At 43.3% G+C, this 68,858-nt stretch overlaps 1 long non-coding RNA gene across 1 annotated transcript; it reads right to left on the bottom strand.

The window, feature by feature from the left end:
* Positions 1-26,846: 26,846 nt before the first annotated feature.
* On the bottom strand, positions 26,847-59,690 carry LOC138851649 (uncharacterized). The gene is made up of 2 exons (XR_011391327.1): positions 58,823-59,690; positions 26,847-27,176 (listed from the first exon to the last, which is right to left on the bottom strand). It is a non-coding gene; the product is annotated as an uncharacterized lncRNA (long non-coding RNA).
* Positions 59,691-68,858: the final 9,168 nt, after the last annotated feature.

Here is a 68,858-nt window from a genome sequence, read left to right on the forward strand (position 1 = left end):
AGCTTTATTTACCAACCAGCTCGGTCCTTTAAACCTTGATACAGCATTTACAAATTTAGTATAAGATAAACCTCGAGACAAGAAATCAGCTGGATTCTCCTCACCAGGTATGTGATTAAATGTTAACATATGCTGACCCAAACTATTATACTTCTCTTGCATCTGATTAATTTCAGCGACTCTGTTTTGTACGTACACAATTTTACTGTTTCCATTACGAATCCATTGTAAGGATATGTCATTATCAGACCAAATTACAGTGTCGCTAATATTTATCTCCTGCAACTTATTTCTTATATAATTAGCTAATTTGACACCTACATAAATGGCTGTTAATTCCAACTGAGGTAAGGTATGTGATTTAATTGGAGACACTTTAGCCTTAGACATAACAAGAGAAATAACACTATTACATTGAAGGTAAGCAACTGCTCCATATGCCAATTTTGAAGCATCACAAAAAATGTGGAGTACATTTTTCCCATTTGGATTGGCCACCTGGTGTGGGAACTCCAACATTGGAATTTTCTCATAATCACCAATTAATTCATCACACCTGTTAATGAATTCCTCGGGTAGAATTTCATCCCAAGCACATTTAAGTTTCCATGCTTCCTGAATTAATAATTTCCCTCTTATAGTAAGGGGTGACACTAAACCTAGTGGATTAAAATATTTGGAAACTTCAGCAAGCAAAACTCGCTTAGTTAATTTATTTGGCATACTGTAATTATTAGGTTTTAACATTAACAAATCTCTCTCAGTATCCCAAGTTAAACCCAATACATTACTACATTTTGGCACTTCATCTCCAGGGTAATCTTTACTTATTTTGTCCTTTAATTTGGACGAATTACTATTCCATTCCCTCAGAGGCATATTTGCACTTTGCATTATTTTATTAGCCTCTCCATAAGTCATTAACAGTTCCTCTTCAGTTGACGTCACACCCAGGAAATTGTCCACTTAAAATTGTTTGCTCATTACTCAATGGACTTTCCATATGTTTTAAGGTGTGCATTTATTGTCGCTTGAAGTAGGAACGGACTGGATGTAGCACCAAATAATACGCTCCTAAAGCAAAAGGTTTTCAGAGGGCTAAGTGGGTCAATAGGATTCTCAGGCCATAAGAAGCGGGTACAATCCCGGTCAGCCTCTTGTAAATCCACTCTTAGGAAAGCTTTACTTATGTCAGCCGTAAAGGCATAGTGCTTCACTCTGAAATTTAATAAGATATCTCCTAATTTTTCCATCAACGACGGACCTGTCATCAAACAGTCATTTAAACTAGGTACATTTTTGTTACTCCTGGCACTACAATTAAACACAGTCCTCAAAGGAGTGGTCTTAGAATCCTTCTTCACTCTGTGATGTGGCAAATAGTGGCTATAAATTTTGGCTTGCTCAGGAGGTACCTCTTCTATAAATTTATTAATTAACTGCTTAGCAATTATGTCTTTATAGGCAGTTAACAATTCTGGTGTCTTACTCAGTTCGCGGAGCTGAGCCTTTAACTGTCCATATGCCATTCTGTAATTAGTGGGCAATTCTGGATAGTTCAGTCTCCACGGAAGTCGTACCCAGTATTGTCCAGATTTAAATTTTACATCTCTCAGGTATTGCTCCTGAGTAAAAGAATCGTCTGGACTTTCTTCATTTACATTTATTCCAGTGCTGTCTAATTCCCACAATTTATGCACTGGCTCAACACCATCCTCTATGGAAGAATTATACTGGGGTACAATTTCATGAGTAAGACACACAGTTATGGTATTTATAGTTTCCTCTAGTCTTGCATTATTATTACGAGGAATCCTACCATACATTACATGGCTTTCTGCGGTCTTTAAAAGGGTGACACCACATTTCTTTACCATACCCTTTACAAAGGAGGCATAATAGTCACTGCCTATCAAAATATTTATTGGGCCTACAGAATCATCATTTACAACAGAAGGTGCTAAATTTACATTATATGAAAGTCTTTCAGTAGCTTTACTAGATATTTTACTTTAGATATTTTCTCTGGAAGTCTATCTACAATTACTGCATTAACACGTTTTTTCTCATTGCCCAACCTGACAGTTACATAAAGTGTCATACAATTAAGCCCTTTTATCTGAGAGAAAACCAGATAATTTTAAAGTAGGATCTCCCATCTGTACTTTCATACCATCAAGACATTTACGTTTTATGAAAGTATGCTGGGATACCTGGTCTAATAATGCAGTTACACTTTTTGATTTATGTCTTTTGTCATCAATTTTTACCTGTAACACAGGTAAGGCTGCTTCAGCAAAGCCATCATTATTAACATTAGCAGCAATTTTTACATTAGCCACTGTTGTGTCAGGATTGTCAACATTATCATTATTATCAACATTATCATATAGACCCTTACACATGACTATATGGTGTCTTCCTTTGTGACATTGATAACAGTTGCTTAAGTTGGCATGACAGTCCTTTACATTGTGATTATCTAGACATCTGATACATCTGTCAAATTCTTCCAATCCTTCAACTTTAAGATTCCATGAATTGTACACATTGCAATTCTTAGAAAAATGAGTACCCTTGCAGAAAAGACAATCTCTCTTTTCTTTGACTGGTTTCTTATTAACTGGGCTACTCTTAGGAGGGTACTTATTCTTCTTACCTTGTGGAGAATCATTATTTCTGATTCCTGTTACTTGATATGTACCTATGCAACTCTTTTTAGGAAATGAATTTTGATTATTAACATTGGGATAATTTTTCCCTTTGTGAAACGTGACACATACCTCAGAGTTATTATGTGTTACATCTTTAAAATGAGTTAGTTGGCTGGTCTGCAACTGAACAATTAATTCTTGTAGACCAAGTCTTATTTCCTCCAGACCAAAATAACCTTCGTGATATTTGTTTTACAGCTTAATTTATTCTGTACAGTGGCACTCAATAACCAGTCTGATTCCTTCAGATTATATTTATTACTTAAAGTTTTGAGAGTGCTCTCCAGTTTAACTCTAAACTGTTGTAAACCTTTGTAAGTGTGATCTGGAGATTTTAAATTAACAATGATATTCACTAGATCCAACCTACTTTGTTCTATATTACCATAAGTGACCTTCAACAAGTCAACTGCTTCTTTGTAAGAATCATCTACATTGGGAAAGGCTTGTATGAGTATGTGAGCATCTCCTCTTACCTGTCCTTTGAGGTAAAATAATTTAGTTACACAGGCTAGGTCACTCCTATCATGCACAGCTGCTTCAAAAATTGACCAAAACTGCTCCCAGTTTTCTCCAGGACTAAATACAGGTAAACATAATTCTGAGAGTTTTGGCAGAGACATCTTATTTGTTGGAACAGATTGATTAACTGTCTGGTTTACATTTTTTAATTTATTCAAGGCCTGACTTTTACAAGAAAGAATCTTTTCCTCTAATTCATAATACTGATTAATCATAAGATCTACTTCAGTCTCATCTACACAGTTTACTAACAAATCTCCTTCATATTTGTTGTAATATAATTTGTATGAATCATATCTATTCCCTAAAGCATCTAAATACAATTTTAAATCATCAGTATTCACAGTTTCTTGATTCATTAATTCCAAACACTTATTGTATGCTTTTGTTACATGCCCTTTTCTAGCCTGAAGTGATTCTTTTTTTTTGCTCTATATTCCATATGTTTGTCTTCTACATTAATTTCCTCATTTTCAGCCATGATGAAATGTATTAAATTCAACTTAATTAATAACTCTGATTATGTACTAAATTATGCACTTCATAAAGGTAAATGTTACAACTTATCTTTGAATAAATTCTAGCTACACTTGAGCTTAGCAATTACATGTAAGAAAATTATAATATAAATTTTAAATACACATTAATAATGTTAGCTACACTCGAGCTTAGTAATTACACATGTAAGAAAATTATAATATAAATTTTAAATACACATTAATATAAACCTATCCAGGCTTGGCTTAGCAAAATTAATATTGTAATAATTATAATCCACTACACATTAAGTAAATTTGTGGACCTAACATCCACCTCCTTCTGTCATTTCACATGTAATTATTAAGTAATTAATTCACTAATTAATGACTTCACTAATTACATCCAGTTCGAAGGACCAACGGGCAACTAAATTTGTGGAAAATTACATTTACCTGGATGAATCTCATTAGATACATACAAGTAAATGGTAACAAAGATAATTGTTATTTATCAAAGTTACAGAGATGAGTAGGAATTTTTAGGACACCTGGGTTGCAAAAATATCCCCCTTCGATACCTACCATCTATCTCTCCAGAAGTTGCTCTAGACCTATATTAATTGCAAATGAAATGTACATACACACCAGGAATTTTGGTAAAATTATTATAATTTTTGTGGACTGCATATTAAAATTAATAAATGATTACATATACACATTTATATAACAGAAGGAGAATTTATAATCATAACACTCACCAATTTGTCTGGAGATTACTGTGTATCATACTCAAAAAACCACCTGTCTACATTTATGATAATAATACTGGCCAGAACTATAAACATAAATATATAGACATGACTTAGCTGGGGGTAATATCCTGTTTTCATCTAATTATGGAGTCCTGTCCAGTTGCCTGATTCTCTCGTTATGCAGGACTGCAATTCCAACAATTTCGGCTCCTATCTGAGAGGTGTAAGCCCAATATAACCTCTAGAGAGACGAAAATTCTTCTTATTTTCACTAACGTTTTCTTGGCTCATTCAAAAACATGGTGACTCTTCCCATTTTTTATAACATAATTTTTATTCAATACAATATAGGCCATCAATTTACATATAAAATACTGTATTTCCGGAAAATACATACAGTATTTTCCACAATAATTATGCCATTGAAGCTTGTAGAGAGAAGCCTATTTTATTTCCTCTCAGCACAATTACTAGAGCTATGTCAAAGATACAACAACCATCCTTGTCTCCTGTTGAGTTAGTGGATGACAATGATGTGGGCTTGAATATGTTGTTTAGTGATGCTCTGCACCCAGAATCATTAACACTGACTCCCCCCGGTCATCAACCTAGTCAGGACACAACTGACGTTAAATTTCTAACTCATGATAATTTAATCAAGGACCAGTTTGTTGATCGGTCACTGAAAAGACTGAGAGATATAGCAGTTACTGAGAGTGAAGCAAAGAATCTCGATAATTGTTACTATTATAGTAACGGTGTACTGATGGAGAAAAGTTCATGTAAGTTGTCAGCTGATAGTGTTTCCACCACAGTCAAGCATCTCGTAGTGTTACCAGTTGCATTTTGTGAACAAGCCATTGATTTTGCTCACAATAGTTCCATAGGAGGAAATTTGGGTGTCAAGAAGACACTCGGTAAACTGGCAAAACATTTTACTTGGCCAAAAATGAAGGAAACAGTAGCTGATCATGTGCGACGATGCCACGTGTGTTAAGTGACAGGCAAGCCAGCACACACACCTCCACTTGCACCTCTCATTCCTATCACCATGCATGGTGAACCATTCTCACGTCTTATTATTGATTGTGTTGGTCCTTTCCCTAGAACCAAACTGGGGAACCAATACTTATTTACTATTATGGACGCTGCAACACGCTTTCCCGAAGCTATTCCTATGAAAAAAATTAATGCTCGTGCTATTCTGAGAGCGCTGATGAAATTTTTCTCCCAGGTTGGATTGCCACGAGAGATACAATCAGATCAGGGATCTAACTTCACTTCTAAGGTCTTTCGAGAAGCATTGTCCCACCTAGGAATAAAGTCTGTACTTTCAACCAATTATCATCCACAGTCAAAAGGTGCTCTAGAGAGATTTCATCAGACATTGAAGTCCATGATGAGAGTTTATTGTGAACATTTTTCTAGAGACTGGGATGAAGGTATACCTTTTCTTCTGTTCGCTATGAGAGAAAGTGAGCAAGAAAGTCTCGGGTTTAGTCCGTTCGAGTTAATATTCGGATACCAAGTGCGTGGTCCTCTCCCAGTGTTAAAAGTCGTGTGGACAGGAAAATCAAATCCATCATTGACCACTTCACCTTCATTAATGCAGCAACATTTGACAGCTGCTAGAGAGCTAGCTTCGTGAAACCTAGTTTCAGCCCAAGTTAGAATGAAGCAACATTATGACAAGCGAGCTGTCTCTCGCTCTTTTAAAGCAGGAAATAAGGTGATGGCTCAGAAATTAGTACTAGGTCATGCTCTACATGCCAGGTATGATGGTCCCCTGGAAGTATTGAAAAAGCTTAGCGATGTAAATTATTTAGTACGTACTCCTGGGAAGAAATCCAATCATGTGTACCATGTTAACCAGCTTAAGACATACTACGCTAGTACTCTACCTACTACATCTATTTTTCCTAGGACAGAGGAACAAAACGTCAGTCTGCCTGACATCTCTAGAGGTATAGAGATGCATTTAGAAAATTCAGCGACTCTACAATCACTAGACAATTTTCTTAGTAACCTTGGAATTGATAAAGCTGGTGATATTAAAAACATGATTTTGCAGTACCCTGAATTGTTCAGTGACGTTCCTGTACATGACGTTGATGTCCCTGTACATGATGTTGATGTACAGGGAGCATCACCCATTAAGCAATCGCCATATAGGATGAGTCCAATGAAGCATAAAGCATTGAGAGAAGAAGTTGATTTTCTGTTATCTCACGGACTTATTGAGCACAGTAAAAGTCCATGGGCATCTCCATGTATTTTAGTGCCTAAACCTGATGGTAGTTTCAGGATGTGCACTGATTACTGGAAAGTGAACTCTGTCACCTTGCCTGATGATTATCCCCTACCTCGCATTGACGACCTTCTTTACTGTGTGTCAGGAGCCCAGTTTGTCAGCCGTTTAGATCTCTTATGAGGCTATTATCAAGTCCACTTACTCAACGTGCTCAAGAAATATCTGCTTTTACTGTTCAAGATGGATTGTTTAACTATCTCATCACCCACTTCGGCCTATGTAACGCGGCTTCTTCATTCCAACGTATAATAAACGAGTTGACTCACAACTTAGATGGAGTAGAAGCCTACCTTGACGACTTAGTGGTGTACAGTGACGAGTGGGAACAGCACTTGACGTGTCTCAGAGCATTGTTTGAGAGACTGGCACACTACAACTTCACTGTTAACTTAGCTAAATGTAGTTTTGATCAAGCCAAGATTACTTATCTAGGCTTCTGTATTGGCCAAGGTGAGGTTGCTCCTATTGAGGCTAAGGTTTGTGCTATTTCTGCATTTCCAGTGCCACAGAATAGGAAGGGAGCACAGAGATTCCTGGGCATGGCAGGATATTATCGCAGGTTTTGTCCAAACTTTTCTCAGATTGCTGCTCCTCTCACTGAGCTTACTAGTAGCAAAGTTCAGTTCATCTAGACTAGTGATTGTTCAGACTCATTCAAAAGGTTGAAGCATTTCTGACTCACGAAATCGTAATGACACGATTGCAAACAAACCATACCCCGGCCGGGATTGAACCCGCGGTCAGAGAGTCTCAAACCTCCAGCCCGTCGCGTTAGCCACTAGACCAGCTAGTCACAATAAGATTCGTCCTATGGTGTAGAAATATACCTAGTTGGACGAATCTTATTGTGGCTAGCTGGTCTAGTGGCTAACGCGACGGGCTGGAGTTTTGAGACTCTCTGACCGCGGGTTCAATCCCGGTCGGGGTATGGTTTGTTTGCAATCGTGTCATAACGATTTCGTGAGTCATGTTGACGGCAGTGAAGGGACTTGAGCTAGAGTTCGTCACAACCATGCTAGCTGGAGATTCGTCTGTAAAAACTTGCATTTGTGGTCACAGTGGTGCCTGTGCTAACCTTCCTATGGTGTAGAAATATGCCTAGTTGGACGAATCTTATTGTGGCTAGCTGGTCTAGTGGCTAACGCGACGGGCTGGAGTTTTGAGACTCTCTGACCGCGGGTTCAATCCCGGCCGGGGTATGGTTTGTTTGCAATCGTGTCATTACGATTTCGTGAGTCATGTTGACGGCAGTGAAGGGACTTGAGCTAGAGTTCGTCACAGCCATGCTAGCTGGAGATTCGTCTGTAAAAACTTGCATTTGTGGTCACAGTGGTGCCTGTGCTAACCTTCCTATGGTGTAGAAATATACCTAGTTGGACGAATCTTATTGTGGCTAGCTGGTCTAGTGGCTAACGCGACGGGCTGGAGTTTTGAGACTCTCTGACCGCGGGTTCAATCCCGGCCGGGGTATGGTTTGTTTGCAATCGTGTCATTACGATTTCGTGAGTCATGTTGACGGCAGTGAAGGGACTTGAGCTAGAGTTCGTCACAGCCATGCTAGCTGGAGATTCGTCTGTAAAAACTTGCATTTGTGGTCACAGAGGTGCCTGTGCTAACCTTCGTATGGTGTAGAAATATACCTAGTTGGACGAATCTTATTGTGGCTAGCTGGTCTAGTGGCTAACGCGACGGGCTGGAGTTTTGAGACTCTCTGACCGCGGGTTCAATCCCGGCCGGGGTATGGGTTGAAGCATTTGCTCTCCTCTGCTCCTGTGTCGAGGAGTCCTAATTTCAATCTTCCCTTCTTTTTACATGTAGATGCGAGTGGTTATGCAGTGGGTGCTGTGCTGCTCCAACAGTCAACATCCACTGACATTCTCCATCCTATATGTTACTATTCATCTAAGCTCAAACGACACCAGAAAAATTATGCCACAATTGAGAAAGAGGCTCTAGCTCTTGCGGTGTCCTTGGAACATTTTGACGTGTATTTGGGCACTTCCCCATTTAAAATTAATGTTTTTTCAGACCACAATCCACTCACTTATATAAACACAATGAAGAGTAAAAATGCTAGGATAATGAGGTGGGCTCTCAGAATCCAGCCATACTTTATTAGCATACAACATATCAGTGGTCATTGTAATGTAATTGCTGATGCTTTGTCACATCCTTAATTATCATTGTTTCATTTAATTAACTTAATTTTATACCCAAATACCTTTTGTTACTTGCTACATCAAATTCAGTAAAGTAACGTAATCTCTCCTGCCCATGTTACATATGTATACTCATGTCATGTCTAATTATTCTATTTATACATTCTTCTTGGCAAATATACAGGGTCTAAAGCCAGCAACAAACAACAAAATACCTTTCATCCGTGGACTGCTTGCAGAGGCAAAGGCAATGTTCGCGGCTTTCACTGAGACCCACATAAAGGATCACTTGGACAACGAAATATGGATCCCAGGTTACAACCTATACAGATGTGACAGAGTGAACAGGCAAAAAGGAGGGGGGGGGGTTGGCCTGTACATTGCAGAGTCACTTGTTTGCACAGAACTGCTTAATGCCTCAAATGATGTAGTGAAAGTTTTAGCAGTAAAGGTCGAGAACCAAAACCTAGTCATTGTGGTAGTCTACAAGCCTCCGGATGCAACATCCCAGCAATTCCAGGAACAGCTGTTAAAAATTGACCACTGTCTGGAAAATCTTCCAGCTCCTGCACCCAACATCTTGCTCCTGGGGGATTTCAACTTAAGGCACCTAAAATGGAGGAATATAGCAAATAATATTGTTGCAGTAATAACACCAGGAGGCAGCTCTGATGAAAACTCACACTCACGCGAGCTTTTAAATCTCTGCACAAAATTCAATTTAAACCAGCAAATGATAGAGCCTACTAGACTGGAGAATACACTAGACCTCATCTTCACTAACAATGATGATCTGATAAGAAATGTCACCATATCAAAAACAATATACTCAGATCACAACATAATTGAGGTTCAGTCATGTATGCGCGGAGCTCCAGACCAACATAATGAGATTAGTCACGAGGGAGCATTCACCAAATTCAACTTCAATAACAGAAACATAAAGTGGGACCAAGTAAACCAAGTCCTAACCGACATAAGCTGGGAAGATATACTAAGCAACACAGACCCCAACTTATGCCTAGAACAGATTAACTCGGTGGCACTCGATGTATGCACAAGGCTTATTCCTCTAAGAAAAAGGAGGAGTAGATGTAAAATAGAAAGAGACAGGCGCTCCCTTTATAGGCGACGGAAAAGAATAACAGAGCGGCTAAAAGAGGTCAATATATCTGAAATGCGTAGGGAGACACTGGTCAGAGAAATAGCAAGCATCGAACTTAAGCTAAAAGAATCCTTTAGGAGTCAGGAATCGCGGGAAGAACTAAAAGCCATAAATGAAATCGAAAGAAACCCAAAGTATTTCTTCTCCTATGCCAAATCAAAATCGAGAACAACGTCCAGTATTGGGCCCCTACTTAAACAAGAGGGGTCCTACACAGATGACAGCAAGGAAATGAGTGAGCTACTCAAGTCCCAATATGACTCAGTTTTTAGCAAGCCGCTAACCAGACTGAGAGTCGAAGATCAAAATGAATTTTTTATGAGAGAGCCACAAAATTTGATTAACACAAGCCTATCCGATGTTATCCTGACGCCAAATGACTTCGAACAGGCGATAAATGACATGCCCATGCACTCTGCCCCAGGGCCAGACTCATGGAACTCTGTGTTCATCAAGAACTGCAAGAAGCCCCTATCACGAGCCTTTTCCATCCTATGGAGAGGGAGCATGGACACGGGGGTCGTCCCACAGTTACTAAAAACAACAGACATAGCCCCACTCCACAAAGGGGGCAGTAAAGCAACAGCAAAGAACTACAGACCAATAGCACTAACATCCCATATCATAAAAATCTTTGAAAGGGTCCTAAGAAGCAAGATCACCACCCATCTGGAAACCCATCAGTTACACAACCCAGGGCAACATGGGTTTAGAACAGGTCGCTCCTGTCTGTCTCAACTATTGGATCACTACGACAAGGTCCTAAATGCACTAGAAGACAAAAAGAATGCAGATGTAATATATACAGACTTTGCAAAAGCCTTCGACAAGTGTGACCATGGCGTAATAGCACACAAAATGCGTGCTAAAGGAATAACAGGAAAAGTCGGTCGATGGATCTATAATTTCCTCACTAACAGAACACAGAGAGTAGTCGTCAACAGAGTAAAGTCCGAGGCAGCTACGGTGAAAAGCTCTGTTCCACAAGGCACAGTACTCGCTCCCATCTTGTTCCTCATCCTCATATCCGACATAGACAAGGATGTCAGCCACAGCACCGTGTCTTCCTTTGCAGATGACACCCGAATCTGCATGACAGTGTCTTCCATTGCAGACACTGCAAAGCTCCAGGCGGACATCAACCAAATCTTTCAGTGGGCTGCAGAAAACAATATGAAGTTCAACGATGAGAAATTTCAGTTACTCAGATATGGTAAACATGAGGAAATTAAATCTTCATCAGAGTACAAAACAAATTCTGGCCACAAAATAGAGCGAAACACCAACGTCAAAGACCTGGGAGTGATCATGTCGGAGGATCTCACCTTCAAGGACCATAACATTGTATCAATCGCATCTGCTAGAAAAATGACAGGATGGATAATGAGAACCTTCAAAACTAGGGAGGCCAAGCCCATGATGACACTCTTCAGGTCACTTGTTCTATCTAGGCTGGAATATTGCTGCACACTAACAGCACCTTTCAAGGCAGGTGAAATTGCCGACCTAGAAAATGTACAGAGAACTTTCACGGCGCGCATAACGGAGATAAAACACCTCAATTATTGGGAGCGCTTGAGGTTCCTAAACCTGTATTCCCTGGAACACAGGAGGGAGAGATACATGATTATATACACCTGGAAAATCCTAGAGGGACTAGTACCGAACTTGCACACGAAAATCACTCACTACGAAAGCAAAAGACTTGGCAGACGATGCACCATCCCCCCAATGAAAAGCAGGGGTGTCACTAGCACGTTAAGAGACCATACAATAAGTGTCAGGGGCCTGAGACTGTTCAACTGCCTCCCAGCACACATAAGAGGGATTACCAACAGACCCCTGGCAGTCTTCAAGCTGGCACTGGACAAGCACCTAAAGTCAGTTCCTGATCAGCCGGGCTGTGGCTCGTACGTTGGTTTGCGTGCAGCCAGCAGCAACAGCCTGGTTGATCAGGCTCTGATCCACCAAGAGGCCTGGTCACAGATCGGGCCGCGGGGGCGTTGACCCCCGGAACTCTCTCCAGGTAAACTCCAGGTAACAGTAGTGGTTATTTATGTTGATGTGAGGAGGAGACAGTTGGAGACAGTAGCTGAGTGTTGAGTGTGTAGTGTTGTGTGGGTGATGTTACTGAGTGGTGGAACACTGTCCTGCCCCAGACCCCCCCCCCTTCACTACACACCTTAAGCTTTCTCATATGCAGATGTCCATACTGCCTCGCATTCCACTACCACTACTTAAGAGTGGAATGCCATTTCCTGTCTATCGCACAAGACTGTTGTTCATATGCAGTCTCGACTACTATGATCAAGCCTCAACGTGTCATGCTTGTCTACACTATCCTGTCTCTACACTGATGTACATAATCAAGAGTATGCAGAGATACGATGTGTACTGCCCTAGTATGAGGCGCATAACATATAGTGAAATAGACACTGTAAATTTAAGAAGTGCTTGGCACAAGAGTGACTGAATTGTTGATAATAAATTATTAGTGACATGAGTTCTTAAGAGTAATAATGTGAAAGACATTAACGCAACTCCTAGTGCGACCGTTTGTTGTGCTGGAGGGGGCATTGTGACCCCTGAATGGGTCACAATGTATGTAATGTATATTACCTTTTCATATAATTTTATATTGCTTATATTTTGGATAATAGCTAAATCGTAAATATATTGCTTTATATTATTATTTGACTTAGTTATATTATTAGGTAGGATGTAACATTTATATATATTATTCAGTTGAAGTCTTGATTGTCTAACTACTGTAATTATCGCTTGTTGGTCGTTTCCCTGCCGGCTTCTCGGTGTTGCTGGGCAGCAACAGTCCACAGAGCAATCACGTGATCAGAAGGGGGGTGATCACACCTCACCTGGGTGAGACTGTCTTGCTTTGACTTGTGCTCTCTTGTCTGTTGGATGTTCTCCGAACAAGACGTGCCTAGCTCTCCCTTGCTGGCCTTTTTTGGGAGATCGTCTCTGTCACTTTCTTGTTGTTGGTTCTGTGTAACTCTGTTCACAGAACATTGCCTAGACTTAGTGATTTTCGACATTGTACTGAGGTTGTGTGTTGCTTAGACACTCTGAGAAACTCAGGCCCTGAGCTGTAGCTTCTGACCTAATTTCTACTGGTATCTGTGTACTGTCACAGTCGGGGATTTTCTAATGCTGAACTTAGATTCAGTAGTATGGGAGTTTTGTGACTTTTGTGGAGGATCTGCAGATGGTTCCTACTTAGTGTTGTTATATTATCTCCTTGTTCCTGATTCTGTGTCGCTGTTGCTTGTTATATTTTTGTTCGGCTTATTAGTTGTTGTATTGTTCAAGCAAACTGTTCTGATTGCCAGGTTGGTCAAGAAGTTAGTTTATGTGAGGACTGCATTGTCCTCATCGCTCTCGGGCCGTGTGGACAGGCTGTGCACTCGCTCCTGAATCAGCTGGTTTTCTGCACAGTTTTCCTCAGTACTGTCATAATGGCGGAAGGTAGACATAGACGTGTCAACACTGTTTATCTTGAACTTGTGAAGGGATTGCTCAATAGTCAGAACACCCATCTTTTGCTGATGGCGATATTAAGAGACACGTATGGCATCGCAAATGAGGAATGGAAGACTTCCATACTCAAGTCTTCATTACGTACATGGGTCAGAGGCGTATGTGTCGACTATGTGGGACATATGACCACATCGTGGCACAATGTCCTATGCGACGAGGTAGATCAACAGATGATGTAAGGACTGATGATGCAACAAAGCAGCAAACATATGCTACGGCAACGCAGTGTGAGTCTCTGGCATGGGAGACGTGGAGTGAGGAGGTAGAGAGGGAGAGAGAGTTGTCTTCTGCATGTGTGACCCTACCTGGAGTTGGAGAGGATGTAGGCTTGGTGTCGGCGACGGGTGAGGAGGATTCTGCAATTGCTCAGGATGTAATGGAGGCATCCATTCAGGAGGCTCTGCATGAATTGCTGGACGTTTCGGCATCTGCGATGACCCATGCTGGGCTGGAAAACGAGGGTGTAGAGGCAAGGGCAGGAGGCCCCAATGTGCAGGTTGCGTGTGGTGTGGAAGCAGAGCAGGTTGTAGTAGTAGACGTCCACAGGGATACCAGTCTATAGGAGGATATGGTTGGAGATCATAGCTCTTGCAAGAGAGCTGCTGTGATAACCGATAGTGATGACGTTTTGACTCCTGGGCAAAGGTCTGGGAAAAAAGCATGGTATGATGTGACCCATAGGGGTATGGGTGGAACAAGGCATGTTGAACATGTGAAAGGGGAAGGCATGGGGGGTGTGGGGGGAGAGGTGGGGGTGCTTGTCTAGGATCTAAGAGTATTAAGGTGTCTAAAGGCAAGCCTCCATTAAATCCTTCAAGTGTATTACTTTAAATATTGACAGGTTGAAGTCAGTAGATAAATGTTAGAGTCTGGAGGTATTTTTAAAGAGATATGTACCTGACGTCGTGTTCCTGCAAGAACACAATTATAAATCATTGGGAGAGTTAATAATTGATGGATACGATGTGTACATGGGTTGCTTTGCACGATTGAAAGATGGTGTGGAATTGTTAATTAAAGAAGCTAGCCCATTTTCTCTGCAAAGATGTGAGGTGGGGGAGGAGGGGCAGATGGTTTGGGTGGATGGTGCATGGGGTGGGGTTCAAGTGGGTTTCATAGGGGTATACGGGCCTATGGAAGGAGACATCGGCGTCAAAAATAGGTTCTTTAGGGATGTCCTTGCTTACCATTTAAGATCGCTGCCAGTCGTAATGATTCTAGGAGGTGACTGGAACTGTATTGTTCGCCGTAAGGATGTAGAACCTAGAGGAAAGTGGTATCCGGTGGTTGAGATTGAGGGTTTAAAACAACTGATTAGGGACATTCAAAATCGTGAATTTGATGCGGCACGAATCGCGGGAGGAATCGATGAGGTTTTATGGGGCGACTGTCCTTCGGCATATGTCTTGAGAGAGCAGGGGAAACGTCACAGGGCGATGGAAATAATGAGCTTGACTGTCCAGGAGCAATTGGAGGGGTATCGTCAGGGGCAGGTGCTCATGTCAACGGAGGGTATGGGTTGCTACATGGATGCATGGTACGAGATGCATGGCAAAAGAGTGGGGGTTAATGATGAGGTGCTAGGGGAAATGGGTGAATGGGTATGTTGTAATCTAGAGCATAAGGATCGGTTGAATCTGAGTGGACCTATAAGCGAGGAGATTAGATTGGCAGTGGAGAGTATGAGTGTGGGAAAATCGTTGGGGATTGATGATATTCCTTGTGATTTTGTAAGGAAAACTGGGAATGTTTGCATGAATTTTTAGTGGTTTTATTTAATGCTATGAAAACCAAAGGTAGATTGGGGGAACAGCAATGTACGGGTGTGGTGATCATGGTCCCGAAAAAGAAGTCTTGTGATTACGTACACGATTATCGATCGATATCTTTAATGTGTGGTGATTACAAGATCTTTGCTAAAATGTTAGGGAATAGGATGAAAAGAGTTCTTGACAAAGTTTTGGATGAGGGTCAATATGGTGTGTCTGGGCGATCAATGTGTGTGGGGCAAGGGATCATATGTAGGTTTACAGACGAAAGTGGGGGGGCAAATAAAGGTGGGGTATTAGCATTGGATTGGCATGTGGCATATGCCTATGTGGAGTGTGAGGCGCTGTGGAAGTTAATGCAGTGGCAAGGGATTGGGAGGGAAATCGTCAGTTGGGCAAAGGTGTTGTATGAGCAGGCTATGGTATTGGTGCAGGTAAATGGTAGGCTAGGAAAACTAGTTAGGATGGAAAGGGGCTTGAGGCAAGGGTGCCCTGTGTCGCAGCTTCTCTTTGCGTTGATTCAGGATCTGTTCTATAGGGCTGTGCGAGGGAGTGTAAGGGAGGGAGTGAAGAGAGATGAAGTGGCTGTGGAACCAGGGATCGTGGGTTATGTTGATGATACCACGGTTCTATTTAGAAGGTCAAAGGATTTACGAAAGGTGGGTGAATTGGTGGAGCGTTTCGGAAGGGCAACAGGGATGATGGTTAATAGGGAAAAGTCTATGCTTATGAGGGTGGGGGATGGCGTGGGTGGGGCTCTAGGACAGGAAGAAGGCTGGCCCCTGGTGTGTCAAATTAAGGTGTGCGGGGTTGTTCATATGGGAAACCTTCAGAAGGCGAGGGAGGTGAATTCGAGAGAAGCTGTGGATAGGGTTCTGGGTAGATGGGTGGGATTGCGTACAGGTCTGACGTTACATCAGCGTGCTATTGTGGTGAATGTGCTTTTGTATGGTAAGCTGTGGCATGTGGTAGGTATATATTCCTTGAATACGTGCGATGAGAAGCGTCTGTTGAAGCGTGTATATCGATATATTTGGGGTTCGGGATGTGACTGGTTGTCGAGAGATGTTGGGTGTCTTCCGGCATGCTGGGGAGGGCTGGAGTTAATGGTGTTGCATAGAAGGATGTTGTCATGTATGTTAAATACAGTTATTTGAGGGAGGGTAGGGTTGCAGGCACAGGTTTGGCATGGGTTAGAAGGGATTTGGAGCATTGGATGAGGGGTAGAGATGTCCATATGTGTGAGGGAATGTTGAGGTTATTAATTTATGCATGGGACCCACGCAGGGTCAAGATAGGACGACTGGCTCAGGTGGGTGGTGGGGAGGTGGTTGCTAAGGTGGAAGGTATATATCTGATGTATGCGTGGAGTGATATATGGGGCCGTTTAAAAGGGTTACGATTGAAGGCAGTGGTAAGGGAGGTAATGTTTAAATTTCTCCACAATGTATTGCCGTCTGGAGAAGTGTTAGCAAATAGACGTGTGCAGGAGGGTGGGGAGCGTTGTGTGTGTGGGGACATTGACACTGTCTTTCATGCGTATTTTTTTGTGCGAGGATGGAACCAGTGAGGGTGTGGTTTAGTAGGGTTTTACGTATGGTGGGTGGAGGTGGAATTAGTATTTTAAGGGCATTAAGCTTAGATGTGGGGGGTGGGGGTGCTGGTGCAGAATGCAATGGGTTATCTAATCACGGATTTTGTGTATACGTCATGGGTTTACAGACATGTGTCAGTAAGGGAGAGAATCAGGGCACAATGGAGGAATAAGGACATCACTGGGAACAGGTGGCATTTAACCTTTTCGGAAGAATATCGTAGCTTCTGCGTCAGGGACTTATGGGCATTGCAATCTTAAGGGGTAAAATGAGGCTGGCTTCTTGAGGTATGCGTGGGCGTGAGTGATGCTTTTGATAAGTAAAGGTATGGTGTACGGTGTGATAGTTGTTCAGTAAGCTTGGTCAGTTTCAGAAGACTGCCTAGTTAAGGTTAATAAGATATAAAGCTGTAATGATATAATAATTAGTTAAGCATTTGAGAAAGTTCAGAGATTACTTCCAACAAAATCACTGAAATGTATCAATTCAGCCATGCTTTAGTAAGAGTCCAGTTATTTTGTAATAATGAATATTTCAATATGAGTATGTTGTGACTTTTCTCCTTTACTGCATAAAGTTTTTGAGGAGATACATTACAAATTCATTATTTTAAAAATATTTGGATTTCTCCTAATATAAATAGACTTAACCATTCTATGGAATCTGCTGTGAGTAATTCATATGTGATCAAAAGGTTCCAAGATTATACATATGCTGTATAAATTTTGCAGTTGTTGATGATTTATATGATCATGTAATTTGTATAATGCTTATTTTTGTTATGGAGTAATGTTTTAGAATAATTACCAGAGTTTGTTCTTAAGTAAAATCTCATAAACAGTTGCATGTCTGTCTAAAAGTTACATAAATTAATGTTTGATCACTGTTGTGATCATTAAGTGTGCGAATGATGTGGATGTATTTATAGATGGGTTTTAATGGGGGGGGCTACCCCAACAGTTTTTTTTATTTAAAAGACATACATAGTACATAAAAGCAAACGACAAATTACATAGCGAAAACAGTGGTGAAAAAAAAGAAATCAATACACACCTCAATTACAACAATAAGTCTTATAATATATGTTGCAAAATTCTGCATAGTACATGTACTTTCCAATTAATATGGTACATCTGAAAGACGCAAATCTGTACAGTAAACAATGACCATTCCAATCCTTGGAGTAATTGCATTATGCCTGGAACACAAAATCTAACCTAAAGACTCCTTGGCAAGTACATCTAATTCCTGATTGTACATCCTGCCACGGAATGTACACCTTACATTCTGAAAACACTACCCCCCCCCTTTTTGCTTGTCAAGCCACCTGACACATAACAATCTTTATATTTAACTTTATATTGTATGAAATGCTTGCATTATTCCATACTTAACAACATGATACGTTCAGTATAACTCAATATATTGAGATAATATAAAAATCAATTCTACATGATTCATGTACAACGTATATCTACTAGACACCCAAACATATCACCTTCTCGAGGAAGATATAAATATATACATATGAAGCATACACTTTACAACACAACCAGTGAAACAAACAAAAACCTATTCCTATGTCATCCATCAAATACCATACAATATATGTCATCTCAAAGGTAACCTAAACCTACGGGCTCTATAGAGCTCTCATAAAAAACAATATGTAATAAAAACACAAGATGAGTCAAGCTTATCTAAAAATAGTTCAACCATTCTTTAAAGCCACTACTAAGATGTAATTCTTTTTACATAATATATAACAGTGCATGACCTTCACACTTCGATAAATACTGATGCCTTTCTACCACACTCAATACCTCATATTTATATATAGATTTTGCATTCACACAGTGCACCCACATTGTCATTTCATTATACACATACCAATAATTTCGTTTCATATATATAATATTCCATCACACTACGGCATCTGTCGTCATTCATCAATTGCATAATTAATAATTAAATTGAAGAACCTGTATCGTTCACAACACACAACCCGCTCATCACACAGTCAAAGCACTTATGTCTCAGTACTATATTCATTTTCTTCCACACTAAGCCCTTTCACACTATCCTTATCGAGAAGCTAGCCCGCCACAACCCCTTACATTGCACGTAAATCCCATAAATCCCTCAACCTAAAACTCTGATAGCCCTCAGTAAAAGCAGTCTCCCAACTCCCTCCGTAAATTTCCCTATTACGACACTTAGTTTTGTAAAATGTCGGAGCTAACACCTTTATCCTTTCATCCACGCCCACCTCCCTCATGGCCCATGACGTATAAATAAAATCTGTGACCATATACGCCACTGCATTCGCCACCATCTTACTCACCCGACCTATATCCAAACTTAAAGCCCGCAACACCTGCAACCCTCCCCCACCCACTAACCTAAACACCTTTCCTAACCAGACCCGCACAACTTCTATACAGTCACAAAAATATACAGCATAAAAAATTGTCTCCATGCTTCCACACGCTCTACATTCCCCTCCCTCCCTTATCCTCCTGTTGAATAGGACAACCCCAGATGGCAAAATCCCATGTAAAAATCTAAACATTACCTCCCGAAGACCTGGTTTTACATGTAATTGTTTTAGACGTGTCCATATTTCACTCCACGCATACAAAGGGTATGCCCCTTCAACAGCAGCCACCACTGACTTACCTTCCACTCCTTCGAGGACCCGCAATTTAACACACGACAGGTCCCTGTCATTAAAAACCTCAACATGGCCTCACCAACTATTAAATCCCTACCCCCCACCACCGTTGCATATCCTTACCTACTCTCACAAGTCCACCTCCCCTCCTGCCCCCCCCTTATAAAACTTTGTTTTAGGTACACGCTCATCATCCTTTTTTCCAGAGGTATAAGCCCCAGCCCTCCCCGACTGACCAGAAGTGTTAACACCGCTCTACTTAACCATTCACAACCCGATCCCCATATAAACCTAAAAACCCCATGTTGTAAACGTTTTACCTCACGTCGCATCAGTGGGTACATGACAACCACATGCCATAACTTGCTGTACAATAGCACATTCGTCACTATTACTCTTTGATGCAGCATTAGTTGCGCCGCCCTCAAACCACCAAGTCTTTTCAACTCCATCCACTATTCGCACCAAATTCACCTCTTGAGCCACCCGTGTATCTCTCACATAAACTATCCCACATATCAATAATTGATCCACAACACTCCACCCACCCCCTACCACCTCATCCCCATGTGTATTATCCCTTAGGTCCAGAGACTTAGTCTTCTCAACATTAATTTTCATCCCTGAAGCCTCCCCAAACACATCCACCATCTTACCTATCCTAAGCAAGTCCCTACTACCTCTCACCAAAACAGTCGTGTCATCCACATATCCTACGATACCAGCCCCCCTCCCTCCATTCATTACCATCCCCACCTCCTGCAACACACCTCTGAATGGCCCTATAAAATGGATCCTATACACACGCAAACAATATTTGTGATAGGGGGCAACCTTGGTGCAGACCCCGTCGCATCTGTATTTTAACTCCTAGCCTCCCGTTAACCTGCACCCTCATCGACGCCCCCTGATACAATAATTTTGCCCAAGATAGTATTTCTTCCCCAAAACCTTGCCAATGCATGAACCTCCATAACGCTTCCATTTCCACACTATCATAAGCAGCCTTCCAATCTAACGCCAATACACCGCCTTAACCCAACCCCCCCGTTTCTCTATAAATTCTCGAATCATGCCATGCCCTTCATACATTGACCTTCCTGGCACCCCATATTGCCCCCTATTAATTACCTTACCTATTACCCTCTTGATTTTGTTCCCTAATATTCTCGCGAACAACTTATAATCTCCACAAATAAGCGAAAGAACCCGATAATCCATTACCGTTGGCTGCTCCCCTTTCGGTACCAGCACCACAATGGCCGTCCGTTGCTGCTCTCCCATTACTGTTAAACAACCTTACTAAAAACTCCCTGAGAACTCCCCAATTCTTTACGTAAAAATCATTTGGCAGCCCATCTATACCCAGTGCCTTTCCCAAGCTCACTCCTGACAACGCCTGCCAAATCTCACATTCTGTAATCGGCCCACCTAATGTCTCCCGATCTTGACCATCAAGCTCACATTGCACATACCCTCCCATTTCCCCTAATGCCACTTCACGAGTGCCCACACTTTGCATATATGACTTAAACCAAGCATCTACATATCCACTCATACACTCCATCATTACCAATGCTTGACTTGCTCTATACCCTTCCATCCCTACATGTACGATTAACCCCATCATGTCCATCGTCACTCTCCTCTTTCTCTGGCTCCTTAACACGCAAGCCGATGGCCGATCACCCCATAGCACTTCTTCCAATCCTCCCATAATTTGTGCACCATCAAAACACTCATTTTACAATACCCTAATACTCTCCTTTAAACCCTCAATGTCCTGCACTGGATAGCTTGCTCCTCCACGTGCATAACAGTCATGCAGCTGCCCTTCAAGATATCTTTGAAACCCATACTTTAACCAATTATATTCCCTCCCATGACAAATATAATATTCTCTGATGCGAGTTTTAGCCACCGAATCCCACCAACTTACCAGAGTATCATCCCCAGGCGCCTCATCCACCAACCGTTCCCAAAATTGCACAAAAGACTGACGACATTCCTCACCCTGCAACAGCTTCACATTTAACTTCCAATAACCTTGACCCCTTCTAGGCAATCCCTCCCATTCTAGGTCCACCAGTACTCCCCTGTGATCCGAAAAAACCGCGTCCACCACACGCACTCTGCTCACTATTACTGTTCGGGGCACGTACAAGCGATCGAGGCTAGCCGCATATCCATGTCTAACAAAAGTATGTTCTTCAACCCCACCCCCCAACGTCCATTAACCCCACCCCATTTAATAATTCTCCCAAAATCACCGAACAATACCCTGCCCCTCTAGGTTCCACGTTCTTACGCCTTATCACACAATTCCAATCACCACCAATTACAGCTACACCCGGCAAAGCACGCAAATAATATACTAGAACATCCTTCACAAATTTATTCTTAATATGCACATTTCCCTCTGCCGGACCATACACACACACCAAACTCATCTGTACTCTACCCCACCACCCATCCACACGAATCACCCTCTCCTCCCCACCCTCACAATGCCTCACTACGAATGGGCTAGTTTCCCTTACCAGGATGGCAACTCCTCCTTTCAACCTTATCGCATGCTCCACATACACATTATACCCATTCACCTTCAACTCATAGCCTGGTCTGTAGTTGTATTCCTGCGTGAACACCACATCAACACTATTATGCACCAAATATTCACTAAACCATACACACTTTCTCTCTGATCACACTCCGTTAATGTTCAATGTCATGCACTTGAAGCCTACAGAGTGGTTTTTCTTCATGACCCTGGTACTGTCTTGCCACCAGATCGTTTTGTGACACCTCGATCCCTCTCCATCCCCTTTAGGAACGCTCTTAACCAGCTCCTGCCCCTTAGGGCCGCTGGGTCCTCTCTGCGTAACTTCCGCCCAGGACTTTTTCCCAGTGCACTGAGCAGGCGTGAGCACTTCCTCAGAATCAGATAGCACAGCGCACTTCCGTGACGCTCCCTCTGCTTGCATCATATCATCTGCTACAGTGTCCCGGTGGACCTCCACCTCCACCGCTTGCATCATCAAGACATTCATATCACACTGCGCCGACCGCTTATCCTGTTCCACGCCCTGATCCACAGCAGGCCCCAGAACTAGGTCTGGACTCCCCAATAACACATTTAAAGCCTTGGCTAATGAGTCTTCCACGTCGCTATCACTTGCATCTGGGGTGTGCTCTTCCAACACCTGAGTTACATTCAATGAAGGGGTGTCCCCCCCCCGTCACACCTGCTGACTCCATCTCCTCCGCTCTCTTGACCTCCTCACTCCAGGACCCACCTTGTGTAGGCAGAGTCACATAAGGCAAATCTTGCTCCTCACCCTTCTCTTCTGCTTCATGTCATTGCCGTTGTTCCATGTTGCCACGTCTCCTTCCACACAGAGCCGCTAGGTGATCATATGACCCACACAACCGACAGGTCTGGGGTTGCCCAGCGTATGTCACAAACACCTGGGTCCGAAATTCTGGCAGCACTACATACGACGGAATAGGGTAACGCAACGTCATCTTCACAGAATGCGTTCCTTTGGGTATCCCTGCATATGGCCCAGTAGCCCACCTCCCAACAGTGGCCATATGTACTGTACCATATTTACCCATCGCAAGACGGATGTCAGAATCATCCACCTCGAAAGGCACATTTCTAATCTTAACCCATGTGTAATGCAAGATACGTCATGAAGTCACACGATCACAGCATAGTTAACCATCAAAGTGACCTCCTGGTACCTGTCCACCACCGCCTCATACACACTTGCCAAGTTAAACTTGACAAAGATCCTCGTCGTGCCATTCAGCGCTACTCCACATATCTCCTCATTAGCAACACCATATATATCTCGTATGATTGCAGGTAGTAGCAGGTCCATAGAAGTTCCTGTCACAGCCCCACGGATAAGCTCAACACAGACTGTATTGATGCGTCTCCAGCTGGCTAGTGCCATGCTGTGAAAATATAACTGCCACCAATCAACGGTAGGGGCAGCAGCAGCACACGTGCTCACCACTCAAAGGTTGAGAGACGAATGATTATACATATACTGTATAAAGTTTGCCACTGTTGATGATTTATATGATCATGTAATTTTGTTATGGAGTAATGTTTTAGAATAATTACCAAAGTTTGTTCTTAAGTAAAATCTCATAAACAGTTGCATGTCTATCTAAAAGCTACATAAATTAATGTTTGATCACTGCTGTGATCATTAAGTGTGCGAATGATGTGGATGTATTTATAGATGGGTTTTAATGGGGGGGGCTCCCCCCAACAGTTTTGTGTGTATGTGTCAGAAATTTTATCATTTGGTATAATGTGTGTCAGTGAATGGTATGTATGTATTTTGCGTGTTTGTTACACATTCCTATTTTGTATTGGGTTTTCAAAAATTTTCTTCTGCACTTGTGATATGATTCTCAGTAATCTTGTTCAGATCCTGTATTGTGGTGTTATACAACCTTGTAATTTATAATGTTTTAAATAAAATATAAAAAAAAGTTCAAGTCTTGATTGTCTAACTACTGTAATTATCGCTTGTTGCTAGTTTCCCTGCCAGCTTCTCTGTGTTGCTGGGCAGCAACAGTCCATGGAGCAATCATGTGATCAGAGGGGAGGTGATCACACCTCACCTGGGTGAGACTGTCTTGCTTTGACTTGCCCTCTCTTGTCTGTTGGACGTTCTCCGAACAAGACGTGCCTAGCTCTCCCTTGCTGGCCTTTGTTGGGAGATCGTCTCTGTCACTTTCTTGTTGTTGGTTCTGAGTAACAATGTTCATAGAACATTGCCTAGACTTAGTGATTTTCGACGTTGAACTGAGGTTGTGTGTCGCTTAGACACTCTGAGAAACTCAGGTCCTGAGCTGTAGCTTCTGACCTAATTTGTACTGGTATCTGTGTACTGTCACAGTCGGGGATTTTCTTATGCTGAACTTAGATTCAGTAGTATGGGAGTTTTGTGACTTTTGTGGAGGATCTGCAGATGGTCCCTACTTAGTGTTGTTATATTATCTCCTTGTTCCTGATTCTGTGCTCCTGTTGCTTGTTATATTTTTGTTCGGCTTATTAGTCATTGTATTGTTCAAGCAAACTGTTCTGATTGCCAGGTTGGTCAAGAAGTTAGTTTATGTGAGGACTTTAAGTCAGTTACTGGTTAAGTCTAGTTGAGTTTTGAGACATAGCGAACTACTTAGAGCACTTACACACACACACACACACAAACTTGTACATATTTGTATTATGTTATTAAATGCTAACAGTGTACCAGACGGTACTTAAAAGCCAGTAAGATGTGATATGTGCCTTCAGCACAATACTACTGTACATGAGAGAAGTGATTATTATTATTTTGTTTATATTAATTTAATTTAGTTTGTTAATATACTCCTAATTAGTTTAATATGTTTATTATGCACCCCATACCCATCCTGTGGGCGGTAGTCAAAAGATTACAGAGGTACATAATGGGTCCAGGGACTGGGCCTCAAAGTTTTGATAGCTGAGCAAGTTACAGAGGTAATGAATTCACAATTTACAAAGGTAATGAACTCACAATTTACAAAGGTAATGAACTCCAGGTAGGTCTAGTCACAATCATTACAAGTTACAAAGGTATTTACAGATTACAGAGGTACACAATGGGTCCAGGGACCGGGCTCCAAAGTTTTGATGGCTGAACTAGGTACAAGGTAATGAACTCACAAGTTACAAAGGTAATGAACTCACAAGTTACAAAGGTAATGAATACTGTAAGAATGGTTACTTACGTTTATACATGGCTGCAATCATGAACAAATTTTAGAGTAATGAGCAATTCACACTTCCACACCCGGTCACAACTGTAGTGAGTTATTGGTGCAAATGTTGATTGCTGAGTCTCTCTCTCTCTCTCACACACACACACACACACACACACACATACAAATTCATACACACACACACACATAAACACACACACACACACACACACACACACACACTCATACACACACGCACACACACTCATACACACACACACACACACACACATACTCCTAGACATCTTTATTATTAATAAGCTTATTAAATGTTAATTTCTTTAGTTAGTAGCCTACCAGTTGTAATCCTGAAGCACTATTGAATCTTACTAAATTCTAATGGATAATTGGACCAGGATACTGACTACTTGTTACAAAAACCCAGTAACAGGCTGGATGCTAGAAGGGTAGACCTTTCTAGTATTCACTGGAGATCTCTATGCTTATTAGAAATCGCGTTTTTTGTAGCAGTGTCAAAGGGCCTAAAATCTGGAACACCCTACCTGAAAACTCTAGAACTGCAGACACATTCATTACTTTCAAAACTACCGTTAGAAAACATCTTATCTCCCTGATACACCCCAACAACTAACTACATGTAAACCACATGGTGGTTGACACTTACACTCACTCACCCACTGACTATAAACATAGAAATACGAATTTTAATCTTAAAATAATGAATCCTAACTAGTCATAAGTTTGCCTATGATACTCCAATATAGACACTATGTATTGTGCCAAAACAAAAGCATTCACATTGCTAAACTCACAAACTATAATATAGTCACTTAGCCTTAATACCATAATCTGTAATAATTTAAAGTTAAGAATTAATCTGCCGAAATGCCTAGCCATGCTAGGTGTCCTAGTGTCCCCCTCTGTAATTAGTATTTTAAAACATGTAAACCACACAATATCCAAAATCTGTAAACCCAGCATTGTAATCCTTATAGAGAATAAACTTAATTGATTGATTGATGTTGACCTGAAGAGTCAGGTGAGTCATGTTGACCTGAAGAGTCAGGTGAGTCGCGTTGACCTGAAGAATCAGGTGAGTCATGTTGACCTGAAGAGTCAGGTGAGTCATGCTGACACTAATACTGCTGCAGTGTTTTTCCTTATTGTTGCCCATTGCTATGTGGGAGAACTTTTGTTCACGCTGAAGTTGTTCAATATGATGACTAGAGATGATTCCAGAATCCTGCTTCAAATTGGTTTGCACTTACCTGTTTGTGGTTGCAGGGGTCGTGTCACAGCTCCTGTGTTATATAACACCAGGTGAGAAGACACTTGCTCTGGTGATATAAGGTATTTCTGTCAATCAAAACCACACGAGATATTTGTTACTTTTATTCCATCAATAAAAACAAGAGCTAGAATGCTTCACAATATTTATCAGAGAATACAAGTAATATAATGAAAACGGCAGAAACACGTTCTTATATATTATTAAACATTTTCAAGATAAAAACTGAGGATTTATAGAGAGTAAAGTTGTCCAGTTTATTAGTGTTCTTTATATGGAGGTAGAATGTTGGCACAGATCAACGGAACTGTTACGAGAATATATCTTCAGTGGACCACCACTGTCTTCCCACTGTGATCCAATAAAACATTCCATTGATCAAGCACACTATTCTGGTGCTTGACGTTGACAAGTCACACACCTGCAGAAATAAATTGTTCGTTATTTATAATATTTACCGAAATTTATTAAAATGGTTAAAATGAAGAATAAATAAAGTACAAGTAGAGAAAATATATATTACAACTATTTCGTATTTAACAATTAATATTTTATTGCTGCAAATATGTTATTATTAACATAAATATGTTATTATTAACATAAATATGTTATTATTAACATAAATATGTTATTATTAATATAAATATGTTATTATTAATATAAATATGTAATTATTAATATAAATATGTTATTATTAATATAAATATGTAATTATTAATATAAATATGTTATTATTAATATAAATATGTAATTATTAATATAAATATATAAATTAGTAGTAGTAGGTTGGTAGACAGCAACCACCCAGGGAAGTACTACCATCCTGCCAGATGACTGTGAAACAGAAACCTGTAACTGTTTTGCATGATTGTAGGATTGCTGGTTTCTTTTTCTGTCTCATAAACACACTAGATAACAGGGATATCTTGCTACTCCTACTTACACTTTGGTCACACTTCACAGACACGCGCATGCATATATATATATACATACATCTAGGTTTTTCTCCTTTTTCTAAATAGCTCTTGTTCTTCCTTATTTCTTCTATTGTCCATGGGGAAGTGGAAAAGAATCTTTCCTCCGTAAGCCATGCGTGTCGTATGAGGCGACTAAAATGCCGGGAGCAATGGGCTAGTAACCCCTTCTCCTGTAGACATTTACTAAAAAAGACAAGAAGAAAAACTTTATAAAACTGGGATGCTTAAATGTGCGTGGATGTAGTGCGGATGACAAGAAACAGATGACTGCTGATGTTATGAATGAAAAGAAGTTGGATGTCCTGGCCCTAAGCGAAACAAAGCTGAAGGGGGTAGGGGAGTTTCAGTGGGGGGAAATAAATGGGATTAAATCTGGAGTATCTGAAAGAGTTAGAGCAAAGGAAGTAGGGTATGATCAGTTATGGAAGGAGAAAAGAGTAATGTTCAAGAAATGATCAGTTTATGGAGAAGGAGACCAAAAGAGACCCACAATATGAATGTGTAAATTCATGTTTCTAGAATTATGTGGATTAAAGTAAAGGTTGGATGCGAAAAGTGGGTCATAATAAGCGTGTATGCACCTGGAGAAGAGAGGAATGTAGAGGAGAGAGAGAGATTTTGGGAGATGTTAAGTGAATGTATAGGAGCCTTTGAACCAAGTGAGAGAGTAATTGTGGTAGGGGACCTGAATGCTAAAGTAGGAGAAACTTTTAGAGAGGGTGTGGTAGGTAAGTTTGGGGTGCCAGGTGTAAATGATAATGGGAGCCCTTTGATTGAACTTTGTATAGAAAGGGGTTTAGTTATAGGTAATACATATTTTAAGAAAAAGAGGATAAATAAGTATACAAGATATGATGTAGGGCGAAATGACAGTAGTTTGTTGGATTATGTATTGGTAGATAAAAGACTGTTGAGTAGACTTCAGGATGTACATGTTTATAGAGGGGCCACAGATATATCAGATCACTTTCTAGTTGTAGCTACACTGAGAGTAAAAGGTAGATGGGATACAAGGAGAATAGAAGCATCAGGGAAGAGAGAGGTGAAGGTTTATAAACTAAAAGAGGAGGCAGTTAGGGTAAGATATAAACAGCTATTGGAGGATAGATGGGCTAATGAGAGCATAGGCAATGGGGTCGAAGAGGTATGGGGTAGGTTTAAAAATGTAGTGTTAGAGTGTTCAGCAGAAGTTTGTGGTTACAGGAAAGTGGGTGCGGGAGGGAAGAGGAGCGATTGGTGGAATGATGATGTAAAGAGAGTAGTAAGGGAGAAAAAGTTAGCATATGAGAAGTTTTTACAAAGTAGAAGTGATGCAAGGAGGGAAGAGTATATGGAGAAAAAGAGAGAGGTTAAGAGAGTGGTGAAGCAATGTAAAAAGAGAGCAAATGAGAGAGTGGGTGAAATGTTATCAACAAATTTTGTTGAAAATAAGAAAAAGTTTTGGAGTGAGATTAACAAGTTAAGAAAGCCTAGAGAACAAATGGATTTGTCAGTTAAAAATAGGAGAGGAGAGTTATTAAATGGAGAGTTAGAGGTATTGGGAAGATGGAGGGAATATTTTGAGGAATTGTTAAATGTTGATGAAGATAGGGAAGCTGTGATTTCGTGTATAGGACAAGGAGGAATAACATCTTGTAGGAGTGAGGAAGAGCCAGTTGTGAGTGTGGGGGAAGTTCGTGAGGCAGTAGGTAAAATGAAAGGGGGTAAGGCAGCCGGGATTGATGGGATAAAGCTAGAAATGTTAAAAGCAGGTGGGGATATAGTTTTGGAGTGGTTGGTGCAATTATTTAATAAATGTATGGAAGAGGGTAAGGTACCTAGGGATTGGCAGAGAGCATGCATAGTTCCTTTGTATAAAGGCAAAGGGGATAAAAGAGAGTGCAAAAATTATAGGGGGATAAGTCTGCTGAGTATACCTGGTAAAGTGTATGGTAGAGTTATTATTGAAAGAATTAAGAGTAAGACGGAGAATAGGATAGCAGATGAACAAGGAGGCTTTAGGAAAGGTAGGGGGTGTGTGGACCAGGTGTTTACAGTGAAACATATAAGTGAACAGTATTTAGATAAGGCTAAAGAGGTCTTTGTGGCATTTATGGATTTGGAAAAGGCGTATGACAGGGTGGATAGGGGGGCAATGTGGCAGATGTTGCAAGTGTATGGTGTAGGAGGTAGGTTACTGAAAGCAGTGAAGAGTTTTTACGAGGATAGTGAGACTCAAGTTAGAGTATGTAGGAAAGAGGGAAATTATTTCCCAGTAAAAGTAGGCCTTAGACAAGGATGTGTGATGTCACCGTGGTTGTTTAATATATTTATAGATGGGGTTGTAAGAGAAGTAAATGCGAGGGTCTTGGCAAGAGGCGTGGAGTTAAAAGATAAAGAATCACACGCAAAGTGGGAGTTGTCACAGCTGCTCTTTGCTGATGACACTGTGCTCTTGGGAGATTCTGAAGAGAAGTTGCAGAGATTGGTGGATGAATTTGGTAGGGTGTGCAAAAGAAGAAAATTAAAGGTGAATACAGGAAAGAGTAAGGTTATGAGGATAACAAAAAGATTAGGTGATGAAAGATTGAATATCAGATAGGAGGGAGAGAGTATGGAGGAGGTGAATGAATTCAGATATTTGGGAGTGGACGTGTCAGCGGATGGGTCTATGAAAGATGAGGTGAATCATAGAATTGATGAGGGGAAAAGAGTGAGTGGTGCACTTAGGAGTCTGTGGAGACAAAGAACTTTGTCCTTAGAGGCAAAGAGGGGAATGTATGAGAGTATAGTTTTACCAACGCTCTTATATGGGTGTGAAGCATGGGTGATGAATGTTGCAGCGAGGAGAAGGCTGGAGGCAGTGGAGATGTCATGTCTGAGGGCAATGTGTGGTGTGTATATAATGCAGAGAATTCGTAGTTTGGAAGTTAGGAGGAGGTGCTGGATTACCAAAACTGTTGTCCAGAGGGCTGAGGAAGGGTTGTTGAGGTGGTTCGGACATGTAGAGAGAATGGAGCGAAACAGAATGACTTCAAGAGTGTATCAGTCTGTAGTGGAAGGAAGGCGGGGTAGGGGTCGGCCTAGGAAAGGTTGGAGGGAGGGGGTAAAGGAGGTTTTGTGTGCGAGGGGCTTGGACTTCCAGCAGGCATGCGTGAGCGTGTTTGATAGGAGTGAATGGAGACAAATGGTTTTTAATACTTGACGTGCTGTTGGAGTGTGAGCAAAGTAACATTTATGAAGGGGTTCAGGGAAACCGGCAGGCCGGACTTGAGTCCTGGAGATGGGAAGTACAGTGCCTGCACTCTGAAGGAGGGGTGTTAATGTTGCAGTTTAAAAACTGTAGTGTAAAGCACCCTTCTGGCAAGACAGTGATGGAGTGAATGATGGTGAAAGTTTTTCTTTTTCGGGCCACCCTGCCTTGGTGGGAATCGGCCAGTGTGATAATAAAAATAATAATAATATAAATATGTTATTATTAATATAAATATGTTATTATTAATATAAATATGTTATTATTAATATAAATATGTAATTATTAATATAAATATGTAATTATTAATATAAATATGTAATTATTAATATAAATATGTAATTATTAATATAAATATGTAATTATTAATACAAATATGTTATTAATATAAATATGTAATTATTTACATAAATATGTTATTATTAATATAAGTGAGAAGTTTATCATGTATTTTGTGTATAAAATATAAAGTAAAATAACAGTCATTGCCTTGGCAGGACTCAGTCAGAGTACATGTACTCTACTTCCACCTCTAGGACTCCGTCAGAGTACATGTACTCTACTTCCACCTCCAGGACTCCGTCAGAGTACATGTACTCTACTTCCACCTCCAGGACTCCGTCAGAGTACAGGTACTCTACTTCCACCTCCAGGACTCAGTCAGAGTACATGTACTCTACTTCCACCTCCAGGACTCCGTCAGAGTACATGTACTCTACTTCCACCTCCAGGACTCAGTCAGAGTACATGTACTCTACTTCCACCTCCAGGACTCCGTCAGAGTACAGGTACTCTACTTCCACCTCCAGGACTCCGTCAGAGTACATGTACTCTACTTCCACCTCTAGGACTCCGTCAGAGTACATGTACTCTACTTCCACCTCCAGGACTCCGTCAGAGTACATGTACTCTACTTCCACCTCCAGGACTCCGTCAGAGTACATGTACTCTACTTCCACCTCCAGGACTCAGTCAGAGTACATGTACTCTACTTCCACCTCCAGGACTCCGTCAGAGTACAGGTACTCTACTTCCACCTCCAGGACTCCGTCAGAGTACATGTACTCTACTTCCACCTCTAGGACTCCGTCAGAGTACATGTACTCTACTTCCACCTCCAGGACTCAGTCAGAGTACAGGTACTCTACTTCCACCTCTAGGACTCCGTCAGAGTACATGTACTCTACTTCCACCTCCAGGACTCAGTCAGAGTACAGGTACTCTACTTCCACCTCCAGGACTCAGTCAGAGTACAGGTACTCTACTTCCACCTCCAGGACTCAGTCAGAGTACAGGTACTCTACTTCCACCTCCAGGACTCAGTCAGAGTACAGGTACTCTACTTCCACCTCCAGGACTCAGTCAGAGTACAGGTACTCTACTTCCACCTCCAGGACTCCGTCAGAGTACATGTACTCTACTTCCACCTCCAGGACTCCGTCAGAGTACAGGTACTCTACTTCCACCTCCAGGACTCAGTCAGAGTACAGGTACTCTACTTCCACCTCCAGGACTCCGTCAGAGTACAGGTACTCTACTTCCACCTCCAGGACTCAGTCAGAGTACAAGTACTCTACTTCCACCTCCAGGACTCAGTCAGAGTACAGGTACTCTACTTCCATCTCCAGGACTCCGTCAGAGTACAGGTACTCTACTTCCACCTCCAGGGCTCCGTCAGAGTACAGGTACTCTACTTCCACCTCCAGGACTCCGTCAGAGCACAGGTACTCTACTTCCACCTCCAGGACTCAGTCCGAGTACAGGTACTCTACTTCCACCTCCAGGACTCCGTCAGAGTACAGGTACTCTACTTCCACCTCCAGGGCTCCGTCAGAGTACAGGTACTCTACTTCCACCTCCAGAACTCCGTCAGAGTACAGGTACTCTACTTCCACCTCCAGGGCTCCGTCAGAGTACAGGTACTCTACTTCCACCTCCAGGACTCAGTCAGAGTACAGGTACTCTATTTCCACCTCCAGGACTCAGTCAGAGTACATGTACTCTACTTCCACCTCCAGGACTCAGTCAGAGAACAGGTACTCTACTTCCACCTCCAGGACACCGTCAGAGTACATGTACTCTACTTCCACCTCCAGGACTCCGTCAGAGTACAGGTACTCTACTTCCACCTCCAGGACTCCGTCAGAGTACAGGTACTCTACTTCCACCTCCAGGACTCAGTCAGGGTACAGGTACTCTACTTCCACCTCCAGGACTCAGTCAGAGTACAGGTACTCTACTTCCACTTCCAGGACTCCGTCAGAGTACAGGTACTCTACTTCCATCTCCAGGACTCCGTCAGAGTACAGGTACTCTACTTCCACCTCCAGGACTCCGTCAGAGTACAGGTACTCTACTTCCACCTCCAGGGCTCAGTCAGAGTACAGGTACTCTACTTCCACCTCCAGGACTCAGTCAGAGTACAGGTACTCTACTTCCATCTCCAGGACTCCGTCAGAGTACAGGTACTCTACTTCCACCTCCAGGGCTCCGTCAGAGTACAGGTACTCTACTTCCACCTCCAGGACTCCGTCAGAGTACAGGTACTCTACTTCCACCTCCAGGACTCAGTCCGAGTACAGGTACTCTACTTCCACCTCCAGGACTCCGTCAGAGTACAGGTACTCTACTTCCACCTCCAGGACTCCGTCAGAGTACAGGTACTCTACTTCCACCTCCAGGGCTCCGTCAGAGTACAGGTACTCTACTTCCACCTCCAGGACTCAGAGTACAGGTACTCTATTTCCACCTCCAGGACTAAGAGTACATGTACTCTACTTCCACCTCCAGGACTCAGTCAGAGAACAGGTACTCTACTTCCACCTCCAGGACACCGTCAGAGTACATGTACTCTACTTCCACCTCCAGGACACCGTCAGAGTACAAGTACTCTACTTCCACCTCCAGGACTCCGTCAGAGTACAGGTACTCTACTTCCACCTCCAGGACTCCGTCAGAGTACAGGTACTCTACTTCCACCTCCAGGACTCCGTCAGCGTACAGGTACTCTACTTCCACCTCCAGGACTCCGTCAGAGTACAGGTACTCTACTTCCACCTCCAGGACTCCGTCAGAGTACAGGTACTCTACTTCCATCTCCAGGACTCCGTCAGAGTACAGGTACTCTACTTCCATCTCCAGGACTCCGTCAGAGTACAGGTACTCTACTTCCACCTCCAGGACTCCGTCAGAGTACAGGTACTCTACTTCCATCTCCAGGACTCCGTCAGAGTACAGGTACTCTACTTCCACCTCCAGGACACCGTCAGAGTACAGGTACTCTACTTCCACCTCCAGGACTCAGTCAGAGTACAGGTACTCTACTTCCACCTCCAGGACTCCGTCAGAGTACAGGTACTCTACTTACATCTCCCATTTAACAGTAACTAATGGTAACTTCCACATGACAGTACTTGACAATGATAGCAACTTCCATCTGACAGTAATTAACACTGATAGTAACTTCCATCAGACAGTACTTGACACTGATAGTAACTTCCATCTGACAGTACTTGACAATGATAGCAACTTCCATCTGACAGTAATTAACACTGATAGTAACTTCCACCTGACAGTACTTGACAATGATAGCAACTTCCATCTGACAGTACTTGACACTGAGGGTAACTTCCATCTGACAGTACTTGACAATGATAGCAGCTTCCATCTGACAGTACTTGACACTGAGGGTAACTTCCATCTGACAGTACTTGACACTGATAGTAACTTCCATCTGACAGTACTTGACACTGATAGTAACTTCCATCTGACAGCACTTGACACTGATAGTAACTTCCACCTGACAGTACATGACACTGATAGTAACTTCCATCTGACAGTACTTGACACTGATAGTAACTTCCATCTGACAGTACTTGACACTGATAGTAACTTCCATCTGACAGTACTTGACACTGATAGTAACTTCCATCTGACAGTACTTGACACTGATAGCAACTTTCACCTGACAGTACTTGACACTGATAGTTTCTTCCATCTGACAGTACTTGATACTGATAGTAACTTCTATCTGACAGTACTTGACACTGATGGTAACTTCCACCTGACAGTACGTGAAACTGATAGTAACTTCCATCTGACAGTACTTAACACTGATAGTAACTTCCATCTGACAGTATTTAACACTGAGGGTAACTTCCACCTGACAGTACTTAACACTGATAGTAACTTCCATCTGACAGTACTTGACACTGAGGGTAACTTTCATCAGACAGTACTTAACACTGAGGGTAACTTCCATCTGACAGTACTTGACACTGATAGTAACTTCCATCTGACAGTACTTAACACTGAGGGTAACTTCCACCTGACAGTACTTAACACTGATAGTAACTTCCATCTGACAGTGCTTAACACTGAGGGTAACTTCTATCTGACAGTACTTAACGGTGATAGTAACTTCGATCTGACAGTACCTGACACTGATAGTAACTTCCACGTGACAGTACTTTACACTGATAGTAACTACCACCTGACAGAACTTGACACTGATAGTAACTTCCATCTGATAGTACTTAACACTGATAGTAACTTCCACCTGACAGTACTTAAAAGGGAGGGTAACTTCCATCTGACAGTACTTGACACTGATAGCTTCCATCTGACAGTACTTAACACTGAGGGTAACTTCCATCTGACAGTACTTGACACTGATAGTAACTTCCATCAGACAGTACTTGACACTGATAGTAACTTCCATCTGACAGTACTTGACAATGATAGCAACTTCCATCTGACAGTAATTAACACTGATAGTAACTTCCACCTGACAGTACTTGACACTGATAGTATCTTCCATCTGACAGTACTTAACACTGAGGATAACTTCCATCTGACAGTACTTGACACTGATAGTAACTTACATCTGACAGTAATTGACACTGATAGTAACTTCCATCTGACAGTACTTGACACTGATAGTAACTTCCACCTGACAGTACTTGACACTGATAGTAACTTCCATCTGACAGTACTTGACACTGATAGTAACTTCCATCTGACAGTACTTGACACTGATAGTAACTTCCATCTGACAGTACTTAACACTGAGGGTAACTTCCATCTGACAGTACTTGACACTGATAGTAACTTCCATCTGACAGTACTTAACACTGAGGGTAACTTCCATCTGACAGTACTTGACACTGATAGTAACTTCCACCTGACAGTACTTGACACTGATAGTAACTTCCATCTGACAGTACTTGACACTGATAGTAACTTCCACCTGACAGTACTTGACACTGATAGTAACTTCCACCTGACAGTACTTGACACTGATAGTAACTTCCACCTGACAGTACTTGACTCTGATAGTAACTACCACCTGACAGAACTTGACACTGATAGTAACTTCCATCTGATAGTACTTAACACTGATAGTAACTTCCACCTGACAGTACTTAAAACGGAGGGTAACTTCCATCTGACAGTACTTGACACTGATAGTAACTTACATCTGACAGTACTTAACACTGATAGTAACTTCCAACTGACAGTACTTGACACTGATAGTAACTTCCATCTGACAGTACTTAACACTGAGGGTAACTTCCATCTGACAGTACTTGAAACTGATAGTAACTTACATCTGACAGTAATTGACACTGATAGTAACTTCCATCTGACAGTACTTTACACTGATAGTAACTACCACCTGACAGTACTTGACACTGATAGTAACTTCCATCTGACAGTACTTAACACTGAGTGTAACTTCCATCTGACAGTACTTGACACTGATAGTAATTTCCATCTGACAGTACTTGACACTGATAGTAACTTCCATCTGACAGTACTTAACACTGAGGGTAACTTCCACCTGACAGTAATTTACACTGATAGTAACTTCCACCTGACAGTACTTGACACTGATAGTAACTTCCATCTGACAGCACTTGACACTGAGGGTAACTTCCATCTGACAGTACTTGACACTGATAGTAACTTACATCTGACAGTACTTGACACTGATAGTAACTTCCATCTGACAGTACTTAACACTGAGGGTAACTTCCATCTGACAGCACTTGACACTGATAGTAACTTCCACCTGACAGCACTTGACACTGATAGTAACTTCCACCTGACAGCACTTGACACTGATAGTAACTTCCATCTGACAGTACTTGACACTGAGGGTAACTTCCACCTGACAGTAATTTCCACTGACAATAACTTTAACCTGAGAGTAACTTCCACCTGACAGTAACTCCTACTGATGGTAGCTTCCACCTGACAGTAACTTCCACCTGACAATAACTTCCACTAATGGTAACTTCAACCTGACAGTAACTTCCACTGATGGTAACTCCCACCTGACAGTAACTTCCACCTGACAGTATCTTCCACTAATGGTAACTTCCACTTGACAGTAACTTCCACCTGACAGTATCTTCCACAGACGGTAACTTCCACTGATGGTAACTTCCACATGAGAATAACTTCCACTTGACAGCAATTTCCACTTGACAGTAACTTCCACCTGACAGTAACTTCCACCTGACAGTAACTTCCACCTGACAATAACTTCCACAAGACAGTAACTTCCACCTGACAGTAACTTCCACCTGACAGTAACTTCCACCTGACAATAACTTCCACAAGACAGTAACTACCACCTGACAGTAACTTCCACCTGACAGTAACTTCCACCTGACAGTAACTTCCAGTTGACAGTAAATTCTACTTGACAGTAACTTATACCTGACAGTAACTTCCACCTGACAGTAACTTCCACTTGACAGTAACTTCCACTTGACAGCAACTTATACCTGACAGTAACTTCCACTTGACAGTAACTTCCACTTGACAGTAACTTATACCTGACAATAACTTCCACCTGACAGTAACTTCTACCTGACAGTAACTTCCACCTGGCAGTAACTTCTCCCTGACAATAACTTCTACTTGACAGAAACTTCCACTTGACAGTAACTTCACCTTGACAATAACTTCCTCCCGACAATAACTTCCAACTGATAGTAACTTCCACCTGACAGTAACTTTTACCTGACAATAAATTCCACCTGTCAGTAATTTCCACTTGACAGTAACTCCACCTGTCAGTAACTTCCACCTGACAGTAACTTCTACCTGACAACTTCCACCTGACAGTAACTTCCACCTGACAATAACTTCCACCGGACAGTAACTTCCACCGGACAGTAACTTCCACTTGACAGTATCTTCCACTGATGGTAACTTCCACCTGACAATAACTTCCACCTGACAATAACTTCCACCGGACAGTAACTTCCACCTGACAGTAACTTCCACCTGACAGTAACTTCCACCTGACAGTAACTTCCACCTGACAGTAACTTCCACCTGACAGTAACTTCCACCTGACAATAACTTCCACAAGACAGTAACTTCCATCTGACAGTAACTTCCACTTGGCAGTAACTTCCACCTGACAGTAACTTCCACCTGAGAGTATCTTCCACTGATGGTAACTTCCACCTGACAATAACTTCCACCTGACAGTAACTTCCACCTGACAGTAACTTCCACCTGACAGTAACTTCCACCTGACAGTAACTTCCACCTGACAGTAACTTCCACCTGACAGTAACTTCCACCTGACAATAACTTCCACAAGACAGTAACTTCCATCTGACAGTAACTTCCACTTGGCAGTAACTTCCACCTGACAGTAGCTTCCACTTGACAGTAACTTCCACCTGACAGTAACTTCCACCTGACAGTAACTTCTATCCTGACAATAACTTCCACCTGACAGTAACCTCTACCTGACAGTAACTTCCACCTGACAGTAACTTCCACCTGACAGTAACTTCTACCTGACAGTAACTTCCACCTGACAGTAACTTCTACCTGACAGTAACTTCCACCTGACAGTAACTTCTACATGACAATAACTTCCACCTGACAGTAACTTCCACCTAACAGTAACTTCCACCTGACAGTAACTTCTCCCTGACAGCAACTTCCACCTGACAGTAACTTCTACATGACAATAACTTCCACCTGACAGTAACTTCCACCTGACAGTAACTTCCACCTGACAGTAACTTCCACCTGACAGTAACTTCTACATGACAATAACTTCCACCTGACAGTAACTTCCACCTGACAGTAACTTCCACCTGACAGTAACTTCCACCTGACAGTAACTTCTACCTGACAATAACTTCCACCTGACAGTAACTTCCACCTGACAGTAACTTCTACCTGACAATAACTTCTACCTGACAGTAACTTCCACCTGACAGTAACTTCTACATGACAATAACTTCCACCTGACAGTAACTTCCACCTAACAGTAACTTCCACCTGACATTAACTTCTACCTGACAGTAACTTCCACCTGACAGTAACTTCTCCCTGACAGTAACTTCCACCTGACAGTAACTTCCACCTGACAGTAACTTCTACCTGACAGTAACTTCCACCTGACAGTAACCTCTACATGACAATAACTTCCACCTGACAGTAACTTCCACCTGACAGTAACTTCCACCTGACAGTAACTTCTACATGACAATAACTTCCACCTGACAGTAACTTCCACCTGACAGTAACTTCCACCTGACAGTAACTTCCACCTGACAGTAACTTCTACATGACAATAACTTCCACCTGACAGTAACTTCCACCTGACAGTAACTTCCACCTGACAGTAACTTCCACCTGACAGTAACTTCTACCTGACAATAACTTCCACCTGACAGTAACTTCCACCTGACAGTAACTTCTACCTGACAATAACTTCTACCTGACAGTAACTTCCACCTGACAGTAACTTCTACATGACAATAACTTCCACCTGACAGTAACTTCCACCTGACAGTAACTTCCACCTGACAGTAACTTCCACCTGACAGTAACTTCTACCTGACAATAACTTCTACCTGACAGTAACTTCCACCTGACAGTAACTTCTACATGACAATAACTTCCACCTGACAGTAACTTCCACCTAACAGTAACTTCCACCTGACATTAACTTCTACCTGACAGTAACTTCCACCTGACAGTAACTTCTCCCTGACAGTAACTTCCACCTGACAGTAACTTCCACCTGACAGTAACTTCTACCTGACAGTAACTTCCACCTGACAGTAACCTCTACATGACAATAACTTCCACCTGACAGTAACTTCCACCTGACAGTAACTTCCACCTGACAGTAACTTCTACATGACAATAACTTCCACCTGACAGTAACTTCCACCTAACAGTAACTTCCACCTGACAGTAACTTCTACCTGACAGTAACTTCCACCTGACAGTAACTTCTACATGACAATAACTTCTACCTGACAGTAACTTCCACCTGACAGTAACTTCCACCTGACAGTAACTTCCACCTGACAGTAACTTCCACCTGACAGTAACTTCTACCTGACAGTAACTTCCACCTGACAGTAACCTCTACATGACAATAACTTCCACCTGACAGTAACTTCCACCTGACAGTAACTTCCACCTGACAGTAACTTCTACCTGACAGTAACTTCCACCTGACAGTAACCTCTACATGACAATAACTTCCACCTGACAGTAACTTCCACCTGACAGTAACTTCCACCTGACAGTAACTTCTACCTGACAGTAACTTCCACCTGACAGTAACCTCTACATGACAATAACTTCCACCTGACAGTAACTTCCACCTGACAGCAACTTCTACCTGACAGTACCTTCCACCTGACAGTAACTTCCACTTGACAGTAACTTCCACTTGACAGTAACTTCCACTTGACAATAACTTCTACCTGTCAGTAACTTCCACCTGACAGTAACTTCCACCTGACAATAACTTCCACCTGACAGTAACTTCCACCTGACAATAACTTCCACCTGACAGTAACTTCCACCTGACAATAACTTCCAACTGACAATAACTTCCACCTGACAATAACTTCCACCTGACAGTAACTTCCACCTGACAATAACTTCCACCTGACAGTAACTTCCACCTGACAATAACTTCCACCTGACAGTAACTTCCACCTGACAATAACTTCCACCTGACAGTAACTTCCACCTGACAATAACTTCCACCTGACAGTAACTTCCACCTGACAATAACTTCCACCTGACAGTAACTTCCACCTGACAATAACTTCCACCTGACAGTAACTTCCACCTGACAATAACTTCCAACTGACAATAACTTCCAACTGACAATAACTTCCACCTGACAGTAACTTCCACCTGACAATAACTTCCACCTGACAGTAACTTCCACCTGACAGTAACTTCCACCTGACAATAACTTCCAACTGACAATAACTTCCACCTGACAATAACTTCCACCTGACAATAACTTCCAACTGACAATAACTTCCAACTGACAATAACTTCCACCTGACAGTAACTTCCACCTGACAATAACTTCCAACTGACAATAACTTCCACCTGACAATAACTTCCACCTGACAGTAACTTCCACCTGACAATAACTTCCACCTGACAGTAACTTCCACCTGACAATAACTTCCAACTGACAATAACTTCCACCTGACAATAACTTCCAACTGACAATAACTTCCAACTGACAATAACTTCCAACTGACAATAACTTCCAACTGACAATAACTTCCAACTGACAATAACTTCCACCTGACAATAACTTCCACCTGACAATAACTTCCAACTGACAATAACTTCCACCTGACAATAACTTCCAACTGACAATAACTTCCACCTGACAATAACTTCCAACTGACAATAACTTCCACCTGACAATAACTTCCACCTGACAATAACTTCCAACTGACAATAACTTCCACCTGACAATAACTTCCAACTGACAATAACTTCCACCTGACAATAACTTCCAACTGACAATAACTTCCACCTGACAATAACTTCCAACTGACAATAACTTCCAACTGACAATAACTTCCACCTGACAATAACTTCCAACTGACAATAACTTCCACCTGACAATAACTTCCACCTGACAATAACTTCCAACTGACAATAACTTCCACCTGACAATAACTTCCACCTGACAATAACTTCCAACTGACAATAACTTCCACCTGACAATAACTTCCACCTGACAATAACTTCCACCTGACAATAACTTCCACCTGACAATAACTTCCACCTGACAATAACTTCCACCTGACAATAACTTCCACCTGACAATAACTTCCACCTGACAATAACTTCCACCTGACAATAACTTCCACCTGACAATAACTTCCACCTGACAATAACTTCCACCTGACAATAACTTCCACCTGACAATAACTTCCACCTGACAATAACTTCCACCTGACAATAACTTCCACCTGACAATAACTTCCACCTGACAATAACTTCCACCTGACAATAACTTCCACCTGACAATAACTTCCACCTGACAATAACTTCCACCTGACAATAACTTCCACCTGACAATAACTTCCACCTGACAATAACTTCCACCTGACAATAACTTCCACCTGACAATAACTTCCACCTGACAATAACTTCCACCTGACAATAACTTCCACCTGACAATAACTTCCACCTGACAATAACTTCCACCTGACAATAACTTCCACCTGACAATAACTTCCACCTGACAATAACTTCCACCTGACAATAACTTCCACCTGACAATAACTTCCACCTGACAATAACTTCCACCTGACAATAACTTCCACCTGACAATAACTTCCACCTGACAGTAACTTCCACCTGACAATAACTTCCACCTGACAGTAACTTCCACCTGACAGTAACTTCCACCTGACAGTAACTTCCACCTGACAATAACTTCCACCTGACAATAACTTCCACCTGACAATAACTTCCACCTGACAATAACTTCCACCTGACAATAACTTCCACCTGACAATAACTTCCACCTGACAATAACTTCCACCTGACAATAACTTCCACCTGACAGTAACTTCCACCTGACAGTAACTTCCACCTGACAATAACTTCCACCTGACAATAACTTCCACCTGACAATAACTTCCACCTGACAATAACTTCCACCTGACAATAACTTCCACCTGACAATAACTTCCACCTGACAATAACTTCCACCTGACAATAACTTCCACCTGACAGTAACTTCCACCTGACAATAACTTCCACCTGACAATAACTTCCACCTGACAATAACTTCCACCTGACACCTGACAATAACTTCCACCTGACAATAACTTCCACCTGACACCTGACAATAACTTCCACCTGACAATAACTTCCACCTGACAATAACTTTGACAATAACTTCCACCTGACAGTAACTTCCACTTGACAATAACTTCAACCTGACAATAACTTCCACCTGACAATAACTTCCACCTGACAATAACTTCCACTGACAATAACTTCCACCTGACACCTGACAATAACTTCCACCTGACAATAACTTCCACCTGACAATAACTTCCACCTGACAATAACTTCCACCTGACAATAACTTACACCAGACACCTGACAATAACTTCCACCTGACAATAACTTCCACCTGACAATAACTTCCACCTGACAATAACTTCCACCTGACAATAACTTCCACCTGACAATAACTTCCACCTGACAGTAACTTCCACCTGACAATAACTTCCACCTGACAATAACTTCCACCTGACAATAACTTCCACCTGACAATAACTTCCACCTGACAATAACTTCCACCTGACAATAACTTCCACCTGACAGTAACTTCCACCTGACAATAACTTCCACCTGAATAACTTCCACCTGACAATAACTTCCACCTGACAATAACTTCCACCTGACAGTAACTTCCACCTGACAATAACTTCCACCTGACAATAACTTCCACCTGACAATAACTTCCACCTGACAGTAACTTCCACCTGACAATAACTTCCACCTGACAATAACTTCCACCTGACAGTAACTTCCACCTGACAATAACTTCCACCTGACAGTAACTTCCACCTGACAATAACTTCCACCTGACAATAACTTCCACCTGACAATAACTTCCACCTGACAATAACTTCCACCTGACAGTAACTTCCACCTAACTTCCACCTGACAATAACTTCCACCTGACAATAACTTCCACCTGACAATAACTTCCACCTGACAATAACTTCCACCTGACAATAACTTCCACCTGACAGTAACTTCCACCTGACAGTAACTTCCACCTGACAGTAACTTCCACCTGACAGTAACTTCCACCTGACAATAACTTCCACCTGACAATAACTTCCACCTGACAATAACTTCCACCTGACAATAACTTCCACCTGACAATAACTTCCACCTGACACTAACTTCCACTAATGGTAACTTCAACCTGACAGTAACTTCCACCTGACAATAACTTCCACCTGACAATAACTTCCACCTGACAATAACTTCCACCTGACAATAACTTCCACCTGACAATAACTTCCAACTGACAATAACTTCCACCTGACAATAACTTCCACCTGACAATAACTTCCACCTGACAGTAACTTCCACCTGACAATAACTTCCACCTGACAATAACTTCCACCTGACAGTAACTTCCACCTGACACTAACTTCCACTAATGGTAACTTCCACCTGACAATAACTTCCACCTGACAATAACTTCCACCTGACAATAACTTCCACCTGACAATAACTTCCACCTGACAATAACTTCCACCTGACAATAACTTCCACCTGACAATAACTTCCACCTGACAATAACTTCCACCTGACAATAACTTCCACCTGACAGTAACTTCCACCTGACAATAACTTCCACCTGACAATAACTTCCACCTGACAATAACTTCCACCTGACAATAACTTCCACCTGACAATAACTTCCACCTGACAATAACTTCCACCTGACAATAACTTCCACCTGACAATAACTTCCACCTGACAATAACTTCCACCTGACAATAACTTCCACCTGACAATAACTTCCACCTGACAATAACTTCCACCTGACAATAACTTCCACCTGACAATAACTTCCACTGACAATAACTTCCACCTGACAATAACTTCCACCTGACAATAACTTTCACCTGACAATAACTTCCACCTGACAATAACTTCCACCTGACAATAACTTCCACTGACAATAACTTCCACTGACAATAACTTCCACCTGACAATAACTTCCACCTGACAATAACTTTCACCTGACAATAACTTCCACTGACAATAACTTCCACCTGACAATAACTTCCACCTGACAATAACTTTCACCTGACAATAACTTCCACCTGACAATAACTTCCACCTGACAATAACTTCCACTGACAATAACTTCCACCTGACAATAACTTCCACCTGACAATAACTTTCACCTGACAATAACTTCCACCTGACAATAACTTCCACCTGACAATAACTTCCACCTGACAATAACTTCCACTTGACAATAACTTCCACTTGACAGTAGCTTCCACCTGACAATAACTTCCACTTGACAGTAGCTTCCACCTGACAATAACTTCCACTTGACAGTAGCTTCCACCTGACAATAACTTCCACCTGACAATAACTTCCACCTGACAATAACTTCCACCTGACAATAACTTCCACTTGACAATAACTTCCACTTGACAATAACTTCCACCTGACAATAACTTCCACCTGACAATAACTTCCACCTGACAATAACTTCCACTTGACAATAACTTCCACTTGACAGTAGCTTCCCATAACCAATGATACTCATTCCATCACATTAGAAACCTATGGAGGGGCTGTAATAAAAATACCTCTTCATAAAATAAGTACAGAGACAAGCTATATTACTGGTCACATTTCACTGGTTACATTTCACTGGTTACATTTCACTGGTTACATTTCACTGGTTACATTTCACTGGTTACATTTCACTGATTACATTTCACTGGTTACATTTCACTGTTTATATTTCACTGGGTGTTTCTAGTGGTTCACTTCCTATCAGGTCATTGGATTTGTTGACAGAGAATGACGTCCTTCAAGCTAGTATATGTCAGGAACCATTTGTCATTGATAATGTTACTAATGATAATTATTCCATTGAAGCTTGTGGTATGAAGCCTATTTTATTTCCTCTCAGTTCAATTACTCGAGTTATGTCAAACATTGAACCAGCATCCTTGCCAGCTATTGAGTTAGTTAATGATTTATGTCTGAATATATTATTCAAAGATGTTCCTAAACGCTGTATCCTGGGAGTTCTCGACGTTGGTGTACAGGGAGCATCACAAATTAAGCAGTCGCCTTATAGGAGGAGTCCAATGAAACACAAAGCACTGAGAAAAGAGGTTGACTTTCTATTATCTCATGAACCTTGCATTTTAGTACCCAAACCTGACAATAGTTCCAGGAAGTGCACAGATTATCGTAAAGTGAACGCAGTTACGTTACCAGAGGAATACCCCTTACCACGCATTGATGATGTTATTAATCGTGTGTTAGGAGCCTTGCATGTCACCCGTTTACATCTACGCGAATACTATCAAACCCCACCTACTGAACGTACTCTTTAAATATCTGCCTTCAAGGCTCAAGATGGATTGTTCAACTTTCTCGTCAAATCATTTGGTTTGTGTAATGCTGCGTCATCCTTCCAACACCTGAGGAACGAGTTGAGTTACATCTTGGACGGAGTGGTGCATAGTGGCTACTGTGAACAACACTTGACACACCTCAGAGCATTATTTGAGAAATTGGCAAACTACAAGTTCACTGTGAACTTGGCTAAGTGTAGTTTTGGGCAAGCCACGATTACATGTCTTGGTTTTTGCATAGGTCAATGTGAGGCTGCTCCCGGTGATGCAAAGGTTCTTGCTATGTCAGCATTGTCAGTGCCATAAGATACAAAGGAAGTCCAGATATTTCTTGGTATGGCAGGGTATCACCCCAGGTTCTGACCTAACTTTCTCAGCTCCCTGCTCCTTTTAATGAGCTCAACAGCAGTAAAGTTAATTTTCACTGGTCTCAAGATTGCAAAATGGTGTTTGCTTTCCTCTGCTACTGTTTTGAGGAGCCCAAACGTTGGTAAACTCTTTTTCTTACATATAGATGCGAGCGGTTATGCAGTGGGTTCTGTGCTTCTACACAAGTCTTCAGAACCACTGGCATACTCCATCCTGTATGTTACTTTTCCTCTAAACTCAAACGTCACCAGCAAAACTATGCCACGGGTGAGAAAGACACATTAACTCTGGTGGTGGCATTAAAATTGTTTGATGCATACTTGGCCACTTTTCAATTTAGAATTACTGTATTCTCAGACGATAACCCTCTTACCTACTTCAATACTATGAAGTCAAAAAATACAAGGATAATGAGGTGGGCTCTCCGTATCCAGAATTTTTTATATTAATATTAACCATATCAATGGTTGTTGTAATGTCACAGCAGACGCTCTCTCGTGTCCTTGAATGCAAATGAGAAATTAAAATTAATGTAAGTTTTGTGCCCATATACTTGCTTATTCACTTGTTACTTGCTATTTTTTTTTTTAAATTCCGTAGAGTAACTTAAGCATTCAGCCCACTTATGTATATATCTTAACTCATGATTAATAAATCATTTTTAAATATATCAATAGCGGTGGTGCTATGTACCAGTGAGGTGGAGGGAGACAATAGTGTTGAGCTGAGGTTGTGTGGGTGACAATCAAACCACGGTACGGGTGAGGCTCTAACTTGCGGTAATTTAATTGTCAGACTCCAGGCCAGTGCGTAAACCACTGGACCAGCTGGCTACAAATAAGGTTCATCTAACCCGGTATATTTATACACCACAGGGAGGTTAGCATGGGTTCCACTGTGACCAAATATGCAAGTTTTTTACAGATGAATCTCCCACCAGTATGGTCATGACAGCTCTAGCTCAAGTCCCCTCAAAGCCATTATCCAACTAAATATGTTTTCCAACTAAATATATAATCCAACTAAATATATTTTATTAAAATATTAAAATATAAACACCATAAAACGTTACTGAAAGGGAATGATGAATTAATTAAATATCTGTCTGCTAGGTCAGCAACTCTACCATATCTATATGGGGTAATGAAGACCCATAAACCAGGATACCCAGCCCGTCCCATTATTAGTTCAGCAGCATATAATCTATCTAAATGGTTGGTTAAACTTCTAACTCCCATGGTTGGTAAGAGCTCAGACGCACATATTAAAAATAATGTTGACCTCACTGAGAGGCTCCTGAAATTAAATGTCCCTCACGACTTTTCTTTAGTGAGCTTTGATGTCACAGCTCCGTTCACCAAAGTCCCTGTCCCTGATTGCTTTCGTACCTCGAAGAGGAACTAGAAAAATTCCCCATGCCCTTCCCCACGAAAACAATAACTGAATTGATCAAACTTTGTGTTATTGATTGCAAATTCGTGTTTGAAGGGAAATACTATGCTCAACAACATGGCATGGCAATGAGAAATCCCCTTAGCCCCTTACTCAGCAACTTGTATATGGAATTCAATGAGACTAGACTTCTTAAAGACATTCTCCCAGATAAAGCTAGTTGGTTCAGATATGTAGATGATGTTCTCTGCCTGTGGCCTAATGATCACAACATTGATGAGTTTCTTCCCAGACTCAATGGCTTAGTACCTTCCATTAAGTTCACCACAGAACATGAAATAAATGACACTTTGCCGTTCTTTGATGTTTTAATCCATCGGGTCGATGGGAAATTCAAATTCACAGTTTACAGGAAGTCCACCAATGTGGCGTCATACATTCACTACTGTTCCAACCACGAAACCAGGATAAAAAGGAGTGTGCAAGACAGGTATACAATACCGACAAGATGAAAGTTAAGACACTTGTGCAACATCTGGTTATCTTTATTGTAGACGTTTCGCCATCCAGTGGCTTTATCAATACAGATTCTTGGACATAATTAGAAAATAGAAGAACTATATACAAAAGATAAGGTAATCAGTCCCTCAGCCTATGGAGGTGGTGTTTACAACACCGTGGTTGTAGAGATTCTGAAGCACAGGTAAGGAGACTGGCGCTTATATAGGCGTCAGTGAAGAGGGACGTGTAGTAGACGAGGGCATAGTCACTGGTAGGCGGGATTCCCCAGTGGAAGTAGGTCCTTCCCAAATTGATGGGCTAGTTGTAGAAGTCGTGAAGAAGGTCGTGTAGATGTCTTCTGAATCAAGATACCATGATGTTGCAGTGCAACATCAAGCCACTGGATGGCGAAACGTCTACAATAAAGATAACCAGATGTTGCACAAGTGTCTTAACTTTCATCAAAAAGGAGTGTGTTCCTCACTATGTTTCTGAGAGCACTGCGCATCTGCAGTCCAGAGTACCTAGAGGACGAAATCAGCAAGATATTTAACATAGCCACAAAACTAAGATATCCTAAAGATTTTGTCGAGAAGGAACTAATGTCAGCAAAAAAGACTTTCTACAGGACTGAACCTAAGGAAGTGATGGCCAGGAAAAATGTACTAGTTTTACCATACAATGAGAATCTGGCTTGCCTGCGTGAGGCATTAAAAAAGATCAATATAAACCTGGCTTTCAAAAACACGGGGACAGTGAAACAAAGACTGATTAAACACACAACCTCCAACAAAGTTGGTGGGGTTCACAAGGTCCCATGTACTCAGTGTTCTCTCTCATACATCGGTCAAACAAGTAAATTTTTGGAAACCAAAATTGTCCAGCATAAATACTCAGTTAGGACAGGGCGGGAGTCGAGCGCTATCTTTAACCACATTAGTTCATGCAATCACCCACCGGGGTGGGATGCTGCCCAGATTATAGTACCAAACAGTTCTGTCATGGAAAGAAACATAATTGAATCTTCCCTCTTGAAACATGAAAGGAATACAGTATACAACTCAAATTATGGGTTATACAAGCTCGATAATTATTTAGTAGTCCATTGTACACAGTCTTAACAACAATGCTATACAAAATCACAGGATTGTTCATTATGCCAGATGGGTTGATGGATTGGTGACGCCCGTCCAGTGTCTACGTACCAAAACTTCACACCACGTCAGTTGTGATGGTTATATAACACCTGTAACTGTTAATGTGCCATACAGTGATAAGCACACAAGATAACGAGATAAAGGAGAGGGTAAAGGGTATTAGTAGTTTAGATCATAGAAATATTACACTTAACACTGGCAAAACCTACTGTATTATGTTTGGTAGCAGAGCAGGTGTTGCGCAACTTAACATTAAGATCGACAACACTCTAATTGCCAGACATAATGAGGGCAAATTCCTTGGCCTATACCTCGACAACAACCTAAATTTCAGCACCCATATCCAACACATAAAAAAAGTATCCAAAACGGTGGGGAATCCTCTCCAAGATACGATACTACGTGCCGCAAACTGCCCTTCTCACACTATAACATTCACTTATATATCCATACCTCACCTATGCTATCTGTGCTTGGGGTTCAACTGCAGCAACACACCTAAAGCCAATAATAACCCAACAAAAAGCCGCAGTAAGAATAATCATTAAGTCCCATCCCTGGCAACACACTTCCCCCCACTCTTCATAGATCTAAACTTACTCCCTGTTCAGAACATCCACACTTACTACTGTGCAATCTATATCTACAGGACCTTAAATTTCAATATTAACCTTGACCTAAAACGTTTTCTTGATAGTTGTGACAGGATCCACAGGCATAACACCAGACACAAACATCTCTATGACATTCCCCGTGTTCGACTAAACCTTTACAAAAATTCAATGTATTTCAAAGTACCTAAAATCTGCAACACCCTACCTGAAAACTCTAGAACTGCAGACACATTCATCACTTTCAAAACTACAGTTAGAAAACATCTTATCTCCCTGATACACCCCGACAACTAACTACATGATAACCACCTGGTGGTTCACAATTGCACTCACTCACCCACTAACTATAAACCCAGAAATACTAATCTTAATCTTAAAATAATAAATCCTAACTAGTCATAAGTTTGCCTATGATACTCCAATATAGACACTTTGTATTGTGCCAAAACAAAAGCATTCACATTGCTAAACTCACAAATTATGATGCAGTCACTTAGCCTTAATACCATAATCTGTAAGGATTTAATGTTAAGAATTAATCTAAGTTTGCCCGAAATGCCTAGCCATGCTAGGTGTCCTAGTGGCCCCCTCTGTAATTAGTATTTTATAACATGTAAACCACACAGTACCCAAAACCTGTAAACCCCACATTGTAACTCTTATAGAGAAAAAACTTGAAATGAATTGAATTGATAGGCATAGAAGATCCTCATGTAAGGCATGTTAACCGACTCTTAGAAAAATAGCAGACAATATTTAGGAAGAGACACTTCTGAGTACATCTGTAGAACATTCGAGTACCTCAGAGCAGGACATGTGTACTCACCTAATTGTACTCACCTAATTGTGGTTGCAGGGGTCGAGACTCAGCTCCTGTCCCCGCCTCTTCACCGACCGATACTAGGTCCATTCTCCTCCTGCTACCTGAGCTTTATCATACCTTGTCCTAAAACTATGTATAGTTCCTGCCTCCACTACATCGCTTGCCAGACTATTCCACTTCCTAACTACTCTATGACTGAAGAAATACTTCGTAACATCCCTTTGACTCATCTGAGTCTTCAGCTTCCAACTGTGACCCCTTGTTTCTGTGTCCCATCTCTGGAACATCCTGTCTCTGTCCACTTTGTCTATTCCACGCAGTATTTTGTATGTCGTTATCATGTCTTCCCTGACCCTCCTGTCCTCCAGTGTTGTCAGACCGATTTCCCTTAACCTTTCTTCATAGGACATTCCCCTGAGCTCTGGAACTAGCCTTGTTGCAAACCTTTGCACTTTATCTAATTTCTTGACGTGTTTGATCAGGTGTGGGTTCCAAACTGGTGCTGCGTACTCCAGTATGGGCCTGACGTACAGTGTATAAAATCTTGAACGATTCCTTACTGAGGTACCGGAACGCTATTCTCAGGTTTGCCAAGCGCCCATATGCCGCAGCAGTTATCTGGTTAATGTGTGCTTTTGGCGATGTACTTGGTATTATACTCACTCCCAGGTCTTTCTCCTTGAGTGAGGTTTGCAGCCTTTGGCCTCCTAGCCTATACTCTGTCTGTCTGCCCTCTTCCGATCTTCATAACTTTACATTTGGCGGGGTTAAATTCTAGGAGCCAGTTTCTGGACCACACATCCAGCCTGTCCAGGTCTCTTTGTAGACCTCTCTGGTCCGCGTCTGATTTAATTCTCCTCATTAACTTCACGTCATTTGCAAACAGGGACACTTCTGAGTATATCCCTTCCGTCATGTCCTTCACATATACCAAGAATAACACTGGTTCCAGGACTGACCCCTGTGGGACCCCGCTCGTCACTGGCGCCCACTGTGATACCTCATCACGGACCATGACTCGTTGTTGCCTCCCTGTTAGGTATTCTCTGATCCATTGCAGCGCCCTTCCTGTTATATGTGTCTGTTCCTCTAGCTTCTGTGCTAATCTCTTTTGAGGAACTGTGTCGAAGGCCTTCTTGCAGTCCAAGAAAATGCAATCAACCCGCCCCTCCCTCTCATTTCTTACTTCAGTTACCTTGTCATAAAACTCTAGTAGGTTTGTGACACAGGATTTGCCTTCCATGAATCCGTGCTGGCTGTCTTTTATAATCTTGTTCTGCTCCAGGTGTTCCACCACTCTCCTCCTGAAAATCTTTTCCAAGACTTTACATACTATACAAGTCAGTGACACTGGTCTATAATTTAGTGCTTCATTTCTGTCTCCCTTCTTAAAGATGGGGACTACATTTGCCTTCTTCTATACTTCACGTAGTTGCCCAGTTTCAAGGGAAGTGTTGAAGATTTTGGTTAGTGGCACACGTAGTGTCCCTACTCCCTCTCTAAGGACCCAAGGCGAGATGTTGTCCGGTCCCACCGCCTTTGAGGTATCAAGGTCACTTAGGAGCTTCTCCAAGTCCTCCTCAGTTGTGTGTAATTCATCCAACACTTATTGGTATATCCCTTGTTGCTGTACCCCACTCTTTTGTCTTCCCTTTGTCCCTTCAGCCTCCACTGTAAATACCTTCTGAACTCTCATGTTGAGCTCCTCACATGCCTCCTGGTCGTTTCTTGTGAGTTCCCCAACTTCTTTCCTCAGCCTGATTACCTAGTCCTTGACTGTTGTCTTCCTCCTGATGTGGCTGTAGAGTAGTTTCGGGTCAGACTTGACTTTCGATGCTATGTCATTTTCATACTGCCGCTGCGCCTCCTTTCTTATCTGTGCATACTCGTTTCTGGCACATCGACTAATCTCTTTATTCTCCTGAGTCCTTTGCCTTCTGTACTTTTTCCATTCTCCAGAGCACTTAGTTTTTGCCTCCCTGCACCTTCGGGTAAACCAAGGGCTTGTTCTGTCCTTCCCATTATTTTGTTACCCTTGGGAACAAACCTTTCTTGTGCCTCCTTGCATTTTGTTGTTACAAAGTCCATCATTTCGTTTACTGATTTTCCTACCAACTCCTGTTCCCACTGAACCTCCTGCAGGAAGATTCTCATTCCTGCGTAGTCCCCCCTTTTATAGTTTAGCTTTTCCCTTTCTACTCCTGTTACCCTCTCCACTTTTAGCTCCACGATGTATTCAAAGTTCATAACTACGTGGTCACTAGCTCCATGGGGCCTTTCATATGTGATGTGCTCAATATCTGAGCTACTCAGGGTGAACACGAGGTCCAGTCTTGCTGGTTCATCCTCCCCTCTCTATCTGGTAGTATCCCTAACATGTTGTGCATGAAATTTGCCAGCACCACATCCATCATCTTGGCTCTCCATGTTTCAGGACCCCCATGTGGCTCCAGGTTTTTCCAATCAATCTCCCTCTGATTGAAGTCGCCCAAGACCAGTAACTTCGCTCTACTTGAGTGAGTCCTTCTTGCCACCTCAGTTAGAGTGTCCACAATTGCTCTGTGTTGCACTCATCATATTCCTCTCTTGGCCTCTTGATGTTCTGTGGTGGGTTATACATTACTGCAATGACTACCCTGTGTTCCCCTGACCGAACTGTACCTACTATATAATCCATTTCTCCAATCTCGTGTGTGTGTGTGTGTGTGTGTGTGTGTGTGTGTGTGTGTGTGTATTATTTATTTGCTGACATTGATCCTACAAACAACATGAGCCTAGCAAACTAGGCTTGTTTCATGTTGCGAGGACACTCGTGGCAGTGAATGCTCAAAGATTAATTTCCGCCTCCTCCTGTTTAAATACCCTCCTCAACTAGCAGTCTATATAACAGTGAAACCACGAAACAACACATGTATCATAATTTTTTCATAGGACTGTCATCCGAGGGTGCAGTATTTCTGTATTACTAAACAATTTTCCTTAGTTCCTGAACTTGACGCCACGTAACTATAAAAGTTGAACACGAGGCCACTTAGTTACAGTAAATAATTATAACACCATTCTGTTAGAGAAACTGAACATGAGGTAAATAAACTACAATACATAAACGTCAGGCCACTTAGCAACAAAACTAACCTGAGGCCACTTAGCAACAAAACTAACCTGAGGCCACTTAGCAACAAAACTAACCTTAGGCCACTTAGCAACAAAACTAACCTGAGGCCACTTAGCAACAAAACTAACCTTAGGCCACTTAGCAACAAAACTAACCTGAGGCCACTTAGCAACAAAACTAACCTTAGGCCACTTAGCAACAAAACTAACCTGAGGCCACTTAGCAACAAAACTAACCTGAGGCCACTTAGCAACAAAACTAACCTGAGGCCACTTAGCAACAAAACTAACCTGAGGCCACTTAGCAACAAAACTAACCTGAGGCCACTTAGCAACAAAACTAACCTTAGGCCACTTAGCAACAAAACTAACCTGAGGCCACTAAGCAACAAAACTAACCTGAGGCCACTTAGCAACAAAACTAACCTGAGGCCACTTAGCAACAAAACTAACCTGAGGCCACTTAGCAACAAAACTAACCTGAGGCCACTTAGCAACAAAACTAACCTGAGGCCACTTAGCAACAAAACTAACCTGAGGCCACTTAGCAACAAAACTAACCTGAGGCCACTTAGCAACAAAACTAACCTGAGGCCACTTAGCAACAAAACTAACCTGAGGCCACTTAGCAACAAAACTAACCTGAGGCCACTTAGCAACAAAACTTTAACCTGAGGCCACTTAGCAACAAAACTAACCTGAGGCCACTTAGCAACAAAACTAACCTGAGGCCACTTAGCAAAAAAACTAACCTGAGGCCACTTAGCAACAAAACTAACCTGAGGCCACTTAGCAACAAAACTTTAACCTGAGCCCACTTAGCAACAAAACTAACCTGAGGCCACTTAGCAACAAAACTAACCTGAGGCCACTTAGCAACAAAACTAACCTGAGGCCACTTAGCAACAAAACTAACCTGAGGCCACTTAGCAACAAAACTTTAACCTGAGGCCACTTAGCAACAAAACTTTAACCTGAGGCCACTTAGCAACAAAACTTTAACCTGAGGCCACTTAGCAACAAAACATTAACCTGAGGCCACTTAGCAACAAAACTAACCTGAGGCCACTTAGCAACAAAACTAACCTGAGGCCACTTAGCAACAAAACTTTAACCTGAGGCCACTTAGCAACAAAACTAACCTGAGGCCACTTAGCAACAAAACTAACCTAAGGCCACTTAGCAACAAAACTAACCTGAGGCCACTTAGCAACAAAACTTTAACCTGAGGCCACTTAGCAACAAAACTTTAACCTGAGGCCACTTAGCAACAAAACTTTAACCTGAGGCCACTTAGCAACAAAACTTTAACCTGAGGCCACTTAGCAACAAAACTAACCTGAGGCCACTTAGCAACAAAACTAACCTGAGGCCACTTAGCAACAAAACTTTAACCTGAGGCCACTTAGCAACAAAACTAACCTGAGGCCACTTAGCAACAAAACTAACCTGAGGCCACTTAGCAACAAAACTAACCTGGGGCCACTTAGCAACAAAATTAACCTGAGGCCACTTAGCAACAAAACTTTAACCTGAGGCCACTTAGCAACAAAACTAACCTGAGGCCACTTAGCAACAAAACTTTAACCTGAGGCCACTTAGCAACAAAACTAACCTGAGGCCACTTAGCAACAAAACTAACCTGAGGCCACTTAGCAACAAAACTTTAACCTGAGGCCACTTAGCAACAAAACTTTAACCTGAGGCCACTTAGCAACAAAACTTTAACCTGAGGCCACTTAGCAACAAAACTCTAACCTGAGGCCACTTAGCAACAAAACTAACCTGAGGCCACTTAGCAACAAAACTAACCTGAGGCCACTTAGCAACAAAACTTTAACCTGAGGCCACTTAGCAACAAAACTAACCTGAGGCCACTTAGCAACAAAACTTTAACCTGAGGCCACTTAGCAACAAAACTTTAACCTGAGGCCACTTAGCAACAAAACTAACCTGAGGCCACTTAACAACAAAACTTTAACCTGAGGCCACTTAGCAACAAAACTTTAACCTGAGGCCACTTAGCAACAAAACTAACCTGAGGCCACTTAGCAACAAAACTAACCTGAGGCCACTTAGCAACAAAACTTTAACCTGAGGCCACTTAGCAACAAAACTAACCTGAGGCCACTTAGCAACAAAACTAACCTGAGGCCACTTAGCAACAAAACTTTAACCTGAGGCCACTTAGCAACAAAACTTTAACCTGAGGCCACTTAGCAACAAAACTAACCTGAGGCCACTTAGCAACAAAACTTTAACCTGAGGCCACTTAGCAACAAAACTAACCTGAGGCCACTTAGCAACAAAACTTTAACCTGAGGCCACTTAGCAACAAAACTTTAACCTGAGGCCACTTAGCAACAAAACTTTAGCCTGAGGCCACTTAGCAACAAAACTAACCTGAGGCCACTTAGCAACAAAACTTTAACCTGAGGCCACTTAGCAACAAAACTAACCTGAGGCCACTTAGCAACAAAACTAACCTGAGGCCACTTAGCAACAAAACTTTAACCTGAGGCCACTTAGAAACAAAACTTTAACCTGAGGCCACTTAGCAACAAAACTTTAACCTGAGGCCACTTAGCAACAAAACTAACCTGAGGCCACTTAGCAACAAAACTTTAACCTGAGGCCACTTAGCAACAAAACTAACCTGAGGCCACTTAGCAACAAAACTTTAACCTGAGGCCACTTAGCAACAAAACTTTAACCTGAGGCCACTTAGCAACAAAAAACTGAGGCCACTTAGCCTGAGGCCACTTAGCACCTGAAAACTAACCTGAGGCCACTTAGCAACAAAACTTTAACCTGAGGCCACTTAGCAACAAAACTAACCTGAGGCCACTTAGCAACAAAACTAACCTGAGGCCACTTAGCAACAAAACTTTAACCTGAGGCCACTTAGCAACAAAACTTTAACCTGAGGCCACTTAGCAACAAAACTTTAACCTGAGGCCACTTAGCAACAAAACTAACCTGAGGCCACTTAGCAACAAAACTTTATCCTGAGACAACTTAGCAACAAAACTTTAACCTGAGGCCACTTAGCAACAAAACTTTAACCTGAGGCCACTTAGCAACAAAACTAACCTGAGGCCACTTAGCAACAAAACTTTAACCTGAGGCCACTTAGCAAAAAAACTAACCTGAGGCCACTTAGCAACAAAACTAACCTGAGGCCACTTAGCAACAAAACTTTAACCTGAGGCCACTGAGCAACAAAACTAACCTGAGGCCACTTAGCAACAAAAATAACCTGAGGCCACTTAGCAACAAAATTTTAACGTGAGGCCACTTAGCAACAAAACTTTATCCTGAGGCCACTTAGCAACAAAACTAACCTGAGGCCACTTAGCAACAAAACTTTAACCTGAGGCCACTTAGCAACAAAACTTTAACCTGAGGCCACTTAGCAACAAAACTAACCTGAGGCCACTTAGCAACAAAACTAACCTGAGGCCACTTAGCAACAAAACTTTAACCTGAGGCCACTTAGCAACAAAACTTTATCCTGAGGCCACTTAGCAACAAAACTTTATCCTGACGCCACTTAGCAACTATTACAACCCAGGATTTCAAATGGCCTGTTATCCCAGGTGTAATGGGAGCAAATAAACACAGTAGAAAAAGTTTAGACTTATATTATCCTTCACCAATTTAGAACAGCAATATGTACACTATGTACAGTAAAAAGTATAGTGCACGTCACGGTAAGCAAGGCAGAAATAGAAGCCACAAGATAGCAGACCGTGCTTCAACCAGCTCTAGAATGGGAATGACAAGGGCAGACAGGAGAGCGGTATCCACATAACCTCTGCGATTGCCAATCCCACCTTCTTATTGGCTAGAACCTGGTCACTAGTTGAACGATGGGGCCCCATCATCAACTCTTAGCAACCTGGTTCGCTGGTTGGGGGAGATAGCCTGTAAATGAGGGTGTGTCCATGCGCCGAATAAAGGTTACGTACTCTTTGCATGCCACAGCAACAAAACTTTAACCTGAGGCCACTTAGCAACAAAACTTTAACCTGAGGCCACTTAGCAACAAAACTTTATCCTGAGGCCACTTAGCAACAAAACTTTATCCTGACGCCACTTAGCAACAAAACTTTATCCTGACGCCACTTAGCAACAAAACTTTAACCTGACGCCACTTAGCAACAAAACTTTATCCTGAGGCCACTTAGCAACAAAACTTTGTCCTGACGCCACTTAGCAACAAAATTTGAATGGGAGCGACTTGGCAGCAATATTTGAACGAGGTCACTTATGTACAAAACATGAACGAGGCCACTTACCTACAAAACCTGAACAAGGTCACTTAACGAGGTCACTTAACAGCGAAAACACAAACATCATGAATAAAGTCTGCACTGGATATTAATATTACTTCAGAAAATAATACTTACGGTAGCACTTGGAATCATTCTCAGCAAGGAGTCCCTTTCCTGGTATGTGCCAGTCACCAGCCTTGCACACTACAGTCAACCACAGCTGTCCAGTAGACATCTTGTAGCCAGGGTGACACTCAATCTTCATCCTAAAACATTTAATATACAAGATATATGTAGGACCATGTAGATGGGAAAATGAATAAATATCCGAGAGTTGTATGAATTTTCAGTGTATAAATTCGGAGTGTATATTTTAGTCTCTATATTATGGGACAGAGCATTCATAACAGGTGGATTGAAAAATTAATATTAATATTAATATCCTTAGTAGGAGGACGATCCTCAGGTATGTCTGGTCCCATGATAGTGTTGTGAGGACTGGGAGGACGGTCCTCAGGTATGTCTAGTCCCATGTTAGTGTTGTGAGGACTGGGAGGTCGGTCCTCAGGTATGTCTGGTCCCATGATAGTGTTGTGAGGACTGGGAGGACGGTCCTCAGGTATGTCTAGTCCCATGTTAGTGTTGTGAGGACTGGGAGGTCGGTCCTCAGGTATGTCTGGTCCCATGATAGTGTTGTGAGGACTGGGAGGACGGTCCTCAGGTATGTCTGGTCCCATGATAGTGTTGTGAGGACTGGGAGAACGGTCCTCAGGTATGTCTGGTCCTATGATAGTGTTTTGAGGACTGGGAGGACGGTCCTCAGGTATGTCTGGTCCCATGACAGTGTTGTGATTACTGGGAGGACGGTCCTCAGGTATGTCTGGTCCCATGATAGTGTTGTGAGGACTGGGAGGACGGTCCTCTGGTATGTCTGGTCCCATAATAGTGTTGTGAGGACTGGGAGGACGGTCCTCATGTATGTCTGGTCCCATGATAGTGTTGTGAGGACTGGGAGGACGGTCCTCAGGTATGTCTGGTCCCATGATAGTGTTGTGAGGACTGGGAGGACGGTCCTCAGGTATGTCTGGTCCCATGATAGTGTTGTGAGGACTGGGAGGACGGTCCTCAGGTATGTCTGGTCCCATGATAGAGTTATGAGGACTGGGAGGACGGTTCTCAGGTATGTCTGGTCCCATGATAGTGTTGTGAGGACTGGGAGAACGGTCCTCAGGTATGTCTGGTCCCATGATAGTGTTGTGAGGACTGGGAGGACGGTCCTCAGGTATGTCTGGTCCCATGATAGAGTTATGAGGACTGGGAGGACGGTCCTTAGGTATGTCTGGTCCCATGATAGAGTTATGAGGACTGGGAGGACGGTTCTCAGGTAAGTCTGGTCCCATGATAGTGTTGTGAGGACTGGGAGGACGGTCCTCAGGTATGTCTGGTCCCATGATAGAGTTATGAGGACTGGGAGGACGGTTCTCAGGTATGTCTGGTCCCATGATAGTGTTGTGAGGACTGGGAGGACGGTCCTCAGGTATGTCTGGTCCCATGATAGTGTTGTGAGGACTGGGAGGACGGTCCTCAGGTATGTCTGGTCCCATGATAGTGTTGTGAGGACTGGGAGGACGGTCCTCTGGTATGTCTGGTCCCATGATAGTGTTGTGAGGACTGGGAGGACGGTCCTCAGGTATGTCTGGTCCCATGATAGTGTTGTGAGGACTGGGAGGACGGTCCTCTGGTATGTCTGGTCCCATGATAGTGTTGTGAGGACTGGGAGGACGGTCCTCAGGTATGTCTGGTCCCATGATAGTGTTGTGACGACTGGGAGGACGGTCCTCAGGTATGTCTGGTCCCATGATAGTGTTGTGAGGACTGGGAGAACGGTCCTCAGGCATGTCTGGTCCCATGATAGTGTTGTGAGGACTGGGAGGACGGTCCTCAGGTATGTCTGGTCCCGTGATAGTGTTGTGAGGACTGGGAGGACGGTCCTCAGGTATGTCTGGTCCCATGATTGTGTTGTGAGGACTGGGAGGACGGTCCTCAGGTATGTCTGGTCCCATGATAGTGTTGTGAGGACTGGGAGGACGGTCCTCAGGTATGTCTGGTCCCATGATAGTGTTGTGAGGACTGGGAGGACGGTCCTCTGGTATGTCTGGTCCCATGATAGTGTTGTGAGGACTGGGAGGACGGTCCTCAGGTATGTCTGGTCCCATGATTGTGTTGTGAGGACTGGGAGGACGGTCCTCAGGTATGTCTGGTCCCATGATAGTGTTGTGAGGACTGGGAGGACGGTCCTCAGGTATGTCTGGTCCCATGATTGTGTTGTGAGGACTGGGAGGACGGTCCTCAGGTATGTCTGGCCCCATGATAGTGTTGTGAGGACTGGGAGGACGGTCCTCAGGTAGGTCTGGTCCCATGACAGTGTTGTGATTACTGGGAGGACGGTCCTCAGGTATGTCTGGTCCCATGATAGTGTTGTGAGGACTGGGAGGACGGTCCTCAGGTAGGTCTGGTCCCATGATAGTGTTGTGAGGACTGGGAGGACGGTCCTCAGGTAGGTCTGGTCCCATGACAGTGTTGTGATTACTGGGAGGACGGTCCTCAGGTATGTCTGGTCCCATGATAGTGTTGTGAGGACTGGGAGGACGGTCCTCAGGTATGTCTGGTCCCATGATAGTGTTGTGAGGACTGGGAGGACGGTCCTCAGGTAGGTCTGGTCCCATGATAGTGTTGTGAGGACTGGGAGGACGGTCCTCAGGTAGGTCTGGTCCCATGATAGTGTTGTGAGGACTGGGAGGACGGTCCTCAGGTAGGTCTGGTCCCATGATTGTGTAGTGAGGACTGGGAGGACGGTCCTCAGGTATGTCTGGTCCCATGATAGTGTTGTGAGGACTGGGAGGACGGTCCTCAGGTATGTCTGGTCCCATGATAGTGTTGTGAGGACTGGGAGGACGGTCCTCAGGTATGTCTGGTCCCATGATAGTGTTGTGAGGACTGGGAGGACGGTCCTCAGGTATGTCTGGTCCCATGATAGTGTTGTGAGGACTGGGAGGACGGTCCTCAGGTATGTCTGGTCCCATGATAGTGTTGTGAGGACTGGGAGGACGGTCCTCAGGTAGGTCTGGTCCCATGATAGTGTTGTGAGGACTGGGAGGACGGTCCTCAGGTAGGTCTGGTCCCATGATTGTGTAGTGAGGACTGGGAGGACGGTCCTCAGGTATGTCTGGTCCCATGATAGTGTTGTGAGGACTGGGAGGACTGTCCTCAGGTATGTCTGGTCCCATGATAGTGTTGTGAGGACTGGGAGGACGGTCCTCAGGTATGTCTGGTCCCATGATAGTGTTGTGAGGACTGGGAGGACGGTCCTCAGGTATGTCTGGTCCCATGATAGTGTTGTGAGGACTGGGAGGACGGTCCTCAGGTATGTCTGGTCCCATGATAGTGTTGTGAGGACTGGGAGGACGGTCCTCAGGTAGGTCTGGTCCCATGATAGTGTTGTGAGGACTGGGAGGACGGTCCTCAGGTAGGTCTGGTCCCATGATTGTGTAGTGAGGACTGGGAGGACGGTCCTCAGGTATGTCTGGTCCCATGATAGTGTTGTGAGGACTGGGAGGACGGTCCTCAGGTATGTCTGGTCCCATGATAGTGTTGTGAGGACTGGGAGGACGGTCCTCAGGTATGTCTGGTCCCATGATAGTGTTGTGAGGACTGGGAGGACGGTCCTCAGGTATGTCTGGTCCCATGATAGTGTTGTGAGGACTGGGAGGACGGTTCTCAGGTATGTCTGGTCCCATGATAGTGTTGTGAGGACTGGGAGAACGGTCCTCAGGTATGTCTGGTCCCATGATAGTGTTGTGAGGACTGGGAGGACGGTCCTCAGGTATGTCTGGTCCCATGATAGAGTTATGAGGACTGGGAGGACGGTCCTTAGGTATGTCTGGTCCCATGATAGAGTTATGAGGACTGGGAGGACGGTTCTCAGGTAAGTCTGGTCCCATGATAGTGTTGTGAGGACTGGGAGGACGGTCCTCAGGTATGTCTGGTCCCATGATAGTGTTGTGACGACTGGGAGGACGGTCCTCAGGTATGTCTGGTCCCATGATAGTGTTGTGAGGACTGGGAGAACGGTCCTCAGGTATGTCTGGTCCCATGATAGTGTTGTGAGGACTGGGAGGACGGTCCTCAGGTATGTCTGGTCCCGTGATAGTGTTGTGAGGACTGGGAGGACGGTCCTCAGGTATGTCTGGTCCCATGATTGTGTTGTGAGGACTGGGAGGACGGTCCTCAGGTATGTCTGGTCCCATGATAGTGTTGTGAGGACTGGGAGGACGGTCCTCAGGTATGTCTGGTCCCATGATAGTGTTGTGAGGACTGGGAGGACGGTCCTCTGGTATGTCTGGTCCCATGATAGTGTTGTGAGGACTGGGAGGACGGTCCTCAGGTATGTCTGGTCCCATGATTGTGTTGTGAGGACTGGGAGGACGGTCCTCAGGTATGTCTGGTCCCATGATAGTGTTGTGAGGACTGGGAGGACGGTCCTCAGGTATGTCTGGTCCCATGATTGTGTTGTGAGGACTGGGAGGACGGTCCTCAGGTATGGCTGGTCCCATGATAGTGTTGTGAGGACTGGGAGGACGGTCCTCAGGTAGGTCTGGTCCCATGATTGTGTAGTGAGGACTGGGAGGACGGTCCTCAAGTATGTCTGGTCCCATGATAGTGTTGTGAGGACTGGGAGGACGGTCCTCAGGTATGTCTGGTCCCATGATAGTGTTGTGAGGACTGGGAGGACGGTCCTCAGGTATGTCTGGTCCCATGATAGTGTTGTGAGGACTGGGAGGACGGTCCTCAGGTATGTCTGGTCCCATGATAGTGTTGTGAGGACTGGGAGGACGGTTCTCAGGTATGTCTGGTCCCATGATAGTGTTGTGAGGACTGGGAGAACGGTCCTCAGGTATGTCTGGTCCCATGATAGTGTTGTGAGGACTGGGAGGACGGTCCTCAGGTATGTCTGGTCCCATGATAGAGTTATGAGGACTGGGAGGACGGTCCTTAGGTATGTCTGGTCCCATGATAGAGTTATGAGGACTGGGAGGACGGTTCTCAGGTAAGTCTGGTCCCATGATAGTGTTGTGAGGACTGGGAGGACGGTCCTCAGGTATGTCTGGTCCCATGATAGAGTTATGAGGACTGGGAGGACGGTTCTCAGGTATGTCTGGTCCCATGATAGTGTTGTGAGGACTGGGAGGACGGTCCTCAGGTATGTCTGGTCCCATGATAGTGTTGTGAGGACTGGGAGGACGGTCCTCAGGTATGTCTGGTCCCATGATAGTGTTGTGAGGACTGGGAGGACGGTCCTCTGGTATGTCTGGTCCCATGATAGTGTTGTGAGGACTGGGAGGACGGTCCTCAGGTATGTCTGGTCCCATGATAGTGTTGTGAGGACTGGGAGGACGGTCCTCTGGTATGTCTGGTCCCATGATAGTGTTGTGAGGACTGGGAGGACGGTCCTCAGGTATGTCTGGTCCCATGATAGTGTTGTGAGGACTGGGAGAGAACGGTCCTCAGGTATGTCTGGTCCCATGATAGTGTTGTGAGGACTGGGAGGACGGTCCTCAGGTATGTCTGGTCCCGTGATAGTGTTGTGAGGACTGGGAGGACGGTCCTCAGGTATGTCTGGTCCCATGATTGTGTTGTGAGGACTGGGAGGACGGTCCTCAGGTATGTCTGGTCCCATGATAGTGTTGTGAGGACTGGGAGGACGGTCCTCAGGTATGTCTGGTCCCATGATAGTGTTGTGAGGACTGGGAGGACGGTCCTCTGGTATGTCTGGTCCCATGATAGTGTTGTGAGGACTGGGAGGACGGTCCTCAGGTATGTCTGGTCCCATGATTGTGTTGTGAGGACTGGGAGGACGGTCCTCAGGTATGTCTGGTCCCATGATAGTGTTGTGAGGACTGGGAGGACGGTCCTCAGGTATGTCTGGTCCCATGATTGTGTTGTGAGGACTGGGAGGACGGTCCTCAGGTATGTCTGGCCCCATGATAGTGTTGTGAGGACTGGGAGGACGGTCCTCAGGTAGGTCTGGTCCCATGACAGTGTTGTGATTACTGGGAGGACGGTCCTCAGGTATGTCTGGTCCCATGATAGTGTTGTGAGGACTGGGAGGACGGTCCTCAGGTAGGTCTGGTCCCATGATAGTGTTGTGAGGACTGGGAGGACGGTCCTCAGGTAGGTCTGGTCCCATGACAGTGTTGTGATTACTGGGAGGACGGTCCTCAGGTATGTCTGGTCCCATGATAGTGTTGTGAGGACTGGGAGGACGGTCCTCAGGTATGTCTGGTCCCATGATAGTGTTGTGAGGACTGGGAGGACGGTCCTCAGGTAGGTCTGGTCCCATGATAGTGTTGTGAGGACTGGGAGGACGGTCCTCAGGTAGGTCTGGTCCCATGATAGTGTTGTGAGGACTGGGAGGACGGTCCTCAGGTAGGTCTGGTCCCATGATTGTGTAGTGAGGACTGGGAGGACGGTCCTCAGGTATGTCTGGTCCCATGATAGTGTTGTGAGGACTGGGAGGACGGTCCTCAGGTATGTCTGGTCCCATGATAGTGTTGTGAGGACTGGGAGGACGGTCCTCAGGTATGTCTGGTCCCATGATAGTGTTGTGAGGACTGGGAGGACGGTCCTCAGGTATGTCTGGTCCCATGATAGTGTTGTGAGGACTGGGAGGACGGTCCTCAGGTATGTCTGGTCCCATGATAGTGTTGTGAGGACTGGGAGGACGGTCCTCAGGTAGGTCTGGTCCCATGATAGTGTTGTGAGGACTGGGAGGACGGTCCTCAGGTAGGTCTGGTCCCATGATTGTGTAGTGAGGACTGGGAGGACGGTCCTCAGGTATGTCTGGTCCCATGATAGTGTTGTGAGGACTGGGAGGACGGTCCTCAGGTATGTCTGGTCCCATGATAGTGTTGTGAGGACTGGGAGGACGGTCCTCAGGTATGTCTGGTCCCATGATAGTGTTGTGAGGACTGGGAGGACGGTCCTCAGGTATGTCTGGTCCCATGATAGTGTTGTGAGGACTGGGAGGACGGTCCTCAGGTATGTCTGGTCCCATGATAGTGTTGTGAGGACTGGGAGGACGGTCCTCAGGTAGGTCTGGTCCCATGATAGTGTTGTGAGGACTGGGAGGACGGTCCTCAGGTAGGTCTGGTCCCATGATTGTGTAGTGAGGACTGGGAGGACGGTCCTCAGGTATGTCTGGTCCCATGATAGTGTTGTGAGGACTGGGAGGACGGTCCTCAGGTATGTCTGGTCCCATGATAGTGTTGTGAGGACTGGGAGGACGGTCCTCAGGTATGTCTGGTCCCATGATAGTGTTGTGAGGACTGGGAGGACGGTCCTCAGGTATGTCTGGTCCCATGATAGTGTTGTGAGGACTGGGAGGACGGTCCTCAGGTATGTCTGGTCCCATGATAGTGTTGTGAGGACTGGGAGGACGGTCCTCAGGTAGGTCTGGTCCCATGATAGTGTTGTGAGGACTGGGAGGACGGTCCTCAGGTAGGTCTGGTCCCATGATTGTGTAGTGAGGACTGGGAGGACGGTCCTCAGGTATGTCTGGTCCCATGATAGTGTTGTGAGGACTGGGAGGACGGTCCTCAGGTATGTCTGGTCCCATGATAGTGTTGTGAGGACTGGGAGGACGGTCCTCAGGTATGTCTGGTCCCATGATAGTGTTGTGAGGACTGGGAGGACGGTCCTCAGGTATGTCTGGTCCCATGATAGTGTTGTGAGGACTGGGAGGACGGTCCTCATGTATGTCTGGTCCCATGATAGTGTTGTGAGGACTGGGAGGACGGTCCTCAGGTATGTCTGGTCCCATGATAGTGTTGTGAGGACTGGGAGGACGGTCCTCAGGTATGTCTGGTCCCATGATAGTGTTGTGAGGACTGGGAGGACGGTCCTCAGGTAGGTCTGGTCCCATGATAGTGTTGTGAGGACTGGGAGGACGGTCCTCAGGTAGGTCTGGTCCCATGATAGTGTTGTGAGGACTGGGAGGACGGTCCTCAGGTAGGTCTGGTCCCATGATTGTGTAGTGAGGACTGGGAGGACGGTCCTCAGGTATGTCTGGTCCCATGATAGTGTTGTGAGGACTGGGAGGACGGTCCTCAGGTATGTCTGGTCCCATGATAGTGTTGTGAGGACTGGGAGGACGGTCCTCAGGTATGTCTGGTCCCATGATAGTGTTGTGAGGACTGGGAGGACGGTCCTCAGGTATGTCTGGTCCCATGATAGTGTTGTGAGGACTGGGAGGACGGTCCTCAGGTATGTCTGGTCCCATGATAGTGTTGTGAGGACTGGGAGGACGGTCCTCAGGTATGTCTGGTCCCATGATAGTGTTGTGAGGACTGGGAGGACGGTCCTCAGGTATGTCTGGTCCCATGATAGTGTTGTGAGGACTGGGAGGACGGTCCTCAGGTATGTCTGGTCCCATGATAGTGTTGTGAGGACTGGGAGGACGGTCCTCAGGTATGTCTGGTCCCATGATAGTGTTGTGAGGACTGGGAGGACGGTCCTCAGGTATGTCTGGTCCCATGATAGTGTTGTGAGGACTGGGAGGACGGTCCTCAGGTAGGTCTGGTCCCATGATAGTGTTGTGAGGACTGGGAGGACGGTCCTCAGGTATGTCTGGTCCCATGATAGTGTTGTGAGGACTGGGAGGACGGTCCTCAGGTATGTCTGGTCCCATGATAGTGTTGTGAGGACTGGGAGGACGGTCCTCAGGTATGTCTGGTCCCATGATAGTGTTGTGAGGACTGGGAGGACGGTCCTCAGGTATGTCTGGTCCCATGATAGTGTTGTGAGGACTGGGAGGACGGTCCTCAGGTATGTCTGGTCCCATGATAGTGTTGTGGGAGGACGGTCCTCAGGTAGGTCTGGTCCCATGATAGTGTTGTGAGGACTGGGAGGACGGTCCTCAGGTATGTCTGGTCCCATGATAGTGTTGTGAGGACTGGGAGGACGGTCCTCAGGTATGTCTGGTCCCATGATAGTGTTGTGAGGACTGGGAGGACGGTCCTCAGGTATGTCTGGTCCCATGATAGTGTTGTATAAGACAGATAAACTGATATGAGGAAAAGGAAATTTATTTGGTTGAATACAACAGCAAATATTGCCTTATAAATTATAATTCACAGTCAACATATTTGTTGTACGTGTGAAGGTGAATATTTGTTGTACATGTGAAGGTGAATATTTGTTGTATGTGTGAAGGTGAATATTTGTTGTATGTGTGAAGGTGAATATTTGTTGTACATGTGAAGGTGAATATTTGTTGTATGTGTGAAGGTGAATATTTGTTGTATGTGTGAAGGTGAATATTTGTTGTACATGTGAAGGTGAATATTTGTTGTATGTGTGAAGGTGAATATTGTGATGGAACATTGAGAGAATAACATTGGATGTTGATAAAGTTGAGAGTAAAGTTTATATAACAAAAAAAACATAAATCTTGTTACAGTTGATAATTATAAAGAGAAAATTAAGCAGTGTGAGGAAACTCAGAGAAACAATAAAGAGCAGAAAATGTTGGAGACGAATAAAGTCCTAGAAAAAAATATTTAAATAGGAAATAAGAAATAATGAAGATACGGATAACAAGTTAGACGTGTAACAAGAGAATAACGTTAATGTTAATGTTAATGTTAATGATAATGTTAATGATAATGTTAATGATAATGTTAATGATAATGTTAATGTTAAGAAACCATACCACGGGCGGGATTTGAACCCGCGGTCAGAGAGTCTCAAAACTCCAGACCGTCGCGTTAGCCACTGGACCAGCGACGGTCTGGAGTTTTGAGACTCTCTGACCGCGGGTTCAAATCCCGCCCGTGGTATGGTTTGTTTGCAATCGTGTCATTACGATTTCGTGAGTCTTCTTAATGTTAATGTTAATATTAATGTTAATGTTAATGTTAATGTTAATGTTAATGTTAAGGATGAGGATGACAGAAATGTATAAGGATGACAGAAATTTTAATGTGAAAAACGCATTAGAAGCAGCAAAGAGGTGGTGATAAAAACATCTGAAGAAGATCCAGGAAACATTAAGTGATCAGAATATTTAAAACAAGTGGAGAAAATTGATGAAACGAAGAAGTGTGAATGTGAT

The sequence above is a fragment of the Cherax quadricarinatus genome, unplaced genomic scaffold, assembly GCF_038502225.1.
Source record: "Cherax quadricarinatus isolate ZL_2023a unplaced genomic scaffold, ASM3850222v1 Contig1396, whole genome shotgun sequence".
NCBI lineage: Eukaryota > Metazoa > Arthropoda > Malacostraca > Decapoda > Parastacidae > Cherax > Cherax quadricarinatus.